Raw genomic sequence first — 72,089 nt, forward strand, 5'->3', positions numbered from 1 at the left:
TCAGGCTGAAGGAGCCCCTCCCACGGAGGGAACATCATTCTCTTGACAAGAGGCAGATGCAAGAGAACTGGTGGCATCTCAGGATTCTTTCTGAAACTTCTGCCTGAACGCAGCATACATCAGGTCTTCTCTCCCCATCCCACTAGGCAGGTATGTGACAAGGCCATGCCCAAAGGCCAAGGGGCAGCGATGTGTCTGCCACATCCGAGGAAGCCCTACTCATCCTGTGGAATGGGGCTGGGGCATATAACCCTCTTGTAGGGAAGGGGACAGTAAAAAAGTGAACAAATACAATCAACTGTATCCACAGAATTCTCCTAAGTGATGTGATCTGCAGGAAATGGCGTGGACAAAGAGTGTCTACAGATAGAGGCTCCTGAGGGCAGGTGAAGTCAAGGAGTCAGGATGGCAGGCAAAGCTGCAAGATAGAGAAAATGTGCAATTTTCACAGGGTTATGAGACTCAGATTTTCTTTAGCCAAGGACAGAATCGTAGACTGAGAGAGAAGGAAGTCCCTGCGGACATCTGTCATTTTTGTGCTACCAGAGTTTCCCCCTTCTGAATGATGTCTTCTAAATGGCACCCACTTCTGAATGACACCTCAGATTGCTCTGGCAAAATATTTCCTCTCCATTTCTGAAAAAGAAAGAAACAACTTCCCCAAGAGAAGTGCACAGCATTGGTCTCCAGAGTTTTCTCAATCGCCCACTTCCTCTTACCACCACAAGGCAGCTGGCCACCTGCTTTTGACCCATCTGACTCCTTTTTTGTGCTTCCCAGATGCTGGGAGGAGTGATGGCTGCAGCTCACACCCCGCATGTGGCCACAGTGTCACACAAAAGGTCCTTCCCTCCAGGTCTCGTGGAGTTTCCCTTCCTGGTCCCCACCATTCCTCTTCAACACTGAAGTTGACCAGTGATTTCTACAGCAAGGGGCTAAAGTGGGCTGCCTGGTACAGGGCCACAGAGATCAGAAGAAAGTTTTGATTCCTCAGTATTCGTTTATGCTGGAGTGATGCTTGGCATTGAGAATCAGAAAACATTTGCTGTTGCAGTGACACAATGAATGATGGAAGGGTTGAGTAGCTTGTCACAGGTTAATTGGTGGCAGAACTGCACCTGGAATAAAAGTGCCCCCGACTCTACTGCATGAGTGGACCTGAGCCGGCTCCAAGAATAAAGGAGGTGGTGCAGAAGGCTAGGGCATTCCAAAATAGCGTGGATGGTTCTAGACAGAGTAGAGACCATGCTAATCAGAACGGGAAAAGTGTGTTAGTGGAGGGTAAGAAATGACATCAACTAGAGACGTTCAGGCAAAATTTGAGTGATGCTTACAAAGGAATTGTAATAGCATAGACAGTGATTATGCAAAAATGTTAAATGAAAAAAGGCACACATTTGCTCTGATATATTTTACTCTAATAGAATGGAAAAAATTATGTACACAAGAGCTTGGAGTGACTTCAGATAAAAGTATGAGTGACTGTCTTTTTCATTGTTCTACCTTTATGTGGTTTCCTATTCTTCTGCAAGGAGTATGAATCGCTCTTATAAAGGAGGATAAAATCTTTGAAAATTAAAGTTGTTCAAGAGTAAACAACAGAAAGCCAGGGAAGGAATGACTTTATAAACAAAGTGCTTTGTGCAGTCAACCTTCAGATGATTTTTCAGGTCTGTCCTTTCTCTCAAAGAGATGAATACTCTGGGCCTGCCTAAGACAGGGTGAAGCTCTGCAGCTTCAGCCAATCTTTGCTACAGTTAGGATGAGCGAAGAAGTTCACCTGGATAGAGTAACACCTGGATTTCTTCAGTTTTCTGTGTACAGTGCTTTGTCTTTTTCTTTGTCCCTCAGTAGTAGCTTGTAGCATCTGTACAATAGCCAGCAAGGGATGCAACTGTTCCTAAATGTAAAAACAGGAAGACACAAAGGTTTCCGAATGCTGTGCTGTGGTCTCTTTTTGACAAGGAAGAATGTAAGGGAACAAAACTGGTGCTGGTGGAAAGAAGTACTACACAGCAGCTGCTGGAAAGCTGAATGGAGGCCACCTTCCCTTGCTCCTTGTCGCTTGTGGGAAAATCTCCAAAAACTGCCATAGAACGAGAGGCAGAGCCATTTAGGATGGCAGCCAAACACCTGCAGATCTTTGTGATTGTACTGCATTCTGTGGCTGTGGATGAAAGTTTGGCCACTTTGTTTTCTTTTTATTGTAAGTAATGAATGATGTTTTTAGAGAGTGCTTTGAATTTCTACCGACTTGCAAATGAGTATCTTACCTGAGATGGACACTACATATTTCTCAGAGCTATAGGCTCTATTCTTTAAGGACTTTTGTGTTCTTTGGAAGTTGATACCAAGGAAAGAAACATAAATATTCCAAAGTGAAGGTACATTAATATATAGAAAGTGACCACATTTATCGCATTCCCTATGAAAGCAAGAGGCTCAAATACACATCTTTAACCCCTACACAGGGGGCATCTAATACACACAGTGGCTGTCACTCCTCTCCAATCCCAGGCTGAAGGCCAGCACTGCTACCCATTACAACTCTCTTTGTTACTAAGCCAGGACTGACCTCATAATGAAATGGCCCTGGGTGGTGAATGCCAAGAAATCAGAGTTACCCGGAGGTGATGCCTCTTCGACGTGCCCTCCCACCCAGAGTTTGCTGAAGCTACCGGCAAAGGGGAAGACTTCAAATAGCAGGAGTTGCTAGTTTGTTTGTCAGAATACATTTGCTCCTTCTTTAGTCAGAGGCACAGATACAGCTCCAGGATCCCTTTCAGTTCTTGTGGGCATGTAACTCAATTCTGCCCACTGTGATGTGAGCAGAAAGGATGTGAACAGCCTTCTAGGTTCGAAAGGAGAGGAGCCCTCTTCTTCCTTCTCACTGGCTGAGGGATAAAGAAGCTAAAGCAGCCACTTTGCACCGAAAGACAGAAGCTAGAATGGAAAATTGTCTACCTGAGGGAGAAGTGAACTTCCCTCTTGTGCCAGCCACTGGATGTGGGGTCTCCTGTTACAGTGGCATGGCCTGTACCTCTTCCAGTGCATGTGGCTGGCAGGAGAATCCCCTTTCTTTGCTTTTCTCTGGGGCTCCTTGCTCTGTTCCAACTCTCTCGACAGCCCTCCATGATTTCAAGGCTTGAGAAAATAAAGCAGCTTTCTTATGAAAATATCAAGGACTGCTGCTTTGGAATGAAAAGCTGAAAAGAAGTGAATATATGCAAGTCATAAATCAGGAAAAGGGAAAAATACTAACTCCATTCCTGCCTTTGGCCCTGTGTGTGGTCCAGGAGGTTGAATGGACAGAGGAGTGAGGAATCCAGATTCACCGGGTACAAGCAAATTTATACTTTGCATGAGGTTTTCTCTTTAATTTTTTTTCTGATTAAATGAGATCTAACCTGAAGTTGCTTTTTAATGCACACCTTTGTTATGTGACTATGTTTTCATTCCTGCCCCAGTAATCTTCTTTACTTGTGGCAACTTTCTTTGATATTGGAGAATGTCAATGTCTCCAAATCTCCATTCTCATCAACAACAACAACAACAACAAAAAAAAAAACAGAGATGGGGCTGAATTGCTCATTGCTCATTTAAAAATAAACATTTTTTAAAAATCCACATCTGTATTCCACTCTAGTTTGCCTAACATCCTTTTTCTAATGGGAAGATAGCAGCACATGCAGAGACTGAGGTGCAGACACTCCACCCTTACCGGGAGGAGGGAAACTGGCCTTTTTCGAAATTTGAAAAATCTTCCTTTGTTATGAGCAATTTCTTAGTGACAGAGGCAGCCATCTATATACATTTGTCATGTTTTCTAGAACCTACTATTTGGACAACAAGAAATTGCCCACTTGATTCTAAAGCCCAGGTGGGAGAGAAACATGGGGTGTGAACAGGAGACAATCACATTGCCTCTCATTATGGTATCTGCATCCCTCCCCAGCTGGGCAACTCCATATGGCCAGAAGCTCCTGTTGTTTTCTGCCTCAGATGACCCAGTGGTGATGCCCTGAGAAAACACCACTGTCCATTGGGTCCAACACAATTCCTGTTGAATGAGGAAAGGAGAAACTGTTGGTTTGGACCCTCTGACTCCCAAATGCCATTTTTGCTAAGTATGTAAGAAGCTAGAAATTCTTACCCAGGGTTTGACATCCGAGTCAAGAGCTCCAAAGTCAATAATGTGACCTAAACTTGAACCTTCGCAAACAGCTTCCAACGCCTGGCTGAGAAGAAAGGGCTAGTGGGGTATTTGGTTGCATTTCTCTTGGCCACAAAGAATCCTGGTTGTTTCAAGATCCTTTATTTGAAGTGCACATTTCCTGTTGTTTTAATTTGCTTGTGAGTGCACACCTCCTGAGAACCTGGACTCTGTTTGATTCACTTTCAGTGCATTCCTCTTTCTATGGTTGATTCTGCAGCTTGTATTGTTTTCCTCCCCTTCTGTCTCTTTCCTTCTCCCCTCCTGGTGTTCTGAGATCATCTCCCAGGTGAATTATGTGCACTCACATCTTTGTCACAGGCCTGCTTTCGGGGCAATCCAAGCTAAGAACACGCACAGACACACACACACACACACACACACACACACGTTTTGAACAAACTCAGGGCACAAAAGCAGGTATGTAAAAAATACAATTTTCTTTATTTTTAGAGACGATGTATTACTTTCAGCCCTGATTCTCGCTGGTGTCTAAAGGAAATTAAGATTAACTCAACATTCTTATCCATGACCCTCCCAGGAGTGTGTGTGTTACTCTAGGAATCTTCAGCATTGTGTTTAACAGCTGGTCTCTAAAGGCTCATTCTTGGGTGTCCTCGCCTTGTCATGGAGCCTATCAGCTCAGCACACCATGTCTGGGCACATCCTACTGTTCCCATGGCATGTTGGGTAGAAGTTTACAGAAGTAAGGCATATATATATATACACACACACACACACACATATATACACACACACAAAAAAAATATGTATTTATATTATATATATTTACATTTATATATAAAGTATATGTATATCTATATTTAAAATTTATATAGTTTCATCCCAACAAGCAGCAGTTCAAATATCATTCTAGATGCCATGATTTTTTTCCTTAATTGTGTGTATTGTTTTATTGAGACAGGGTCTTGCTATGTTGCCCAGGCTGGTCTTGAACTCCTGGACTCAAGTAATTCTCCTGCCTCAGCCTCCCAAGTAACTGGGATTACAGGTGTGTACCATCATGCTTGGCTAGTCCCCTAATTCTTAAATGTTGGTGGCCAGAAAAGGCACTTGGCATTTCTAGACTCCATTGTCTGAGGTCTGAAATGGGGCCCAGGAATGTGTATGTTTCAAGGGCCCAGGAATCTGTATGTTTAACAGTGCCCAGGTTAGGAAGCACATGGGGAGAACATAATGAAGTCTAATAAAACAAATTTCTGATCAGACATGTCTTACATCCCAGCTCTCATCTTTTTTGGTGGAATGATCTTGGGGGAAGAACTTAATCACTCTACCTCTCAATTTCTTCATCAGCAAACTGGAGATCAGAATGCCTACTTCTCAAGTTTATTCTGAGGATGGAATGAGGTTGTAACAGTGAAACACGGAAATGACATATTTGTTCAGCACATATTCATCATCCAGGAGCTCTGGGACAGGCTCTGAGCAGTGCTGTGCCTTTAAGAAATAAGCAAGGCAAGTGAAGCCTCTGTAGGTGTGTAGCTTGACATAGAGAAAATGCTCACGGCTTTTGGAAGAGAACTAAAAACAGGCTGGTCTTGGGGACCCTGGCCTTTCAGCTCAGTCCTACTTCCCAGGAAAGGCACCTGGGATTTGGAATTATTGATGAACGACCAAGCGACATGAATTAGTTTGAGATCTTTTATGTAAATGGCATCATCCAGGTGGAGTTTTAGTTTAGGCTCTCTCAGCAGCACACCCTGTCCTGCCCAGGGTTCACATGGGAGGAGGCACTCCCAGGAGACACTGGCAAGGGATCTGGGAGCAGGACAGGGAAAGGAAGGAAGTGAAATGAGGGTATGATTTCAAGTGAAATCCCAGCCTCTGCCTGATTCCATAGGGAGCTCTTAACAGTAAGTTATAAGGCAGAGTTTTTGGTCAAGGGGGTGAAGGGTCACTGTCTGTGTTTTCAAGGATGTTCCAGTACCCATGGGCAATCTCTGAAGATAGCAAATGAACCCTCATCAGCGGAGCTTGCAGCCGTCGGGAAACAGAGACTCAGAGCAGGTAAAAGAGGTCCAAAGGCCTCTGGCCAGGCACCAGGACCAACTGCCCACTACAGATGTGGGCCCAGGTGTTCTGGTTCCACCCCTAGGGCTTCTGCCCCAACTCTTGCTTTGGATTCTGTCTGAGTGGATAACCCAGCTTAAAGCCTTGGTGTCCCATGATTAAAATGGGGGCTATGATGGAGACCCATACCCTGTAGTCTCATGCAAACAACAAAAAGTCTTGCAGTTGAAAAATCATGATGAATCATTGTACTACCATCCTCATTTTCCACCTATGTAAACAGATGCAGCAAGTATCACCTGCCCAAGATTGCGCAGCTGTTAAATCACAGTAGCAGTCGCCTTCATCCAAGGTTTGCCATGTGCCGGGCAGCCTTCCAAGGGCTTTACATCAGTTATCACATTTAATCCTCAAACAACATATGAATTAACATTATCGTTAGCCCTGCTGAAGGCATATTAAAAATAATAATAATAAATAACTTGCTTAAGATCACAAAACTAGTGAACACAGAGCTGGGATTTGAACCTAAGTCTGTTTCACTAAATTGGTCAACTCCACAGCACTCTCTCTAGTATTTGATTATTTAGGTGACTCTGGGATCCTTAAAAGTAGTGGCCCTTTCCTATCCACCCTGGTATCTCCATTGTCTGGCAGACTAATTAGACATTCATACACATTTGCAAGAAGTAAATAATTTTGAAACCGCCTTGAAACACTTCAGTCTGTAATTGTAACTTGGACTAGAATGAGCCTAACAACAAATTTGTGAAAATCAGCCTTATTAACTCATTCAAGAAAAATATATTGAGCGCCCAGTACAGACTTGACATTGTGTTGAGTACTGCAGGAACAAGGGTGGAATCAGATCTATTTTCCCAGCCCACAATAGGCCCAAGGAGTTGAGCAGGGCTGTCCATTTAGAAGGTTCCCATGCTCCCACCATGGTGTCTGACAACAGGCCTCTGGCACGGGCCTGGCCACTGTGTGCTATGCAGGCCTGGCCACTGTATGCTATGCAGTCCTGATACTGCACCAGAGGAGACCCAGGTCCGGCTTTCCACTTTTGGCATATTGGCAATTGAACTGTATTCCTTTTCTCTTCTCCTTTCCCTCTCCCATTCTTTCCCTGTGACTATCAGAGGCAAATATCTCAAGAGAGTTATAATTAGAAGAAATTGAGAGGAGGGTAGGGGAAGAGGATACTGTTTCAGAAATAATTCTGAGTCACCGGAACAGGTTTCTCAAAGCGGAACAAGCCATGAAAATATTCTCTTACACCAATAATTAGAGTCACTTCCTGCAACTCCTATGTGTCTTTACAATTAGTAACTGTTAAGTATTTCTAGAAGAGCGGTTTTCTTTGAATTGTTTACCTTTTTCTGCATCTGTGTTTTCTGACTGATTGAAAAATCACGTGTCGCTTTTTAATGAAAGAAAAAGTAATGTAAACATGTTTTCTTCTGTCCTCCTCTCAGGTTTGGTGAGTAATTGTGGTGATGAATCGTTTTTCATTCTATGGCGAGGATGAAAGGGACACTTTCTTTGCTTCTCCACCTCTGCCCCACAATGGAGAGTGGCAGCACCTCTGAAGGAGGGGAGTGGGGTTTCCGAATCCCCAGGAGAAAACACAGGTCTCTGCTGCGGCGGTCTGGTCCAGAGAACCTACATCCAGAGGCTTCCATTTCCTCATCCGTACCATCTCCCAAACAGACATTTCTGAGAGTGAAAAGAGGCACCATTAGAATTAGCCTGGGTTAGCTAGAAAGGTGATGGTCTTGGGCAAAACTAGATGTGATGCGATTCCAGGGGACTCTAGGGTCTCTCACAGCAGAGACATCCTAAATTATGAAGATGCAAGCCCCATTCTGTATCCCACAAGGGCCTGAGTAAGCTCCATGAGCCATCATAAGCTGCCAACGTTTAGCTGCACAAGAGAAATGAACTCTGTAGGGGACATATCCAATTCCGATTTAAATTTAATCTGTGTGGTCAATTATTTGTATAATAATGGAGGAAAATAAAGACTATTTCACAAAAGTCAACTCTGTAATTTTAGAGCCTTTAAGACATTTGAAAATGCCTTGTGCAATTATGTGGCGCTTAATACTCAGATAATGGAACAATGAAAGATGTATGTTTGCATTTTGTAAAATTAAACTGTATGCAGTTATTTATCTTTTACCTTAATTGTTTGAGCTTGTTTCTAATGTAAACTGTTGTAATTTTAAATAAATATAATAGAAAAAACTTTCATAGGTATCAAGAATCCAGAGTAAATTTACTTTGCAAATAGGCTTTGTAGGTATGTTTTATGCTGAGGATCTTAAACTGACACTTTCATTCAAAAATATTTTGAATTACTCACTGTTTGCCTCTCTGAGGTCAGACGGATTGCGAGGAGACTAAATTTCACAATGGAGTTTGGGTGACTTCATCTTATTCCAAAGTCTGAAATATGATAAATGTATGAAATAAATATGTGAGAAGGTTGAAAGTGCATTATTGACTGACTTTTTAAGTACATTGATCTTTATGCTTTTATTTTTCTGTTTTTATTCTTGGTTCCATTTTGCACGCTCAATTTGTCCTCCCTTCTAGTCATATTTTTCATCTACTTAACTTTGTTAGCTTGATATATTATGGAGGTTTCAGATTTGGGGATTGATAAGGCAAGTTATGGTATATGAATACCTTTGATAATATATAAAATCATCAGTATAAGACAAATATACTATTGTTTAAATTCCAATGCTGTGAGTCGTCCTGCTGTGGTATTCACAGCATGACTATAAATGCGTGTATGGTAAATAAATGAAAGAGGGAGGCCAGGCGCAGTGGCTCATGCCTGTAATCCCAACACTTCGCTAGCCAAGGTAGGTGGATCGCTTGAAATCAGGAGTTCAAGACCAGCCTGGCCAACACGGTGAAACCCCGTCTCTACTAAAAATACAAAAATTAGACAGGCGTCGTGGCAGGCACCTGTAATCCAAGCTGCTCGAGAGGCTGAGGCCTGAGAATCACTTGAACCGGGGGGGCAGAGGTTGCAGTGAGCCAAGATCATACCACTGCACTCCAGCCTGGGTAACAGAGCAAGACCCCATCCCCAGAAAAAAAAAAAAAAAAACGACAGAGGACAAAACACGACAGAGGACAAAACAAAAATGATTCCCCATGAATTTCAGGGCCCTGCAGGATCCTGCTCAACCACATTCACCCTGTCCCCTGGGTCAGTTGGTTTGCTATTACTTCAGGGTCACTGAGAGTATGGCAGAGTCCTTAGGAGTGTGAACCCGGAATCCAGATTCAAGTCCAGCTCTGCCTTTTACTAGCTGTGGGACCTCAGCCATGTCATCTGAATTCCCCGTGCCTCAGTTTCCTTATCTGTAAAACAAGTCATGAAGAAGAAGGGTCATTTGTCTTTTAATGAAAATTTATGTATTGATACATTTAAAAATACTTTAACCATCATCTGCCATATAGTAAATGATATATATATATATATCACCCTAGATAACATTTTATTTTTAAATCATTTCAGATTTACAGAAAAGTTGCAAAAATGTATGAAGAACTTCTCTAAGTTGCTCACCAAGATTCACTAGTTGTTTATATTTTGACATATTTTCTTTAGATATCATAGTAGTTTTATTTTGCTATGTAACAAATTACCACAAATTTAGCATCTTAAAATAATACACTTTTATTACCTTGCAATTTCTATGGGTCAAGAGCACAGGTACAGGTTAGCAGAGATCTCTATTCAGGGTCTCACCAGGCTGACTTCAAGTTGTTAGCTGGAGCTATTCTCTCACCTGAGGCTCAGGGTCCTCTTCCAAGCTCACTTGTTATTGGTTGAACTTAGTTCCTTGTGGTTGTAGGACTCATGAAGTTACCCATTTTCTCACCAGATATGAGCCAGGGATCAGGCTTAACTCCTAGAGGCTTCCTGGCATATCCTGCCAAGTGGCTCTTCCCGTACTTCCACATGTTGGCTTGCTCTCCGGCAGCATGGAGTATTTCTGGTGCTTCACCTTCATCTAATGGGCTCACCTGCTTAGGCAAGGTGCACCCAGGATCACTTCCCTTTGGATTAACTCAGAGTCAACTGATGAGTAATCAAATCATGGGAGTGGTCTCCCAACATATGCATGTATCTGCTCAAACACACGGAGAAGCAATTATCAAGGCATGTGTACCAGGGTGTAGAAAGCTTTGGAACTATCTTAGAATTCTATTAGATTCATATTTTTTCCCGAGCCATTTTAGAGTAAGATAGAAACATAATGCCTCATCATCCCCAAATACTTTAGTATGTATTTTCTGTGATCTAGGACATTGTTTTACAGAACTATAGTATAATTAAAATCAGAAATTAACATTAGTGTATTACTACTTAGAGATCTTACTGATGTGTTGTGAATTATCCCAAAATCATCCTTTATATTAAAAAATATATGTATTTCAGGAAACAATCCAATCTCATATGTTGTGTTTGATTATCATGGTTCTTTAGTCTCTTTTAAATCTGGAATAGTTCCTTAATCTGTATTTTTTTATGACCTTGACACTTTTTAAGAAGGTAGGCCACTTGTTTTATAGAATAGCCCTCATTTGGGGTTTGTCTGATATTTCCTCATAATGAGAGGTAATTGATGCGCTTTCACCAGGAAAATTGCAGAAGTGAAGTTCTACCCTCCTCAGTGCATCATATCAAGAGGCATATAATGTGGGTTTGTTCAGTTACTTATGATCATATGGTTAAGATGGTGTCTGCCAGATTGGCTGCCATAAAGTTAGTTTCCATATGGTTAGTTCTACTAATTATTATCAAAAATAAGCATAGTCGCAGGAAAAAGAGTTCATTTTTAAAAAAGCAAAAATAATGATTGTTGCACATTCATCTACAGGCCACAAAGCACTTGGCATGTAAACCTTAGACGGTTAGAGAACACATGTGAGTTTGGGCATCTGTCTACCAGGCTCCCAAACCCTTTCTTTCAAGTGTTCTGTCCCTTGATTATGTAGTTCTTCCTCTTATCAACATTGTCTCTCTCTCTCTCTGCTGAATGATTCTTAACACCACGTCATTACACCTTAGTTTGTTTCATCAAAAAGTGTATCAACAATGTCTTCAAAAGAATTGTCTACGCTCACAGTCCTAATCTACTTGGCATAGCTCTGAGCAGGCTCCTGTCCTCACCATACCAATAAGAAGAAAACAGATCTTATTAAGGTCACCAAGACTCCCCATGATATTAAACCCAAAGGACTTTTTTTTCTGTCTTCATCATTTTTGATTATCAATGGCATCCAACACAGTCAGACACAATCTCCTTGAAACATCCCCACTCTTGCCTTCTCTAGCAGCACATTTTGTGGGTTTCTTCCTGTCTCACTGGCTATTCCTCTGGAGTTGTAAACATTACCTGGGAGGGCCACTGGACAGACTCAACTCTGCTCCCCAGGGCCTCTCATCCTCCAGCAGGCTAGTCCAGGCAACTGCCCATGGCCCTGGCGGGTTCCAAATGAGTAACAGCATGCAATGCCTCTTAAGCCTAAGCTTGTCTTGTCCCCCAAACTCCAACATTTCTGCAGCATTCTATAGGACATAGTGAGTCACAGGGGCAGCCCTTATTCACAGGGAAGGAAATAGATTTGGGAAGACTTGCAAAGTCACATTTCAGAGGATGTAAATATAGGGAGCTGTGGAGAATTGCCACCATTCTTGAAATTAATCTGTCTACTCTTAATCCACTAAAAATAATTCCAGGATAGAATCATGGACTGTTTCTTCTGCTTTGTATCTGGGGTCAGGTACAGTTCCATGGTTCTCACAGCTCCTGACACACACTCAGATTTTCTCAAGTATTTCGGTAAAAGACATCAGCTTCTCCCACACCTCTGCAATTTCTCCATGATGTTGAACTTCATTGATTTCTCTTTTTGCCAGCCTTTGCATCATACCAAGTTACAAGGCTGATGAACAATGCGAGGAGGAAGTGGAAGTAAAAGGGGCACCTTGCAGGCACTCAGCCAAGCAATATGATCATGAGTTCAACTTCATTCAAATTTGAATTTTCTTTCTAACTTCACCCAGCTCAGATGAATTACTTTTTTTTTCTGCCATGTTCACTTGTTCTTGTCTAAAAACTGAGATTATTTTTTCCTTTGATAGAAAAACCCTCTGTCCCTCTATTATATTGATTTCTTTCTTTTCCATTCCTACGTGATTTCTTTCCTAAGATAGGTCCAAATTTACAAGCCAAGTAGAATTAGAAGTGAAGATTGTTTTTCTTCTTTTACCAAAAGGGAATATAACCAAACTGTACCCATATTGGAGACGGGCTGCTCATCACACCCTTCCTGCAGATGACAGTATCCATGATGGCCGTGAGACCCACCTAAGCATCTTCCTTCTTGGAGTATCATTGGAATCTCCCAGGTTATTTAGAAATACGCACGTCCAGTGGCCCCCTAGGGTGACCCTCTACCCTGGAGACATTGGACATTAAGAGGGGAGCTCTCCTCTAGGTTCTGGGATTCGAGACGGTAAGATATCCTGTTCTACAGGAGATAGCCTCTCCTTGCAGGCAGATGCGTGTAACAGTCACAAAGCAATGATAAAGGTTCAGTCCCATATGTCACCAGAGCGTTCTAAGGGCATCCATGAAGGTGGGGAGGAAAAGTGAGGTATGGGACATAAGACCAACTGCTCTATGAGTGGGTCAATGTCCAGGTAGCTTTTGACAGTGTTTATGAGCTGTGTGAGGGTGAAGAAATCCCTTTCAACAGAGAGGAGATATAGTAGTGCAGTCATATCTGATCTTTCAAAAAATGTAGGATAGCATATAAAATATGCTACCTATTTTGTAAGAAATGGGAAAGTAAAAGACTACTTTTGAATGTGCTTGTGTGTGCTGAAAAAACTTGGATGATTACATATGAAACTAAGAACAAGGATTACCCAATCAGAGTCTTGGTATATGGGACGAGAAGGGAGATAATTTTACAGATATAAATAATAGATAATTTTATTCTTTATCTTTTGACATTTTCTATTTTTTGAACCATGTTTAAATTGCTCATTTAAAAATTTTAAGTTTGAGGACCTACACATAATATTAGCTCTACTCTTATCCCTCTATAGAGAAAATATTTAAAGACAGACTGTTACTGAGAACTCAGCAAGATGCTTACATTAATTGTATTTTATCAATCACAGTAGCATTTATCTGTTTGAGATAGAGTGGTGCAAATCACTGCAAGACAGACCATGTATGCGGGCCATGGATGATGCTCAAAGCATGTATGGGTTTGTGGACCCTGTAATGACTCCTTCTCATGCCACTTCCCAGGGACATCAAGGCCTTCGGCAAAGGGGTCTCTCTCTGTCTCTCTCTGTCTCTCTCTGTCTCTATCTCTGTCTCTATCTCTCTCTGTCTCTCTCTCTCTGTCTTTCTCTCTCTCTCTCTCTCTCTCTCTGTCTCTCTCTCTCTCTGTGTCTCTCTGTCTCTCTCTCTGGGTACCTGTGCATGCGTTGCAGGTGACCTGACATTCTTGGATCACTCTCCTAGAAAGTCAAGTGCTGGACCCCTTTCTGTCTTAAAATGCCTGATGTTCGAAGCTCATAGTAGTTGTAAAGGAGCTAATGTGATGTTTATAAAGGGCTCAAAACATTGGTTCCTTCTCCCCCATCCCTCAGGACATGGGAAATTTCCCTTTCTCTTTGGGAGAAAAGTTGCTTTTCATTTTTCACTTGTGCCTGTGCGTTCTGTGTTATGTTGTTACTATTTCCATCAAAAAGCATTCTATAGTTCAATGTCTGGGGAAAATACAGTCCCATAAGCAGGCCCCAAGCTGGCTTCTTCGTCCTTCTGTCTCCTCACCCCTTCCTAGGGCCCATACCTTGCAGTGTCCTGTGTGAAAGTTTCGAAGGCAGTCCTCACTCACAGCCCCACTTGGAATGTCACAAGCATTTAGCAGATTAAAGGCTCTGAAAAGCCCTGCAGTAAAGTAATGTTTAACTTCAATTAAACCACCGTCTCTCAAATTCACTTGACTGCTGAACTCTTTTTCAAAGAACACCTGTATGTATTCCAAAAAGTTCTGGATTAAATATTGTTAACCTCTCAAAGAGCATAGGGTGGGGCCTATTTATCCTGTGTGTGCCTTCAAATCCCAGGAGTCTCAGGCCTTTTCTGCAATAAAACATGTATTCATAACTCTTTAATTGCTCTCTTCCCTTCTTCCTCTCTGACTTATTTGTATAATACAAAGTTAGTGCGCTATATTTGAATAACATGGATAGAAATAAACTTTTAATGCCAGAACCTCCTCTTAAAAAAAAAAAAAAAGTAAAGCTAGAAATCTCACTGTAGTTGCCTGTAATTTAAAGTGAAAGACTCCAAACAGGTGTTGCCCCTTGAAGAAATGTTCAAGCTTTGTTAGGAGTCTATAACATGTCAATATACACTGTTAAAAGAGATTACAGGTCATGCGCCACTTGACAACAGTTTAATCAAGATAGACTGCATATCACATAGTGGTCCCACAAGATTATAGTATTGTATTTTTAGGGTACCTTTCCTATATTAGCTATGTTTAGATACACAAACACTTACCGTTGTGTTACAACTGCCTACAGAATTTGGTACAGCAACGTGCTGCCCCAGTGTGTGGTCCAGGAGCAATAGGCTAATGCCACACAGCCTGGAGGTGTAGCAGGCTCTACCATCTAGGTTTGTGCAAGTATTCTCCAAGATGTTCACACAACAGCAAAAATAGCCTAACAATGCATTTCTTAGAATATACTCACTCGGTTAAGCAACGTGTTTGTACTTTCTTGTGACTTGAATCACTTCCGTCTTAGATCTGTAAGAAGCTGAAATACTATATCCTCTTTCTTCCTTCTACCAAGCGAGTAGGAGACAGTGCAGCTGGGCTCACTGGTCAGAGAGGCTGACCCGTGTGAAAGGCAAGAAGTCCTGCCCCAGTCACTCATGCCTGTCACCCATTATTTTAGTGAATTGTGGTGAAAACCCCAGCTCCATGCAGGCTGTCTGTGTCTAGGTGGTACAACTGAGTCAGTTGGGGAACACGCAAGGCAGCATTGCAGACCATCATCGCAAAATAACTGTGCATTCCTTCACCTGAGCTTTTATGACGGGTGCATTGCATTGGCAAAAATGACTAAAATTATTCAGTTGCCCCTGTTCCGGTTGTAGAAAAATGCCCTTCACATAAGGAATGTTTTTGTGGTTTGCCACATTTGGAAATCTCAGCTACTCTGGAAATGTAGTTAGCCTCAAATCCCACACCCATTCAATGCTGTTAACCAGATCTCCAGGGTGTAGCAACAGTGCAAGTCCATATATTTTGAGATCTATTAATACCTTTTGGTCACCAAGTGGCATTTGTTTCCTGTATATTGCCATGAAACAGAACAGCAAGGGCCAAGTTTGCCCTGGTTTATGAAAAGGACCTCATCGTACTGAGATAGTTTGTCAAAGTTAAAGTTAAAATCCCAGCAGGGCTTTCTCATCCTCCTGTCCTCCCATGAATTTTTGATGCATCAGAAAATCACATTTTAAAGGCATGAAAGTGGGGTGAAGCAACAATTTTAACCAGAACTGTGAGCCTGAAAGAGCGTGTGTGTGTTTTGTTTCTCCAAGTCTGTTTAATGGGAATACTTAATGTTAAGTCTCCCAGGGGTGCCTGAACTTACACAGGGTAATATTCACATAAATACAATATGTGCTTCCCTTTTTTGACATATATATAACTTACCGTTTCATTTTCTGGTAGTAATATACAAAACTAATATTTCTAGAGAAGTCTGAGCAAGCATGTTTGGGCTGCATACACGGGTACGTCCCTAGAGTGTTTTGTTGCTTAGAAACCAAAAGGGATCACAAGATTAGAATCTGTGCAGGGCAGCCTAACCTGACCCTGTTCATGGATTCATTCATTCATTCAGTGGGATTTGAGTGCCAACTGCATACCACGACTATCTGGATGCTTCAGTGACTAGAAACCACCCACTGGACTTATTTGGAGGGGTGGATAGGGAAAGGGGAGGATGACAGACCATGAAGATATTATTCGAGTAAATTGCTCTCGGCCCTCATCTCACCCCAAGGGCCCCTTGGGTGAGGAGGGGTTGGGGGGTCCTCTCCTTAAGAGAGGGGTCTCTCTCAAGCACCTTCCCCCTGTCACTTAGCAATCCCCCAACTAGACCATGTTACTTAAGGGCCTGGCTCAGGTCACCTGCCCCCTTCCCACAACCCCCACCCTCCCCAAAATGCCAACCTCATCACCGTGCTCATTCATTCCAAGCCATCTGCTGAAACCTAAAATCTTGTAAAATATCTCTACCTCTTTCTTTATTAATCCACCCATTTTTCAGATCACCAAGGTATTTTCTGGATGCAGAATCAATTGGAGTATCTGCTGTCTGGCAGCAGCTTGTCTCTAAAATTGTTCAGGTCATCATGTCAGATCTAGAGACCGGGCTGAGAATGTGCTTCCAGGCTGGATGACTCAGGTCTCATTCGACTCTGTCCAGCCAGAGACACAGCTCTGCTCTCTCCCCACCCCAACCCACCCCTCAGGTGCTCTCTCTCCCTTTTCCACTTCCTGGGTGTGAGGTCTACCTGGACCCTCCTTTCCCAGGTAGGCAGTGTCCTTGGTTTCTGGGGTATGTGGCCCAAATCCCCTCCCTTGTTATGCCCCAGTGGGTTACAGAAACTTTGTTGCCCATCCCCCACCCAGATACGAGGGGTGAATGAGTGAGTGGCCAAGTCTAGCTCCCATGTGAAAGACTTTCTATGGAAAAACTCCAGTTAGTAATGAGAGGGAGACACCACATTCATTCATTCATTCCAAAAACATTCGCCAAGAACTTTCTGGGTTCCAGGTCCAGGCAGCCAGGGATCCTCCTGGCACTGAGAGGCACCAACAGACAGCACAGGACTGGCCCATGGAGTCACCAAGGGAGTGCAGGCTGAGCATAGGGAGTTCTGTCTTTGCCTGGGGAAAGGAGACAGATTACTTAAGGATTAGCTGCCCCCACCTGCAGTACCTTCTACTCTTCCACAATGCAGGCTATACAGGTTTGAAAATAACACCGTGTTTTCAGGGCCTGGGCCTGGAGCCCCAGCCTGACCAGAAGCTAACCAGCTTGATCTCACATTAGCAGCTTCAGCTTATTGGCTCCCTGGGCAGTGATAACCGTGTCAGGGTCTCTTCCAGCCCAGAGAGGTTGATTCTATGAAATAAACAAAAGACATCTGAGATGTTTTTCTCATCTGAGACATGGGCCCCTGGGCAACCTCCCCACTCCTGCCCAGAAACCAAGGCCTTCCAACCCTTTCTCATATACTCCAGAGCTCCTGGAGGGAGCCTGGTTCTGCCCTTCAGGGGCATTCTCCACTCTCTGTTCCAGTGAAGCCTCGAGAATGAAGCACTTCCTTTTCTAAGAATAGCCACACATTATTCCATTCATGACCCCGTGCTTGCAGAAACACCATGGTCCTAGAAGCAGCTAGAATAGCGTTGTGGCTTGCCAGCAGTCCCATCTGAGGGTCATTTATTGCACTTCTCTGTTTCACTTTCCTTGTATATATGGACGAATGCAACAGTTTGTGAAAACTAAAGGTGAAATTTCATATGTGAAAGCAAAATATCCTGCACAAAATAACCTTTCCAACCCTCTTTTCTCCCTCCCTTTTTCCTCTCTGTGCCCCCAACCCCTCCAGCCTTTTTCTCTGCCCTCTTCTTTTTCCTCTTCTCCCTCTCATCTGGCATGCCTAATTAATGGTACCTAATCACTTCTCTACAGACTGACAGATGAGAAGTTCGCTGTAGAGAGATGGGTTTCAGAAAACCTGGCAACATCTGTCCCATTCCTAACTCCATCTGATAACCTGTTGTGTTAGTAACATGGTAGAATTCAATTTTGTGTTTTGTGTTAAAAATCCAAGTGCAGAAATCCAGCTGTCCAGGTACTAGAAGAGCGTACCTATCCTGTTTCCTTTGCGAGTGCCACTGGCGTGGCTTTGCTCTCCTCTCCTTTAGATGGCACCAGTTTACTGCAGTGTGGCCACCCAGACACTCCCTTCTGCTACCTCAATTAGTATTCATTGTGCAAAAATAAGAAAATTCCTTCATTATGCTGGTGCCTGGTGGCAATCTGATAATTAAGGCGGTGCATCTGCATTTCCATTATAAACCCCATTTCTCACTTACGGTTGTCGCTCAGCAATAAAAACTTGCTAGCAAGGTCTTAACCTTAGGACATTTAAAAATAAACATTGCATTTAGCTTTTAGAGGGTCTGTCTTTTTCCTAATTATATATGTCAAGTCTAAGAATTTTTTTTTCTCCCTGTGACCAAAAAAGAATTAGGACTTTATCTAGGTTTTTGGTAATTTCACCAAGGTGTCAGTTTGTATTAAAATAAAAAGCAAAAAGTGAAAGATATCTCATGGACACCAAAGAGGAATATAATCTTTTTAATTTTGAAATTTATCTTCCCAGAGATGTGAATGATGGATGATCTATTCTATCGCCTTCTACTTTTTGTGTCTCTGGTCAAACCTGCTACAATAAGGCAAAGGTAACATCTGCAACAGTTAAGCAGAACTTCATCCACAGTGCATCCTTTAGGAATCACCTAGATCCTCACTGCATTTTCTTCTCCACTGTTTCAGAAGAAACTCGGTCATAAAGCGAATGCAGAGGTGAGGGCTCCTTGTCGAAGGCCTCAGCCACCCATGTTCACAGTATCTGGAATCGCCTTCTTCATGGGCCCACATCAAGACTCCTGTGTTTTTCGCAATAATCGATATTTCAAGTATTCTGTCCTGTTACCAGGCATTGTATCAAATCATGCATCCTGTTTTTTCATCACAAAATTATCTGGCCAGGAAAATATATGGTCAGATTGGGTTTCCCAGTCTGCTGAAAAATACTTGGACATTTTCACACCCGGCTTCTACATGAACCAACCAAAATAAAATCTCAAATCAATGTTGGCTTTCTTCCATCTGCACAGATATTCCTTCCTTTGAAAATAATTTGAGATTGGTAGTTACTTAAATGTTTTCTGTTTCAATCCCTGAGAGAATGTCATTAAAATTTGAATTTGTGAATTAACATAAAATAGCTAAGTCGTAGATTTTTATCAATAATACTGTTTCCCTGATCTATATTCACTTTGTGTGATCAGGCTAAAATGTCTCAGGTATACATCTGAACCGATCCACATAGAAGAGTGACATTTGAATGTTTGTTACCAACCTCTCTCCATCTGCTGTTAGCTCCTATTGAGGTTAAATGACACCAGTTTGCTCGACTGAAAGGCAGATTTGGGATTAAAACACAAGCAGGTCACAGTTATAAGAGAAAAGAAATGTTTTTAAGATTTACACCTCTAAGGAGCCATGCTTGGGTTTCCAGAGACCTCCTGCATCCTGGAATGGGAAGTAAGACCGCAATAGAAATGCATCTGCAGTGACTTTGGGTACTTGCTAGGTGCCAGGACAGAAAGACCGTGCAAGAGGGGAGCATGAGTTGCTGGAGATGAGGATCCTGACCAGAAGAACAAAGGAAGACTTTCTCTGGAGGAGGACACAGCTATACAATGAGCGGCCCATAAACCAGTGTTACTTGCTATGTTTTCACTTCTAGTCAAATAGTAAGTGTGAACTTACTGTTTAAAATTTTTTTCAGTCTCAACATTTGGCTTGGATTTGAATTGTGGATGACTCAAAGAGAAAGACACTGGCAATATCAGGGTGTAGAGGGTGACTACTTGGGATGGCAAGAAGCCCCTCAAGCCTTGCAGGAGAGACAGAGAGGAGGAGGGAGAGCGTCTGTGATCAAGTGGCTTTTATTCAAGAGAGAACTGGAAATTTTGCACACTCTATTGTAACCACAATACAAAACCATTTGCAACAATAACTTCTGTCTCAGACCAACTCAAAACTTAATAATATGTCCAGTCAAGTCTCAATTTTCCCAGATAATCAGATATAATGATTGATCAATGACTCCAGCTTCCAGAAAGTAGAAAAGGTTTGAACTCAAACCTCTGGTAGCACCAATCCTTGCTGCAAGCCAGAGTTAATCGATTGCTTCTCCCTCTTGGGCAGCTTCTGGAAAGTATGCAAATGAGTAGCTCACAGATGAAAGAAAGAAGAGAAAGACGGAAAGAAAGAGTCACACACACAGGTTTTGTGGGTCTGTGCTACTCCCCAAAAGTATATGTGATGCCTTTGAAAGGGTATTCAGAGATGAGTCATGAGAACGGGAGTAGAATTACTTCTATGAAACTGACACAGATGTGGAAAACAATTCCTTTCTCTTCCTTGTGTTGGCTTCAGACTGCAATCCCCATTTCCCAACATTAAAAAAAATAGCTAGATCTTGAAATGCCAATTTAATTGTAAGTCAAGATGGATCACCAGGAAGCCTCAGCTAGGCAGGACTTGCCCAAAGGGAGGTGGGGATAGTTGGAGCAGAGTAGCAGAAAGAAGTTATGCAGAGAAAGCAGGGTTGGTAAGGTGTATCACAAAGGAGAGTTGACTCTAGATTGCAGCACTGCAGTAAATGATGAGGAAGAGGATGGGAGCTGTCATTCACAGCTTGGTCAGTTAGGAAAGTCACAAAAGAGAAAAGATGCACCACTATGGCGATGTTTGGAGTAATTCCCATTATTCAGTGAAGCGAGTTGGAGCAGAAACTTAGGAGGTCACTGAGGTTTCAGAGTGTAAGTGACTGGAGAAGGACAATTTTCACCCAAAAACATCAGCATGGAAAAGTGGAACCACTGTTGAAGAGGTTGAGAAAGTTATTGTATAACAAAACCATGTCTGTAACTAAATGTGTCTGTACCCTTTTAAGTTGCTTGGGGATGGAACCTACTGACTAGGAATTACGCCCCAATTCACTGTGGAGCAGGAGTCCCAAAGAGCAGCAACAAAAGATCAGTTGAAGCTGGGCTCACGCCTGTAATCCCAGCACTTTGGCAGGCCAAGGCGGGAGGATTGCTTGAGCCCAGGAGTTTGAAAACAGACTGAGCAACATGGCAAGACCCTGTCTCTACAAAATTTATTTTAATTAGCCAGCAGTGGTGACATGTCTCAGGTACATATTTGAACCGATCCACATAGAAGAGTGACATTTGAATGTTGGTTACATTACAGCTACTTGGGAGGCTGAGGTAGGAGGATGGCTTAAGCCCAGAAAGTTGAGACTGCAGCGAGCCGTGTTTGTGCCACTGCATTCCAGCCTAGGTGACAGAGGGAGACCCTGTCTCAAAAAATTTAAAAAAAGATCATGCGGGTCTCTAAGCCAGAGATGCACCTGACCTCCTCCTCTGCCAGACACACTCCTATTCACCCTTCAAGATCCAAGTCCAATATTACCTTACACCTGTTTGGATGGCTGTTATCAAACAATGTAAGAGATACTAAGTGTTGGCAACAGTGTGGGGAAAGGGAACCCTTGTACACTGTTGGTCAGAATGTAAATTGGTGCAGCCATTCTTAAAAACAGTATGGAGGTCCCTAAAGACATTAAAAATAGATCTACCCTATGGCCTACATATCTATCTTCTGGTTACATGCCTGAAGGAAATGAAATCACCACCTTTAAAGACATTTGCACTTCTATGTTTACTGCAGCACTATTCACAATAGTAAAGATATGGAAACAACCTACGTGTCCCTTGACAGACAAATAAATGAGGAAACTGTGGTGTGGCCAGGATGGTCTTGATCTCTGGACCTCATGATCCCCCCACCTTGGCCTCCCAAAGTGCTGGCATTACAGGCATGAGCCACTGCACCTGGCCAGGAATATTATTTGATCTTAAAAAAGAAAGAGATCCTGCCATTTGCCACAACATGGATGAAACTGGAGGACTTTATGCTAAATGAAATAAGCCAGACACACACAAAAAATTGCATTCTGTCAATTATACATGGAAGCTAAAAAAAAAAAACTCAAATATACAGAGATAGAAAATAAAACAGTGGTTATCTGGGCCAGGGATGAGGTGGGAATAAAGAGATGTAGGTCCAAGGAACAAAGCAGCAGCTATACAGAATGAACAAGTCTAGAGCTAAGTAACAACAAGGGGACCACACTGATGATATTGTACTGTCCTCAGGATTTTTCCCAAATTGGTAGATTTTAGCTGCTCTTGCCACACACAAAAAGAGGGTAACTATCTAAGATGATGGATATGTTCATTTGCTTCACTACAGTAACTATTTTACTACCTCTATATATCCCATAACATCATGTTGTGTACCTTAAATATACACAATAAAAATATTTTTAAAAATGAGACAGAGAAAGAAACACTCAACCCCACACACCTCTCCCCCTGTGAAGGTTTATTTCTTTCCTCACACCCAGTCCTTCCTCTACAGTATTTTATTCATACTTCCTCTATATGACATTTACTGCTATAGGACACTTCACAGATTAAAAAGCTGATCACCCATTTGACTGAGTTCTTGATGAGTTCTTGAGTGCTTCAGGATTAGATCTTAGCCATGTTGGTATCCTCAGCATTTGGTACAAGGTTTTCAGGTGAGACTAGATAACGTAACTGGTTGTTAGCTAATGGACAGGTGGATACATGCATGGATGTTGGGAGGGTCTTGCTCTTGAGTTAGTCCTTTATGCTGGAGTGGTTATGAAGAAATAACCAGGGGCAGAAAGCCAGACATTTTTCATTATGGCAACGGCAGACACTTTTGTCCTGTAATTTAGTTTGAAGACAATGTCCATACGCCAACCTGTGTTCCCGAATAAATGCCTAAGACTTCTTGGGGTGGGATAGGGGACCAACCTAATTGAGGATGTCATTCCATTTATTGGCCCTGGAACACGTGTCCACCCTGCTACTCTTGGAGAAAGTTGACTGCTCATTTGTGGGAGGCATTTGCTGACTGGAGCTGTGGTCAGTCAGCAGTGAATCGTTCAGGTGCTCTGCAGCCGTTTCCTAAGAGACCACACGCTGAGTACCTGCTGAATCATGAGCTTCCGTTGAGTAACAATGGCCACTCTGACAAGCTGGAGGGGGTGGTTTGCTGGACTGGATTCTTGGCACACACCTGAGCTGCCCAATCTGAGATTAAGGGAAGAAAAAGGGAAACGTGCAGCTTGACTCACCGATAATGTTTTGCCACGGGAGTTGCTCCCAAGGCAATGGTGTGTTTTCAGGTCAGAGGAAGCCAGGCAAACTTTTTACTTCATTCATTTTTGATAGGTGTTTTCCTAATCTCCTTTATGTTGCTATGCCATCATATGAAACTAACTCCCTTTTAGTTCTCACTATGTAGGCACTAACGGGCTACTTAGTCATTGAAAGAAAATGCAGCTCCACATCTTCTAAAGGAGGGGACATTTTATAACTTTCTACCTAAAAGTGGATGCTAGAGGCCAATGTGTGACCAAGAACAAACCATGAGCTGGTTCCAATGAGACTCAAGGAAAACGTTCAGAATGCAAATGAAATAAAGTGGGAGTTTGGAATGGATAAAACTTCTTCACTGAAGTTTAAATATAAACCCAGATTTCTAATCACCCTTTATTCCCCCCCTAAATACCCATAGTAATCTTCTATGATGCTTGATATCATTAAAGCTCCAAGATCCTGCACAGTATTAGAGTAAGAAACAACAAGGATTCTCTGGGCCTTTTATTATAGTCCTACCAATTAAATGATGCTTAAACCCTCATATGAAACTCCACATTTCTGTATTCTAATATATGCAAAAGATCATTTCGGTAAGAGGTGTTTTAAAGGCTGGAGTGACCCGTTGGCCAACCCAAGGGATAAGAAATGTGAAAGAGAGGAATACAACTTTGATTGTTAGTAGCAATGCACCGGGTAAGAGTGACAAGGCTGGGACTAACTTCAGTTAGGAAGATATGACTAGTTAAGAACCATAGAAAACATTAGCTTTTAAAAATATTTACCTTTTTCCACCTCTCCCTGATGAGCTATTTGCTTTTCTTGTCGGGTCTTTGTTCTTCTCATTGACTGAAACTGAATACCCTGCATGAAGCTCATGAGAAATCCAGTTATCAGGAAACCCAGATATCAGGAGCTCATGAGAAGCCTAGGTGTCAGTGTTATCCAAAGCATAACCCTCTTGTTCTTCATTGCACTCTGTCCATACCCCATTCTCTGCCTCTCTGCCTGTGAACTCTGTTTAAAATGAAATGTAACAGTGAATTGACTCCTAGAAGAGACAGGACCCTGATGGCCACCAGATCTGCTTCAAAGATCTATTACAACCGCAGCTGACAGGCCAAACTGTTGATCAAATTGTGTGGTTGTTAATTCAACACCATACTAAATATATGTTATTCTTTCTACTAAATTGGCTGATTTCATGGAATTTACCTTTTTTCCAATAAATTAAATAGACATTGTTGTATATCGTAAAACATATTAAGAGATCACATATGTGGTACCCTAAACTATTTATGGTCATAAAATATTAAATAACATGTTTTTCAAGAGTATTTAGTGCCATAGGGAAATGCTCACCATATAGTATGAGGGAACAAAGGAGAAAACAAAATCAAAATCTACATACAACATGAACTTAAAATCTATAAAAATACATGTGTATTTATATATCAAAATGTTAACTGAGCTATAGTCTCAGTACTTGTATAAAGAGAAGAGAACAGAAAATAATGTTCTCTGATTTTAAAGAGATATAAAGAGAATTATGATAATCAATTTTCTGCAGATCCGCTCATAAAGAACATGTTAGTTCATTGCATGACAATATCTAGTTATGAACGTTGACTTACTAAACTATAGAGAAATTCTGCCTATATTTTACATAAAAACTCATTCATTTCAAACATCCAGGTGTAAGATGAGATCACCTGCACAAAAATACAAAAGTAAAATGAAAAGAATGTTACCCATTTCAGGAAATTTAAAAGTATGGTTTGTCCCCTAGTTTCATTTAGAATGTGAAATTTCAGAAAGGATTTGTGAATAAAAAAGTGCTTGACTTATTAAGGAAGAAAAACACTAACATGAAACATTAAACCTGTTAGACTGTTAGATATAAACCTGTTAGATGCATTTGGCATGTCAATTCTATAAAATCGCACATACAGTCTAGGTATAAAATAAATCATATCATTATATTTTATAGTTAACATTTTTTTCTTGAGAATGCTCCAGTTTTTCAATGAATGAGAAGTAGGAATTATTTCCTTTTTAATAAATGCTCCAGGAGCCATAACCTACATGATCCCATTTTTATGGAAGATGGTTTTATCTTCTCCTGCCACTGAGTTCTACGTATGACAATGCAGCCTTCTGCTTGGTGAATAAAACCTCATTCGAATGGCTGTACACTCTCGCTCACATTTTGAAATATGTTTGCATTAGAATGTATTTATGGCTGAAAACGTTCATGAGGAGTTCTCCCCACTTTTTACCCTCCCAGGGATATGTGATAGGGTTTCTGCATTGATTCTATCAAACTCATTACCTGAGCTTCCTATGCCTTTACTTCCCTAAAAGCAAAGTGCTCATCCTGATCTTCCCACCTCCCCAAGAGAACTGGGGGTAACATGGCAAGCAGCCTGCAATTTCTGGAAACGTCCTATATGGGAGGCCCTGGTATTTGCAGATTTAACATTTACAAGTGGCCATGCATTAATTGTTCGTTTTGCAGAGGGACAAATTTGAATAGAACAAAGTAAGAGGCTGGTGTACAGAAGCAAACCCCCAAACTACTGAATCAAGCCAGCCATTCACCAAGTGTCCTCACCTGCCTGGCTCATTTACAAACTCCCCAGAAGTGGAGTGCTGACCTCATGTGGCTAGACACAGGAAACAGTGGTCTCTTAAAGAAGTGATCGTTAAAAATGTTTTATTTTCATTGACTTCCATCTCTCTATCAGAATTATTAAGGAAGTGATGGGAATCACCTTACATTTTGAGTTACATAGTACTCCATTAAAACCAATATTGGGCAACATTATTTGCTAGAGTGGTATTTTCAAATTTAGTGATGTTTGACCACCTTGGGACACATTTCTATCAGATGTGAAGAGACTATGATAAATAACTTCATTATTGGGATGGAAAATAAATGCACCCTTCCTCCCCAAAAACTGCAATTTGTGCAGTTCTAGCTTGAAGTAAATAATTTAGTTTTACCATTACTTCTTTTGTGTTGGCTTCCAAGACATCTGCCACTTTAGGCTGCTATTTTTTGCAAAGCTCATGCAGTAGGATGATATGGTGAGTCTGACCGCTGCTTGTCTTGCCTGCATGTTGTGAATCCGTGGATGCCCAACGCTTAAGGACAAGGCTTAAAGGACAAACCTCTAGCACAGCACCCACGAGGCAGTCAGGACAGGTGACTGGTTGTATTGCTAGAAGCCGGCATAGTCATTTTCCCACGTTTCTTACCAGCTCTGAACTTTCCTGGCTCCAGGGCTCCCAGGTTCACCTCTGGAGGTCTGGACTGGTCTTGGGAATGTTTGATCAGTGCACCTGTCCCTAATCTCGCTTCCATTTCTTGGCAAATGAAGGCAGAATAATACCATTCCATCAAAAGGTAACTCTAGCGAATGGGCTTGTCTCCTGCTCTGCCCCATCCCTTTGCCACCCCACCCCCCATTTCTGGCCAGAGCCCAACTGCAAGGAGGATGGAGCTTGTAGCAAAAGAAGAAGAAAACTTCTGCCAGTTGGTAGAAAACTCAACCACCTGTCTAAACGGAACATTTTCCACCAAGCCGAGGTAGCGGACAATGCCTCCAGCTCTGACAGTAGGAACCCTGTCGTGGTACTGGGGAAATAACTCCCTAGTGTTGTGGGTGGGAAGAGGCTGCACATCAATGCTGGGACGCTGCCCCTGGAGAGGAGTTATTGGCCTTGAAGTGTTGCCTCCCAGGCTCATACCCTGCTGGAAGAACAAACAAGGAGGGATGGTTGTTTGTGTGGACAAATATGGCCAAGTTGGAGGTCTGCCTGTGGGAGGAGCCCTATCTCTTTTCATCCCTGGGTGAAGGTTGAGGGGAAAGCGCCAGGGATGGAAGACATGAAACTGAGGCTGAGAATGGGAGAGCAAGAAACAAGATTCTGATCCTTATCAGCAAGGGTAAACATCTTTTTCCGGTTCCTACCCTGATTGCAGACCACCTGTGTTGTTTTCCCATTGATTCAATTCCATCTGTTCATTCTTTCAACCAACATTCACTGGGTGCATCAGGAACCGTGCTAGATACTGGGAGGAAAAATAACCCAACATGGTCTCTACTCTCAGAGAGCTCACACTCTGCTTCCAGAGTTTAATAAACGTCATACACTCCACCTGCTTTTCTTTTCATGTGATGTAATTCTCAAACCTTGGGTGAGCAGGTGCCGGTGCGCATTGCTCCCATGTGACACCAGTGAATCAAATGCTGATGGTTTCTAAATCATAGGAAGCTTGGATTGGAAGAGAATGTAGAATTCAGCCAGCACCCTTGCTTTCAAACATGGACACTGAAGCCCAGATGCAGCCAATGCACACAGAAAGTTAGAGGCGGGGTAAGATCACATCTCCCAGCTCCTGAGTCCCAACCCAGTGCTCCTGGTCCCGCACCTGGTGCATTCTGCCCTTGGGAGCCTTTTTCCTTCCTGCCCAACTTGCTATTCTATGGTTGAGGGATTTTATCCAAATGTGAACACAGAGGAAGTATTCATTTAGATATTTTTTATTGCGACTACTGCCCATAAAATATTATTGGAACACAGCCTTTTCCCCTTAAATAGCTCACCAGGTAGTGAATCACCTACACCGGTAGTAGCTGAGTCTCCTTTAGGATGATGCCAGATGCAATGTATGCCTTCAGGAGGAAGGTTTGTCTTGAAACAGGCTTTTCCTCTTGAGACCAGAAAATCCCAAAATATGCTTCAAATTGCTTTCTGAATCATCTCTTTCTTTAAGCAGGTCCTATGGTTACATGGCAAGTTCTAATGGTGATTCTTCTAAATTGTGAATCAGGGTCAAAAATGAAACCTATAACTCTTCCTCTATTTCAATCCAGGGCTACTCATTTTTAAAAGATACGTTACAAAATCTGAGATTTCATTTAATCCGCCACACAAAGAAAAAAGATTTCATAAACAACAACATTAGAGTTGAAATTTTAAGTGATTTGATATAATTTAACTCATTTGATTCTGCAACAGTGGAATGACATTGGCCACAGAAGTGTTACAATCCCAATTTTAGGCATGCAGGATCTAAATTTTTGTGGCACCATTCACAATAACAAAGACTTGGAATCAATCCAAATGTCCATCAGTGACAGACTGGATTAAGAAAATGTGGCACATGTACACCATGGAATACTATGCAGCCATAAAAAAGGATGAGTTTGTGTCCTTTGTAGGGACGTGGATGCAGCTGGAAACCATCATTCTGAGCAAACTATCGCAAGAACAGAAAACCAAACACCGCATGTTCTAACTCATAGGTGGGAATTGAACAATGAGATCTCTTGGACTCTGGAAGGGGAACATCACACACCAGGGCCTATTATGGGGAGGGGGGAGGGGGGAGGGATGGCATTAGGAGTTATACCTGATGTAAATGACGAGCTGATGGGTGCTGACGAGTTGATGTGTGCAGCACACCAACATGGCACATGTATACATATGTAACAAACCTGCATGTTGTGCACATGTACCCTAGAACTTAAAGTATAATTAAAAAAAAAGGAAGACTTGCCAAATAAATAAACAAATAAATAAATAAAGGAATATATTTAAAATTTTAGGTGACTCAGTCAACTCAGTCAATATCACCTTGCAAACTAGTGAAAATGCCAAAATTAGAACTTGATGCTCACTTCTCAGACCTTACTGATAAGTTACATTAAATTTACTACTATTGTCTGGTCATTCTTCTTTAAACATTACTGCTGGGCAAAGTTGATATATCATTACAACAGCATGATATCAATATAAAAATACGTTAATGGAACAGAATAGAAATCCAGAAAGCTCAGTATGTGTAAAAGTTTGGTACTTGATAAAAGTAGCTTTCAAGACAATAGGAAAAGGAAAAAATAAATGCTAATGAGCCAATTCCTTAAATCTTTAAGGAAAAATCAAAATTAGAGCCTCATATAGTATCACACACGCACTCACATACTTCCAGATGAATTTTGATTTTTTAAAAGTTTAAAGATAAAGATTTTCATGTGGTAGAATTAGAACAAAATCAGAGAAATGGAGGAATAATTTTATTGTAGAGAGTCTTGTGTAAGCGTAAGAGCAAAGAAAGATCCCACCAAGTAAGTAAGCATTATATATGATTACACAAAATATCACATTTCAAAATACATGCATGCACACACATCACAATATACATGACAGAGAAAAGACTAATATCTTTACTATATAAGGATGTTTTATAAATAATAAAAAACATAAATACATCAATAGATCAATAGAAAACCTGGCAAAAGATATAAACAGGCAACTCACTGAAGAAGAGCTAGAAATAATAGATGATAAAATGGATAGTAAATATATGAAATAATTTTGAAACCTTATTTGTGATCAAATGAAAATTTCAATAATTCCAACACATTTATCATGTGATACATATATACACAATATTCCACATTTATCTTCTAAAACTGGTCAACATTTTTATTTTTCGTGACTATGCCCAGCACATAATAAAAATGTAAAAAAATGAACATTCATGCCAACTCATGGAAATATAAGTTGGACTAACCATCCTAATCCACAATTTGGCAATAAATATAAAAGCCTTAAAATGTATTCATATGAAGCAGGATATATGTTAGGATATCAGATTTTCCTAGGGGTAATACCAAGGGTTTGAGGAGATGATATTCTCTACAGCATCATATGTAACTGAAAAAAAAAGGATAGGGCAATCTAAGTATCCAGCAGCAAAAATGTCCAAACCAATCATGAAATATGTGCACAGGATTGGAATAATATGAGGATGACACAAATGAAGTAGTAGACAAACACATTAAACTGTGGAAATAATTGGCAGTGTATGTCTAAGGGAAAAATTATGACAAAGTAGATGTTGTCGTTCATTTAGCCAACACATTGAGTGCTGAACTTAATTATATAAATAATAATAGCTTATGTGTATATATAAAGAAAATACAGAACAGACATAAGGAGAATAACAAATATTACCTTTAAGTGTTGAATATTATAATGAAGTTGACGGAAATCATCCATCATTTCACTATTGTTCACTGTAATAAACATGTAAGAAATCAGAAAGTAATAAGGAAGTTATAAGGTGTCAAGCTTTACCATATCATACTTTTAAAAACATGCCATGCTCTTTCAACATGTCATGCTATATAGTCATGCTTTTCCCCATAGGTTATGATATGTCATGCTTTTTATTTTGCAAAATCCCTTCTCCTAAGAGTTTAATAATAATGATACAATGGGGTGGCAAAATGGTTCCAGCTGCTTTTTTTTCCCCTTTTCTTTTTTCAACTAGTTGCCCTAAGCCAGTTTAAGAGCTTTGATGCATGACCAGGGTTTCAGCCACAGCTTCCTGGCTGGCTCAGAAACAGCAGAAGGAAAAATTTAAAGTGCAGGCAGTGGCTTCAGAGTCTCTTGGCTTCTGAGTCTACCAGTCACACTGGGCCCTCCAAATCAAGACTCTCCCAAGTTTCTCTGTCACGTGGTGCATTTGAGAGAAATGTAGAAGTGGGACTCACCAAAACTAGGCTGGACCCTGGAATTGTGCCTTATGAGTTGCTTATAAGCTTTGTTCCCTCCTTTTTAGCGTTCTCACACCTTGTTAAAACACCAAGTGTAGGTTCTCAATACTGCAAGAGAAGAGCCATCTCCCAAGCAATTCAACACCAAAATATTTAGATTTCCTCCCACAAATAAATGTCTTTTTACATTATGTGCCAGTATAGGAATTATGGGACATGATCATTCAGCACCAAATTTACCTTAGATATTACGGTGATACGTAAGATATGGCTCCTGTTGACAAAGGATTACTTATTGTGTCAACAGGTCTTCCCAATGCTTCCATGAAAAAAACTTCCCAAAACCTCCTTTCCCCTCAAATTACAGCTCCCTGGGTTTCTCCTCCAACACCATCCTTCTGCACTCACTATTTCTACTTTCTAAGTAGCCATTGTTCCATAATTTGTCAGTTGGACTTCTGTACCATTCTCCATCAACAATCCACTGAAAGTGATCTGGTAAAGGTTGACAGCAATCCAAGTTGTGAGGTCTGTCAACTTCTCCATCATCCCGCTCTCTGAAACACTCTCTGCCAATCACCTGCTACCTGCAGAAAATGCTCTGTTTCCTGACCAGTGACTTAGATTTGCACAGTGATCAAGTTTTCAGTGCTTGTCTTTTCTTGTTCCTTGGTCTTTCTCATGTAGACTTACCAGTTCCCTTAATCTTCAACTATCTTCTCATATTTGTGACTCCTAAATTTGTGTCTCCAGCTCATCTCTCTCCTGGACTAATACAAATGTAAAATAGCTTCTAATCCTCATCAATTCTCTATTCTCATTCCTTACCTATTGCTGAAGTCATCACCATAACCCCGTAACTCATATTCCTGTCTCTGGCCTCATGCCTATCCATCCCTCTCCTTTAAAATTATCTTTCTATGTCAGATATGGTTGACATCTTTAAAAGCCCAGATGGAAACTTGGAGCATATAAGAAATAGAGAGCAGCTCTCCCTTCACACTCTTTGACTAAAATCTTCAGGATAACAGTCATGATCTATATGGAAATCCATAATATCTCTGAATATGAAGCATCCCTCCCCTGGAGTCATGCAATATCCAACCTTCATGGTCATATGCAGGGGTTCTGGTTATGTTCATAGGATCCCACATCAGAATAACCAGGCTGAGAGAACACATAAATGCCAGATCATCCACATTTCTGACAAATGGCCTTTGGCTCCTGCACCAACATCTTCAATGACTGGGAACTCTTTCTGAAAGTTTATCTCTTCTTTCCAGAGTTCAGAAAATGAACTTGCTGCCTTCTTGAAGCTTTTATTTATTGGCAAGTTTTAAATATTTTGAGAATATTTGGAGCAAGAAAGCAGAATAACACGGTGATTAAAGGTACAACCTTGGATGATCAACACATCTGTGTTGGAATAATTTCACTACTTACTAAATGACCTCAGACAAATTCCTCAATTGCTCTACTGCTTTGTTTCTTAATCTGTAAAATGGGGATAATATCATTACTCATCTTCTCCCTTTTAGGGTTCTGAGGATTAAATGAAGTAATGCTGGTAGTGATACACAGCACCCAGTCCATAGTAGGGGCTTGGTAAGGCTGAACACCTGCCCTGGCTAGGTGAGTTTTTCACATTTTCTTCCACCTTTCTGTATGTTATGTAATTGGTGGCTCTTTCCAAGTCCTGCCCATATTCCTCTATATGTGGTACTTTTGAAATGAGGTATCTGGGCTTGAATGCTGCCCTTCAGATGTGATCTTCAGGTCTCAGAATGCTAAACTTACTCCAACTTGCATCTGAGGCTTAATAGTATTCATGCAATCCGGAATCTTGTTAGGTGTTTGGAAAACCACACAATCCCTTCAACCTACAACAAGTTTGCAAAGGGAGAAGCTTCCAGGTGCTTTCCCTGAACCTGAAGCTTTGCTGAATCACAGCTCCTCAGACCTGCGTTCGTGCGTTTGTGCTGGGATCCAGCACAGATCCTAACATTGGATTCTGTTAAATATCTTGTCACTTTTCTTGTAAAGAAACTTTGGAGACTCCTCATGACCTACAGAATAAAATCCAAACTTAGAAACCTTGCTGTCTGATTTCTCTGCTCTGCATCAGGGATTCCCAGAGGTATGTGGATACCCCTTGCACTTCCAAACCCACTGTTAACGACATGCACAGTTTTGCCACTTGTGGTCTGGCTAACTGTATATATTTGCCTCTCTCCTGGACTGTGAGCTCCACAAAGAGTTTTGTTCTCTCCCTTGTGGGCCACGATGCCTGGCACAGCATAGATAACCAACAAATATTTACCAATTTTAAGTTAGGATATGATTCTGACACCAGCTCCCTTCACCTGGGTGGAAACGGTCAGAGATGGCCCATGGCCTGCTTGGAGTTCACGTTCATGTTGCTTTCCATGGTTCCTCAGGGGCCTACGCAGTTCTTTTAGAAAGCTCGTCTTTGGCTCCATAACACTCTAGATGTCAGATTTTGCTTCCTTTTTTTTTTTTTTTTCTTTAACAGCTTCATTGAGATTTACTTCATATACCATAACATTTACCTGTTTAAAATATACAGCTCAGTGGTTTTAGTGTATTCACAGACTTGTGCAACCATCACCATACCAATTTTAGAAAGCTTTAATCACCCTGCAAAGAAATCCCATTGAGGGGGGAAGCACTACCCATTCTTGCCCTCTACCCCCATCCCAAGCCCCTGGCAACCACTAAGTGCCTCCTCCAAGCAGTTCACATAAATAGAACCGTACAGTACATGGGCTTCTGTGACTGGTTTCTTTCACTGAACATACTATTGAGAATGAGCCACGGTGTGGTATGCATCAGTTCTTTGCTCCTTTTGACGGCTGGGCAATATCCCCTTGTATGGATGGACACGCCACATGTTTTGATCCATTCGTCAGTGGATGAACACGTGGGTTGTTTCTACTTTTTCTGGCTATCACTTTCAGTGCTGTCTGGATATAGACCAATGAGGGTCACAGGAGAACAAGTAGAGGGTGATTTTTAAACGTGAGTAAATGATGCACACAGAGGTGCGTTTTAGGCCAATGATGGTGCATAGTTCACAGTGTGCCCACTGCCAGGCCCATATCCTCTTCTGTGTTCTCAAATCCCTTTTCTATGGAGATCATTCCTTCCCTTCTCAGTTAACTTCCTTAGATTCCTTAGATAGTTAACTTCCTTCCTTAGATAGGCATCAACAGTGTGCTGTGGGCGAACTCCGCCTTCTGAAAGCTCTGTAACTGGGGCTCTAAACATCTCGGGTGCAGAGAAGGATGAGCCTGTTGAGTGTGCAGGATCCTTTACTCAGCCTTGAGCTTCTGTTCGCTGGCGTTTTACAGTCACTTCAGGCTGGAAGCAATGCTGTGTGCAGTACTCCAAGTTCACCTGTATGTGAACACGGGACACTGAGGAAAAGCGTCTCAACAGCCTGACTTCCTCAGATACATACAACCTCCCCTCCCACTCCACACAAACTTGTTTTTACTCTCCTTGCAGTGAAGGCAACATGTCAATCTCTTTTCAAACCCCACATGGAAAGCCTGGCTACAGTTTTGGTAATAATGAGGTACTTTCTCCTCATTTATGTTAGCACTCTCACCTACTTAGCCACAAAGCCCTCCATTATAACCTTGCCTGAAGAAGTCGCTAAGGATGCTGGCTTTATTTGTAAATCAGTTGCAAATGGTACTCAGATATGAAGTTCTTATGGGGTCTTCTTTAAAGCTTTGTATTATTCTATGTGGATATAAATAGATAATTATTTATTTAAAAAATATTTTGTGGGCTATAAAGGTAAATGCATAAATAAGTCCTACAAGAATATTCTTTACTTTTGTAGTTAAAACCATTCATTTCTGCCAAATTTTCTTCACCTTTCTTTTATTTCATTCAGAATATTATTGTTATTATTTGCTCTACTGTGGGCAAAATTTCTAGAATAGCTCAAATTAAAAATATGTATATAAGCTCCCACTCCCTTACTCTATTTATGCCATCAACTTTTCTCCATAAAATAATCTCATTTTATGCCTTCATCTTCCACATTGAACTTTTGGGTACAAGAAAGTGGGGGTGAAATATCAGTTCAGATGCCTGCAATTGTCTTGGAATATTTTTCTGCACACGCAAAAGCCTCCATTATGAACAAAGTCTGATGTTCCTGCACCACAGTGATGAATGTTGACTCAGCCCAAGAAAAAACTAATTAAAAATGTTGTGGAAAATGCAAACATGGTTGATTTAAACAGCCAAAAGGAATTATCCTCCTGCAGCGTAAACTACCTATGGAGTGTTAAAGTTCCTGGAATCAATTAGAGTTTCTAGAAACCAAACCAATCATGATCTTACTCTTGTCCCCAAATGATAAAACAAAGGTTTGCTAAAAGAATACTATATATTATAGTGTTAACATTGGCTTTTAAAATTTTCTGTTCGTTTTCATTTTCTAATTTTTAGTTAACTAAAGCCTAAAACTGCAGCTAAACAGGATGTTTTAATTCACCATGATTACCATAAAATTCATGAGGTAGGATTTTTTTTCTTAACCTTTCTTATTCACCTACTCCTTGCTCCAGAATTTCATTTTGGAGTTTATCAGAACAAAATTCTTTCGCTGTGCTCTCCAGTCCTGTTTGCTGAGTTCCACAAGGTTTGCTGACAAGTTCTACTTGAGTAAATCGTATTTAGACAACTGTATATTTCATTTAGGCCTTTTGCAATGACTGGGCCAAGGTCAGTTTTATATTCTACTGAAATCATAAAGTGACACTTGAGATAAACAGAATGTTTACTCTCTCCATGTGAGCTGAGGCTGATATGTAAATTTATCCTTATTCTTTCATCAAATTTGCATTTACCCTCTTAGCCAAACACTACAGACTTCCAGATCAAACAGTTTTAATGATGGTCAACTCTTTATGACCGATCGCCATATCAGAGAAAAAGAAACAGCCATTTAGATTAAAATGAAAAGCACAGTGCAACATAACTCTTCTCTCTAGGTTAGTGGTAATTGGATGAACTTTCATACAAGAGGTGTTTTGATGCTTCGCTGCTTACCAGTAATTACCACAGTCTTCCGGCTTTGTGTGTGCCTGTGATGTGCCCTTTATCTGTGACAAACACACCCTACTCACCTATCATCATTTTTTTTTTTTTTTTCTGGTCAAATAAACCAAGTACCTCTAAATAGATTCTTTATATTAAAGAAGGAGAAAAGAAAGGAAGGCATAACAGAAAGACTTGATCCTCTCCTCAAACGAATAACTTCTTGGCTAACTCTAGCAAGAAGACACAATCAATAATGACAACACACAAGATAGAAGATGAAAATCAAAACTCTAGGTTTTGCAGACAGTTGTCTTCTTATGAGGTTATTCTGTTTTCCAGTGTGTGCACTCTACAGAGGTGACTTGTCGCCTAGGGCAAGGAGGTGTGTCACTCGCTTACTCCAAGGTGAACTGGAATCTCTTAGGTAAAAAGCTCCCAGTGCCCAAATAGCCTTGGGCCTGGTGAAAAAAGCCACTCCCAGCAGCTTAAATCTCTCTGATGCAGTTAAACAAGAGGGAGCCTCTGAGAACGTGAGGGATAAAATTAGTACCTGTGTTTGCTTTCCATTCTTTTTGAACAAAAGGAGCTATTTCTGTGTTATGAGTTTGCAGAACACAGAGGGGATTAAGCAATGGGACCACACAACTCACTCCTTTCACGTTGGGGGCTGGGTTACACCCTCAGCATAGCTCCCAGGGAGCGGTAGCGCCCACTAGGTTTTATTCCCTCCTGAAACTTGGGCTTTCGGGGCCTTGCTCAGGGGGAATAGAGCTCCACAGCCCTGCTTGCGTTGTGTTTTGTTTCGGCACCAAATGCAATGCTAGCAAGTTCAAAGCAAACGGTCTCCGAGACAGGCTGCACAAAGAAGAAAAAAGTGGCATTCTTTCAGGAGCTCCCGGATTCTGCTTCCTGTAAGGAATAAAAAATGAAGACTGTTGGCGCTGAGCCTTGCTAGGTTACTGAAGATCTCCCACTTGGAATGTCAGACACATCAGTAAACGACTTGATCCAGCAACAGAACTAACATAATTCACGCCATTGATACAACAGGACGAGTGTCTCTACCCAACTTCAGTGCTTGTCTTATGAAGAAGAAGACCAAGAAACAGAAAGAAAGGAAAAGGGAAAGCAAAGAGGCAAGGGAGTGTGGGGGAAGGCAGAGGACACAGTTTCCTTTTCAGTGTGGCTGTCAAATGGCGATCTAATTGTGGCCAGGCTGCAGGAGAGCAGATAGCTTTTCTGAAGCCCGCAAGTATTTCTGCCATTCACCAGGCCGAAGGATGCCACACACAGTCTGTTTGTTCAACATAAGCAAACAGATTGTAAACTGGCTGATAATTTTTGTACTGACAATGTCATTTACAGCTGTCAGCCTTTCGTCTGCCTTGTTTGCTTTATTCAAATATGAACCAAGTGGACCTCCCTTCCAGCGCTTTCTTCTGCATTAAAATCACATCCATTCCCTTCCAAGCTGTCTTATCTAAAATTCATTGGAGGCCAATCAGTTGGCTGAATGCTTTGTTGTTTCCATGGAGGCAAGAAGTCTAGTGTGGACTTTTGGGGATTAGGAAGTTTCAGATTTACAGCCTTGAAGTGCGTGTTTCTTTCAGTTAGCTTCTTTTGATTGCACAGAGGCAGGACATTTAAATATAATTTTATGTCTGAGCCGGGAAGCAGTGCTTTCAAAACGTAATCATTCTGGTTTGTGGCTCCCTCTTGCCAGCACTTGGCCTTACTTCTTCTGGTTTAGTCCTTGGAATGTGCTGCCCTCGCGGCATGGATTGGCATTCTTCCTCTGCCCCTAGGTCACGACAGCTCCTTGGCCAGCAGGCACTGCTCAACTGCACCTCGCCTCTAAAATCCTGGCTTTGATCCTGCAGCCTGTCAGAGTGTCACCCACAAATCTTGAAGCCTCCTCTATTGTGAGTGGAGGTTGCAATACTTTCTGTTAAATAATTCACATCGGACTGGCTGTCTGGTGGCGGGCAGGCAGCTGCAGATATTGCCACTTTGCTCAGAGAGTACAGGCACAGTCTCCTTAAAAAAATAAGCCAGCAGCAAAGTTGCCTACTTCCCTGCACCTGGTGCTGGTGAGAGTTCCCAGTTCTAGGATATGCTTAACTCTGAGCTTCAGCCTCATATTTTAAGGGCAACATCAAAAAAAAAAAAAAAAAAAAAAAAAAAAAAGGTGTTTGCTCTTGGGGATGGGGAGCCTTGCTGCATTCTTGGGAAAAAATGTGTTCTTTTGGCAAATGTGATTTCTGGTCTCTCACTCCAAAATGCGATATCTTAAAATCATCCATGATGCATTGGGCAATTCATTACTTACACTGAAGTCTGTAAAACATAACATCACTGGGACTCTGATTTCACTTATGACTGTGGCAATTGGTTTAAATTTGTTTCCCAATGCTTAAAATGGCATAAAGTGAATCAACGTAAGTGAATATTGAGAATATATTATACGTAACAGCAAATTAATCACAAAAACTTTTTTATATTTAGGATATTTTTAAGTCGCATCCCAACTGAAATTTGCTATTTTTTTCCTTAGATTTATTGAAACCAATCTCAAATATTTGTTTAGTATCAGCTCTTAGCTTAGAATACATAAATTCTACTACAGGTACCAAATGAATATTACTCATGAAGTCATTTGGGAAAAGTCTGAGGTAGTGTCCAATCTCATGTTAGGTGGAATTTGGTAGAAAGTATGTATTTTTAAAAAGTTTCAGAGAAAAGAAGTCTCAATAGAGGTTGCTACATCAGGGAATATTCATTCTGTCTATTTAGTCAACATAAGAAGAATACAATACAATGAGGAGGCTGGCAATTTTATGTGATAACAAGCTGTGCCATTATAAAATAGACTATATTATTTGCACTTATGTGAACTAATGTGTTGTAAGGACTGTGATCTGGTACATAGACCTGTCTATTCTTTTTTTTTTTTTTTTTTTTTTTTTTTTTTTGAGACAGTCTCCCTCTGTTACCCAGGCTGGAGTGCAGTGACACGATCTTAGCTCACTGCAACCTCTGCCTCCTGGGTTCAGGAGATTCTCCTGCCTCAGCCTCCTGAGTACCTGGGATTACAGGTGCCCATCACCACACCTGGCTAATTTTTGTATTTTAGTAGAGACGGGGTTTCATCATGTTGGCAAGGCTGGTCTCGAACTCCTGAGCTCAGGTGATCTGCCAGCCTTGGCCTTCCAAAGTGCTGGGATTACAGACTATCTGTTCTTTAATATAGAATTTTATTAACAGTCTGGAGTCCCCATAGTTACAATGTGTCCTGCTCTCTTGGAAGGCCATGCCATTTGCAACGACTGAGACCTTGTTTCCCTATGACTTCAAAGAAGACCTTTTTGTTGTAAAACAAAGCATTAGTCTTTGCTTTTTATCTTTAAAACTTTAATCCTACTCTGTTGTATGTAGGGATATTTAGCTGTCAATATCCTGTTTTTTATGTTCTATTGAAATTATAATAATTTTAATATGTGAATTAAAATAAAATTGATCTACTTACTAAATTTTAGGCAATTTAGATGCTATATAGTTGATCAGTCACTAAAGTATTTATCTGAACCTATCCCCTACCATATAAAAAAGTACAGCACCCTTTGTGTGCAATTCCAAAAAGCAAGAAACTCTGAATACTGAAATTTTAACATGACATGAACTGAACTGAGAATATGTAAAATCTCTGTTTATTCTGCATGCATTTGCTGCAGAAATATTTGTGTTTGATTATAGGATTGCTCCCCTAGACCCCACTGGGTATATTATTAAACACATGGAATACTGTTCATCTTATCTTTAAAAATCTTTAAGTTGCTGGATTCTGAAACACATTTGGACCCAAGGGTTTTGGACAGCATAGTGCATACCTGTCTAAGGTGTGTTTCATGGTGACTCTGTGAGAAGTAGATTAACACTCATGCAAACTATTAAGACTTGTGGCTGAAAGGACTCTGCTGTGAACAGACAGGAAGAAAATTGTAATTAGAAAAGGCAACTATAACTTTGACCATACGTGAGAATATAGAGGAGAGGAATTGGAGAAACAAGTTGTTGGTACAATGGTCTGTAAAACCAGGACAGTGGACAGCATCAATTTGATGTTTGGCAAACAATAGGTGGAGAGAAGACAAAGAGAAAGAAGGATAAAGCACATGACAGAAAATCGAAATAAATGTGTCATCTGAATGAGGTGTATATGCTACTTCTTTGCACAGATATTGCAACTCTTCTACAAGTTTGAAGTTACATCAAAACAATTTTTTTAAAAGTCCATAAAACTCCAAAGGAAGCCCCAAAGAAAGCGAAGCACTCACAGAAAAATAAAGAATCTTCTTTGACGTTTTCTCCCTTTCCTTTCAAATGGCTAAAGCTGAAGTGAGGAATCAGAAATGCATAAAGAGGGGGAAATAAGAGCGTATATAACAATAAAGAAAAATGGGTGGAGAAAAAAAAAAAGAGAAAAGGGGAGTATATCTGAAAACCATGTTTTCAATAGTAGCTTACCGAACATCCCCAACTGTGGGGCTCTGGACACATTTCTTAATCTGTGTGTGCCTCAGTTTCTTCATCTGTAAAATGGGAGTGACATGGAATCCATCTCACTGGATTGCCATGAAAAGTAAATGAATAGAGATTCCAAAGGAAGTCTCAGAAGCACTCAGCAGATATTTGCCACATTTGCTATTGAGATGCTTATTAGTATTATTCCTACTGTGTGCCAGGGTCGTGGGCCAAGAGTTTCTCATTCATTACCCTCTTTTTACTTACAACAATGCTCTGAGGTAGATACTAATATTGTTCCCACTTTACAGATGGAGAAACTAAGGCTTAGAGAGCTTAACCAACACAGGACAAATATGTGAGGACTTGCCTAGAATAAGAACACATCTAGGATTACAGGGATGGAGGAACAAGGTCTGAGGGAAGGCTCAGCCACAATAACCGCAGGAGGAGACTGGAGCAAGGAGCAGCTGCTGGGGCATCACATGTACATGGTAGCGCAGGGGCCTCCGAGGGGCCACATGAGGGGCAGGTGAGCAGGTAAGCTGGGCAGTCCTCCCTCTACCTCCTGTGTTAAGCAATCCCAGAGGATACTTGCCTACAGCTTGACAGTGGTACGGTAGTGCCCTCTTATGCTTGAGGAATACATTCCAAGACCTCACTGGTTGCCTGCTACTGTAGATAGCACCAAATCCTACATACCATAACCAAGTCGACCACTAAGTGACTGATGGATGGTGGTGTCTACAGCTGGACAAAGGGATGATTTATGTCTCGCACAAGACAAAGTGGGACAGTAAGGAATTTCATCATGCTGCTCAGAATGGCACACAAGTTCGCATTTATGAGGTGTTTATTTCTAGAATCTTCCATTTAATATTTTTAGACTGTGGTTGACCACAGGTAATGGAAATGGTAGAATCATGAACAAGGAGGGACTACTATATCCTGGTAAATGTCTAACAAATGGCTCTCTGGCAAAAAGTGTGTGTGCGTGTGTGTGTGTGTGTGTGTGTTTATTACACATATCTAGGAGAAAATATGGGAGAAAAGCTCCTTGAAATTGGTCTTGGCAATGGTTTTTTTTTTTGTTGTTGTTTTTTTTTTTTTTTTTGGTATGACACCAAAAGCACAAGCTACGAAAGCAAAAATAAGCAAGCAGGACGACACAGACTAAAAAGCTTCTACACAGCAAAGGAAACAATCAACAAAACAAAAAGGCTGCCTATGAAATGGAAGGAAATATTTGCAAACCATAAATCTGATAAGGGATTAATATCCAAAATATATAGGGAACTTACACACTCAATAGCAAAAAAACAAATAACTCAATTAAAAATGAGTAGGTATTTTTCCGAAGAAGACATATAAATGGCCAAGTACATGAAAAGGTGTGCAACATCATTAATCATCAGGGAAGTGACAATCGAAACCATAATGAGTTATCACTTCACACCTCTTAGGATGGCTATTATCAAAAAGACAAGAAATAACAAGTGTTGGCGAGAATGTAAAGAAAAGAGAACCTTTGTGGTTGCTTGGAATGTAGACTTGTGCTGCAGTATGAAAAACTGTATGGAGATTCCTCAAAAATTTAAAACTAGAATTATCATATGATCCAGCAATTCCTCTTCTGGTAATATATCCAAGGGAAACAAAACCAGAATCTTGAAGAATTATCTTCACCCTTATGTTCATTCCAGCATCATTCGCAATAAGCAAGACGTGGAAACAATCTAAGTGTCCACTGACAAGAGATCAATGAATAAACAAAATGTAGAATATAATGGAATACTATTTAGCCCTTAAAAAGACAGAAATCTTGTCATCTGTGACAAAATGGATGAACCTGGAGGACGTTATGCCAAGTGAAATAAGCCAGACACAGAAAGGTAAATCCTGCATAATCTCACTAATACACGGCATCTAAAAAGTCTGATTCATAGAAGCAGACAGTAGAATAGTGGTGATCAAAGGCTGGGAGGTGAGAGAAATAGGGAGACACTGGTCAAAGGACACAAGATTTCAGTCATAAGATGAAGAAGTTCTATAGATCTAATGCATAATAGGGGAATGTATTGATAACCTGGATATATGAGAACAGATTTTAAGGATTAACACACACACATACACACACACACAAATAGCAACTGGAGTAGTAGTGGACCTGCTAGTTAATTTGACTGTGGTAATCATTATGCAATGTGTGTGTGTGTGTATATATATATATATATATATATCATATCATCTCATAGTATACCTTGAATATGTAATTTGTCAATTAAATATTTTTTTAAATATTAATTATAAATTCCATATAGCTAATTGATTTTAACAGAATTCTTTTGTTGATTTTGCTGAACTTTTGCACTTATAGCCAACTACAAATCAACTCTTTTTTTTTTTTTTTTTTTGGGATGGAGTCTCGCTTTGTTGCCCAGGCTGGAGTGCAGTGCTGCAATCTCAGCTCACTGCAACTTCCATCTCCACCTCCCTGCAACCTCAAGTGATCCTCCCACCTCAGCCTCCCCAGTAGCTGAGACTACAGGTGGGCACCACCACACCCGGCTGATTTTTGTATTTTTAGTAGAGATGGGGTTTTACTGTGTTGGCCAGGCTGGTCTCAAATTCCTGACCTTAAGTGATCTGCCCGCCTTGGCCTCCCAAAGTACTGGGATTACAGGCATAAGCCATCATGCCCAGGCTACAAATCAATTCTTGATCATTCTCAGATTCCGCAAAGAAGCTGCTCACCTCAATGATGAGCAAATGCAACTCCAACATGAATGTTAGTTGATGTGTTTGTTGATGTTAAGTAGTAAAATGAAAGTGAAACAATGAGGACATATGTTGGGACTTCATTTGTTCATCAGTGGAATGAACGGCTTCTTTGTTGAATTGGAGAACAGTTTTCAAATACTCAAAAATTATTTCCTGAAGTGTACTTTATGTGTTTTCATAATACAATGGCTATAAACACAGCCCATTTTTAAGTTTAACCTGCTATATCAACATTTTCTCCACCACTTTCTTAAGTCTAGACAATCAACGAAACAATAAATCCAGCTCTGATTTGCAGCTTTTGCTAGTTTCCATGGTGTGAATATTCTCATCACAGATGAATTCAAACTACCAACATCAACATGGATTTGGGAAGAGGTGCCAGCAGGATACCACTATCTACAGGTCTCACGAAGGAGGAAGCATTTGAATTTGACTTGTAAAACATGGGGAACTTTGTATAGACAGAAATGGAGGGAGAGAACGTTCTTGGCAAAAGACACACTTAAATGAAGGCAAAATAGGGAAACTGTTGACATAGAGAGGCATCAAAAGGCCTACAGAGGACACCAAGAAAGACATGCAGCACCTTGGGGAAAAAATCTAGAATGAGATTTCAAAGGACCCTGAATGCCTTTCTTATCCTATGAACTTTCCTTTTATCCCATTAAAGATTTTGTTTCCTTTTGCTTTTGTTTGGTGGGGAATAATTTGCATGTTTGTATTGTTTTGTTGTGGAATGGAGGACAGAAAGGAAGCAAGAAGGATGGTGTGAAATGAACAGATTTGATCTGTAAGGATAGCACTCTAATAACCAGAGTTGTGGAAGGGATGGAAGCTGACAGACTAGAGGTGGGGAAAGTTGGGAGGAATTTACAAAAGTCAGCACCAGAGGGAATGAGACTGCACCAGGCCACAGCAACAAGAATGTCAGGTCCAGTGGGCTTGGATGAGGCCTAACTTACTGCCCTCCATGTCCCCAATAATCTAAACAGGGCCTGGCACACAGAAGGTGCTCAGCGACATTTGCTGAAGGAATGAATGACAGAAATGTAAAGCAGGGAGGAAGGGGGAGAGATCTCAAGTATGTTCATATCAGGAAAACAGCTCTGAATAGTACTGAGTTCTATATAATAAATGTAATGCATTCTATATCAGAGTTTCCAAAAATATTTTTAAAAACTATGTTGCTGCTTAAACTAGCTCTGATGGGAAGTTGAAAGAATTGCTTATAAGCCACAACTTTACAGGAATTTTATATGTACTATTGAAGTAATGTGGATAATATAAGGAGATTTTTCTGAATATAGATCGCATTATTTTTCTGAGTACTTGCCTTATTCTAACACTATGTTCATTCTTTGTTCCTTCTTCCTTTTCAAGGGGTTAATAATCTGCAAACAATCTATTAAATGCATTTATGGAAACTTCTTATTAAGAAATGCTTCTTAGTAATCCACCCACGGAACAACTTGGGGCTTTTTTTTTTTTTTAATTCAATTACTTCTTTTTCATCTAGGTAGGAAGCAGTTGGGAAGGGTTATAGTGAACTACAGGAATTAAAGCTGAATCCAAATTTTGAAGTGTGTTAGTGGCTGCAAACTTCCTTCTCCGAACATGGGTATGATTCAGTGTTAAAGTGCCGGGCTCCTGGATGATAAGAAGTCTGTGTGTGTGGGTGACCATTGTACGTACATGCCCAGTTAATCATTACAGGCTTCTCTGCTTATCACCACAGTGGCACTGACCACAGGCCAAGCAAGAGGAATGATGGATTTCTCTTGAGTTCTTGGCAGGAACTGAGCTCTACTGGTTTCATTCTGAAGCTGCTAAGAGATAGCCTCCCACTCTTGCCCTTATCACTTTTTATTTTTCTACATCCTTGAAATGAATGAGACAATGAGTTGGTTGTGCGGACTGTTTCCAGGCCTGTGGCTGCTAAGCTAGCGTCCAAGTCTGGCTGAGAGGTGGGAGGACTACGACCGAGAGATGTGGGGTTTCACTACATGATGCAATGCTCTAACTTGCTGAATCATAGTTCCTAATTTCCTGGAATCCAAGAAACATGGCCTTGTTTACCCCGATTTGTATTTAGATTCAAGGGCTGGACATTTAAAGATCATCTGTCAGTCAATCCGCCTCCTTAAACTAAGATCCCCAAAGCATTTTTGTAAAAACTTTTATCAAAGTTTAACAGGCAGAAAAGAAAAGTGAACATATAAATGTACCACCCGGTGATTTTTCACAACCCAAGCACATCCTGCAACCAGCACCCAAATCAAGAGACGGAACACTTACCAGCCCCTTGGAAACCACGGGCTATTTCCCTTCCAGTCAATGACTTTACCCTCCCCAAGATCCCAACCATCTAGCCAGCAGCATGATTCATTTTGGGACTCTAAATAATTGCAGTCACATCATATTGACTGTTCTGTGACTGGCTTCTTTTCCTCCACTTTTATCTTTGTGAGATTCAACCATATTTTTGTGTTTATAGCTCACTCTTTTCTCATTGCGGTATACTATTACTTTGTGTGACTATACTATTATTTATTCATTCTAAAGGTATTGTTTTTACACTCAAATTTCCGGGAGAGGAGTTTTCGCCACACCCCAATACATTCAGACTTTGAATGATAATTTTAAATTCTCTTTTATTATTATTATTATCTTTGCTGTCTCCTAAATCCAATTATTCTAATGAACGTCCAATGATTTCATGACTTCATCTCCTTTCTCATCAGATTCGTTTACAAACATCACCCAAGAACATGGATCTGACCACATCCCTTTCCACTGTAACTTCTCTTGCTGCAGTCTCCTCACCCAGGCACTCGTCGCCCTCCCTGGCTTGGCCCTTTCCTATATCTTGCCTAATCTGCTTTGAAAGCACAGGATCTACTTTTTCTTTCTGGGACTGCATCATTATTTCTCCAGCCCTGGGCATATGTTCAAGGCTTTCTTCAGTCTAGAAGTTTCTTATCCCCCATATACAAGTGTCAGAAATTGCTAACCCATCTTTGAAGACCCAGTTCATATTATCCAGTCCCAGCTCTGGTCCCCAGTTTGCCTGTTTCAAAGTCAGCTCTGTAAGGCTCTGCCCCTTCCACTTGCCCGTGAGCTAGCAGGTGTCTGAGGACCTGGGGTTTGTTCCCAGCCTCTCTCACCTCTGCCCCCAGGCATCTGCTCCACGAGAATAGCCTGGATGTTCTCTAACCCATCATTTCTTCTTTTATTTTCACATTCCCTGATTACATTCTGTCTCTTTTTTCAAGAAAAATGTCTGTGGGATGGCATGCCTTTCGAGGGCTGTGTGCAGATGGGTGAGGAGGAGAAAGCTGTTCTGATGCCCAGTTTGAGAAGATTCTCATCCAGGCTTGTTCTCCTCTGAAAGCTCTCACTGATTGTACCTTCTTAGTGTTGTTCTCCAGGTAGAATGAGGAGAAGAGCGCTGTGCGCATGAGTAGCTGAAATGCCTTTAATTCCCATCACAATCCTGCAAGCTTAATGTGCTCAGATGTGGCCAAAGGGAAGAGGAGGAAGCACAGCTGCCGGAGAGGAGAGACAGCGCGAGGCAAGGCAGGCTGGCTTTGCATCGTCCTTCTATTCATGTACAGTCGTCATGGTATGACAATTGCATCATCACATACACCAAAATGTCACAATGTCCTTATTTTCTAAAATTCTTAATGCATAGTATGACAGGAAAAACTTCTTCTGATTGTGAATTTATATGAAAAGCCTTCTAGTGGTAGAACATTTAAATTACATCCAGTTATACATGCAATGATTCACCTTTTCTGAAATTAATATAATCATGAAAAATCAGGACTGCCCTAAAAAGTCTGTTCTTTGTCTCTGTTACTGATTGTAGAGCCGACCTCTCGATCTGTTGATGAGTCTTTCTGCATGCCTTCTTTCTATATGACCCTGAAAATGTTTTTAATGAGAACTCCTAACGAGAAATCAGAGTTTCAGAAGACATCAGAGTTCAGAAGAAATTAGAGTGAATGTGCTTGAAATGTAGACATTTGCTGAGAACAAGTTCATGCAGAGGAGGGAAATAAAAGACTGAATCCAGGCTGGAAAGTTAAAAACTGGCCAGTTATATCAATAATATGTCAGTTCTCAGCCCGTCCCTTCTCTTGACATGTGACCTCAAGATTATCACCCTAAAAAAATAAGTTCTATGAAAGTAAAAATACTCAAGAGTTGACTGGGATTTTCATTGCATTTTAAACAGCTCATTTGTATTCTCCTTGTACCCTAAAAGACCAGCTCGAAAGCAGTGAAGAGCATAAAGCAAGAGGCAGCTGGAAAAAAACAGGTCTTGAAATGATAAATGTAATGTTTCATGTCAGCAACTGGAATTTTTTTGTAGTGTTACTGTCTTGGCCTGCTGACAGCATGATTTAATGGCCTGGTTGCTCCATGGGTTGACATGGCAACCACAGAAAATGCCATAAATATCTGAGTGTGAACGTGAATGGTATGTTTACATTGCGTGTGGTGCATTGTGTGACATGTGGTGGCTGTTGTCTCATCCAGTTGGAAACGTCTGGAATTGACAGCCATGTTTTAGAGCCATTTGGGTTAAAACAACTCTCACAACAGACACTTTACTGCAAGTCTGAAGCTGTGCATTTTTGTGTATATTTGAGAAATTAAATTCAGTGTTCAAGGGGCCAGAGGGCCTTAACACAGTTTGCCATGTGCCACAAACCACTTTCTATCTCAGAATCAAGACAATGTTGGATTTCTTCTGTATTCAACACAGTAGAGAACAATTATGATGTTTATTCAAAAGTGAATTTAGTGAGCACTTCCCTAGATTTACTGAAACCCAAATTTTAGAATTGGAAAGATTTTTGAAATAACTTCTAGTCTAATAATTTTATTCCTTAGGCAAAATAACAAAAAAGAAAATGGCTTGTTTCATGCTCCAAGACCTTGTAGGAAAGCAATGACACCCGTACTTCCCTGTGCTTAGTAGATTTTTGCACATTCAGAGAAATGTGAAATCATGTTTTAAAAAGAAGAAAAAGGGAACTGAAAACTGATTGTGTTGTATTGACCATCGATTCCCCTGAAGACCACCAGAAAAATCTTTCTATCACACAAAACTGTAAGTCACACCATAGTAAGATAGAACACCACCTTGATGGGTCTTAATAGTGGCTGGAAATGAAAATTAGGGTAGGGTGTCAATAGCGCCCTAGGACTTAGGCTGAGTGATTTTTAAGATGTTCTTTTCCATGTAGGCAGCTGGTTTGAACTGCACGGAGTTTATGTTATTACAGCTTTCAATTAGCTGGGCACAGCAAGGCCAGGCTAAGAAGTCAGTCTTTCTGAGGAAATGGTTTGCCTTAATACATGAATTGTTTAGCTCATTTATGGTCTAATTTTCAGAAACAGGTATCCCTGGAACATGCAACTCAGCTACTTTTGCTTGGTCTTAGTATTATTTAACATACAGACAGGAGCTGGGCGTGGTGGCTCACGCCTGTAATCCCAGCACTTTGGGAGGCCGAGGCGGGCGGATCACAAGGTCAGGAGATCGAGACCATCCTGGCTAACACGGTGAAACCCCGTCTCTACTAAAAATACAAAAACTTAGCCGGGCGCGGTGGCGGGCGCCTGTAGTCCAGCTACTCAGGAGGCTGAGGCAGGAGAATGGCGTGAACCTGGGAGGCGGAGCTTTCAGTTAGCCGAAATTGCGCCACTGCACTCTAGCCTGGGGCACAGAGTGAGACTCCGTCTCAAAAAAAAAAAAAAGAAAAGAAAAAGAAAAACAAACAAACAAACAAAAAACAAAAAAAAAACATACAGACAGGAAAGAATGACTAGTTTCAGTACTGTTTAACACAGGGACAAGACATTATGTTGACCTCTTTTCTCAGTAGCCTCGGGTAATTCATTTACTCTCTCTGGCTCTTGTTAGCTCACTCATTCATTCACTAATTATATTCACTCTTGAGTACGGATGATTCTTGACTTACCATGGCTTGACTTAAAATTTTTTACTTAATGGTGAGAAAGCAATGCACATTCAGTAGAAACCATAGTTCAGTGAATTCTGAACTGATCAGAATATCAGTGAATTCTGATCTTTTCCCAGGCTAGTAATATACCATACAATACTCTCTCCTGAAGCTGGACAGTGGCAGTGAGCCACAGCTCCCAGTCAGCCACGATCACAAGGGTAAGAACTGGGACTCTACAGTATACTGTGCTGCCAGATGATTTTGCCCAACTGTGGGCTGATGTGTTATGAACAAATTTAAGGCAGGCTAGGCTAAGCTATGATGCTCACGAGATTAGGTATATTAAATGCATTTTCAACTTATGATGGGTTTATGGGAAAGTAACCCCATTATAAGTCTGAGAGTGTCTGTACTTGCTAAATGTGCCCACTTAGGATATAAAGGTAAGACTTGATAACTGCCCTCAAGAAACCTACTGTATATACTCTTGGTCATTTAATGTGTTACCATTATGTTAGATTCTTAAGTTTCAAGGAGCCAAGATGTGCTCAGATAACCACAGGAGATAATTTTTATTAAAAGTGCTTTCCAGGATGTTAAAAAGCACAAAAAGCTATCTCAGCAGCCAAAAGCCAGGCCTTATGGAGACCAGAAACATTTTTGATCACAATTCAGGTGATTATTGGAACTCTGGTGATCCTAAAATCACTCTGGGGGGTCCATCTCCTTTCCAGAGAGAGAGAGGAGTTGACTGGCTGATCAATCACGATCCAGTATGGTATACCACAACCTACCCAGGTTTTCATACCAGGCCAACTCATCGAGCAGGTCACAGACAATGCTGTCCCCTGGATCAGTGCCAGGATTCAGTTGTGACATTGGATGTATCGCTCAGTCCTGCCACACTCAGCTATGGTTCATGAAACAGTTCCCATGACAATGTGTATGAGAAAGACCGGGGGCATCTTGCTCTGAAAGCTTCTTGGGAAAGATGGACCCCCAAAGACCCATAAGCTGCCCAGGGTGAATATATGCTAGGCGATAGAATTATAAAATATTTTAACATTTCAATTACATGAAGTTTTTCTTTTTAGAAATTGTCTCATTAAGCCTTACTTCCTTTACTGAAGCTCAAATCTTCACTAGAATCAAATGCCAACTCTCCGTACCAAAATTATTTTATTTATTTTTTTTAAAAAGTTTTTATGGTATGAGATTTTACGGTATTCAAAACAATTAGGGAAAATAGCTAAATGAACAAACAGAAACAACCAGGAAACTGAAATGGAAAATTTTTAAAATCTTAGTCTTTCTTTTACTTTTCTGGGTTTTTTTTTCTCTCTCTCTCTTTAATCTTGGTTTTGCAGAAGAAGCAAAATATTGTCAGTGAAGAAGAGACAAATTTGTCACATCTTAATGTGATGGTAAAGAATTGCCTTTAATCATTGACCTTTCTTTCTTTGTCTTGGGATCAAACTGTAACTATGGAGCCTGTTTTAACACGATGTCTGAGAGAAAAGGGTTTAACCTCGCTGAAGGTAACAAACGTTGTCCTTCCCACGCCCAGTAGGTATTGATGTGTTTGGTTTAGGGACCCATTCATCACAGCACTGTGAGCAGTCATCAGTCACACCAAGATGGGGACTTTGCCTGCCAGACTTATAATTTGCCTTGTTCAAAACTTTGAATTTGCATTGAAAAAATGAAAACTTCTCTGTTGTTTTCGGTATGTAACAAATGGAGACGGTAGCAGTCCGTTCTTGCACTGCTATAAAGAAATACCTGAGACTGGGTACTTTGTAAAGAAAAGAGGTTTAATTGGCTCATGGTTCCACAGGCTATACCGGAAGAATGATGCTGGCATTTTGGGAGGCCTCAGGAAACTTACAATCATGGTGGAAGGCAAAGGGGAAGCCAGCACTTCACCTGGGTGGAGCAGGAGGAAGACAGAGAGAGGGGAGGTGCTACACGTTTTTGAACAACCAGATCAGCTGGGCGCAGTGGCGCATGCCTGTAATCCCAGAATTTTGGAAGGCCGAGGTGGGTGGATCACCTGAGGTTAGGGGTTCGAGACCAGTCTGGTCAACATGGTGAAATCCCTGTATACTTAAAATACAAAAAATTAGCTAGGCATGGTGGCAGGCACCTACAATCCCAGCTACTTGGGAGACTGAGGCAGGAGAATTGCTTGAACCTGGGAGGCAGAGGTTGCAGTGGGCTGAGATTGCACCCCTGCACTCCAACCTGGGCAACAAGAGCAAAAGTCCGTCTCAAACAAACAAACAAACAAACCAAAAATTCCCCAGATCTCCTGAGAACTCATTATCGTGACTACAGCTCCAAGGGGGATGGTGTTAAACCATGAGAAACTGCACCCATGATCAAATCACCTCCTACCAGGCCCCCCCTGGGGATTACAATTAGACATGAGATTTGGGTGGGGACAAAGCTCTAAACCATCTGAGAGATCATGTTTAACTTTTTGGAGCTGCAGTGCATGGAAGACTCTTCTGCAGTTTAAACCGTTTTTGTACAGTGAGATATCTTTACTGCGAGAGACCAAGTTTTCAGGTCACTCTGGCTGACTTCTATGGCTTCTCAAGTGACCTTGTTATTGAAAGAATAAAAGTAGATTCACAAATGAAGGGGTCACAAATGTAGTACACACATGGAAAAAAGAAATGCCACTAGAAAAAATGACACCCCAGTAGCAATGCGTAAACCTAGCACCCAGATCTTCATTTCTCCACCATTCTCCAATAAAAGGAACCAGCGTTCTTTGGAGACATGGTTGCGTCACAAAATATATACAATGAACATGGCACAGCTTGCAGTTCCAGGAAGCAAGGAAGTGACTGGGGGGAAAAAAAAGCACACAATGGTGGAGAAATGTCAAAGGGACAAAGGAAACAACGGAAAGAGCTCCTGATGGCCAAAGCTGGAACAATTAGACCAACAAAATAAATAAAACAATATGGGACTATAACCCAGAGTATAAAATAAATATTCATGATTTCATATTGATATAAAAATAATAAAATAAATGAATAAATGGGATAGGAGACAAAGGTCTCTGCAGAAATTCCCAAATCATTTATGCAGAAATTCTGCCCTCCAGGAGGTAAAGCATAACTCCCTGCTCCTGAAGACTAGATTGCATGTAGTGACTTTCTTCCAAAGAGCACAGTATGAAAAGAGGGGAAAAGGAAACTTACGGTGGAGAAGCCAGACAAACACCACCTCAGCCAGGTGATCAAGGTCAATGTCAACAATCATGAGTCACACTGATACAAGTTGAACATTCTCTAATCCAAACTCTCCAACATCTGAAACATTTTGAGTGCCAACATGGTGCCACAAGCAGAAAATTCTACACTTGATCTCATGACAGATTGAAGTCAAAACACATTCAAAATTTTGTTTCATGCCCAAAATTATTTAAAAATTTTATAAAATTACTTTTAAGCTATGGGTATATGGTGTATATGAAACAAAAATAAATTTCCTGTTAAGACTTCAGTCTCATCCCCAAGATATCTCATTATGTATATGCAAATATTTCAAAATCTGAACAAATTCAAAATTTGAAATACTTCTGGTCTTCAGCATTTCAGATAAGGGAGACTCAACCTGTAGAATGTGCCTTTGATATGATGTGCTAAGAATGGCTCTTTTTCTCTGTGGTCTTCCTTTCAAAAACCATCAGTCCAGGATAATTATGAGTAAAACATTAGACAAATGCCAAGTGAGGGACATTCTGCAAAAGGCTCCTCCATCAGCACTCCTCAGACTGTCAACGTCATCAGAAAAAGGAAAAAGTCAGAAACTGTCACAGCCATGAGAAACCTAGGGAGACTTGAGAACTAAACATCCGTGGTAGCTGGGTGGGATCCTGGGACAGGAAAATGACATAAGGTGAAAACTAAGAAAATCTGAATGAAGTATGAACTTCAGTTAGTAATAATGTATTAATCCTGGTTCATTAATTGTGATAAGTGTACCAGATTACGATTTTAATGATAGGGGAAAATGGATGTGGGGGATATATGGGAACTCTCTGTACTACCTTTGAAGGTTTTCTGAAATTTAAAACTGTGCTAAAAGGAAACATGTTAAAAATATGTGCTAAGAAAGACCCCCCAAAATGCCACTTTTTAAAACAAATTTATACCATTCCTTTCACAATTCTTCACCCCTTGAGAACTGAAGTCAGCATAGCTCCCAGTCAGTGTCTTAAAACAACACTGGGGTCAGTCATTTTTTTGTTCCTGTATTAAACAATGTTGGAACTAAGCAAAAATCACGTACCTGCTTGCTTCAGGAAGACTTGCTTGTCAAAAATAAGGCAGTAAATCCACTAAAATAGCTAGCTTATCAAATCCAGTATATTTCTTATCAAGGGTTGCTTCAAGACCCTTGGCCTTGTGGGGCTTACCAATTGAGAACTGTTAGGGTAGAAACCCTGCCCAGTCCCAAGCCACTCCCCACCTTGCAGAAGCTACCTTAGAAATCCCCCAGTGCAGACTCTGACTTTGTCAATCTGAGACACTGTCAAGACTCTACCAAGGTGGTATTCTCTTATACTACAGTAAATCAAATAAATTTGGTTTTGTTCCATTAACAAATGGTTAATGGAAAAAACAAGGTTTTTCTGAGGTCTTTTGGGAAGTTGACAGTCAATAGTAATAGGGGTTGAAACAAGAGAACTTCATCTTCTTTTTTAATAGTATCTTGGTATCTTCCAATTAGCACAATCTCGTGTCAGATTAAGAGTCAGTTGAAGCAAAGTTCAACTCCTATCAGGGCCGTGTGGTTTCTAATCCATCTACTGCTGCCCACAATGGTGCTGTGAGTGCCTTGGGCTGCAGGCACTGTGCAGGAGAGAAAGGGGCTTCCATACTCTGGGTTCCTGCTCCTCTCTGCTGTGAGGTGGCTCCAGACTTGCATCTGCTGACAAAGTCCCAGATCTATGTCTGTTCTCTCATTAAGCCAGCTGAGTGGTTCTCCCTCTCTAGACCAACAGAATGTCCTGAGTACTGGCTTTAACCGCCAATTTGGTCTGCGGCTCAGATATTAACCTTGGCTACAGGGTGTTTAACCCGACCACAGTTGGTGTGGCCCACCAGGCCCAGCAGCCGGCACCCACAGCTGCCTCTCGTGTTTGCTGTGTGCAGGCAGGCCCTCCTGCAGCCCTTGCACTCCATCCAACAGCCAAGGTAGTTCTAGAGGCTGATGGAGGCCTTATTTCAGCCTAATCAGGCCATCATACCATTGTCAATCAACTGCAGCATCCCTTGTAAACTCAGGGCCACCCTCTGAGTGCTCTCCAACCAGCGTTTCTAGTTTCTGGTTTTCTCAACACCTCACCTTGCTCAAGATTTCCATCCTGACGAAGGAGGTCAGGTCACAGTTCCCTGAACCCCTGCTTCCACTTGCCTTACTCTTTTTCCTCCACAGGGGCCTTTCTCTGGAGACACGAGACAGTTTCCCTTTCATGCCTGCCCAGGATTTCCTCTGTCTCATGGTGTGCTCCTTCTGGGGTGAAAGTCTTGGTATCTGTGGAAGACATGGAGACGCAACCTCATATCTCCAAGAAAAGATTGGTTACCCAGTGGCGAGGAGGAACTTCCCCTAGGTCTGGCACTGCTTTTGAGCCATGGTACTCTTCTTGGGTGGCCCTCGAACAATGAGCAAAATACTGGTACAAGGCAAGGCCATCTCCTCCCAACATGGGACCGCTCTATGGGCGGTCTTTGTGGCAGAGCTCCTGGTTGGTCTCGGGGGGCTTTCTCAGAGCAATGCTGTGCTCTAAGAGTCCTCCCTTTTAATCCTCCCTTCTCCCCCTCTTGTCCTGCTAGTCTCAGCCCCACAGCATGGTCTGAAGGCTCTCCCTGTCAACTCCTGCTTTTTTCAACTTTGCCATTTGCAGTTGCTCACAACAAATCTCTCAGTTCCTGGTCAGAAGAGCCATGATGGAATGTGGCTGAATGTGAACATAGCTTACGAAACAGTAGGTAAAAAATCCACCAGGCTCATATTTTCACATTATATTTACACTCAAGTATATGTAGTTAGCCCTCTTGAGAAAAAAAAGAATCTATGCCGGCTACCTTCCTTGTACAGGAAAATCTGTTTGTATGGTATTTACCTTTTTCTTCTTTAGTAACTTGAGATATGTTAGAATCTTTAAATCTAATGATTTAGAATTTGATTGACAAATTTAATGACCTTTTGCTGAGTGACTCTGGATCACTTTCCTCTGAATGCAGCACCCACCTTTCTCCACCTACTCTGGCCTTTTAAACTGCATCATTGGCTTCCTTTCTGGCTTCCAGTTGGGCTCAGCCAATGGAAATCACAAGCAGAAGATGTGACAGTGAGAGAGACTGAAGCTGGGGAGGTGCTCTTTCCTGCTGTCTCCCTGCTGAGCCACCATGGTGTCTACTGAAGTCCGCAGCACCTATCAGTGGGTGCTGCTTGCTCTGGGTTCTGGTGGCTCCTTCCTTGCCTGGCCCATCAGGCTCAGGTTCCCTAACAGCTCCCCACTGCGACTGTCCCTGGGAGACTGCACCATCACTCCCAGCACTTCCCAGACCCTATGCCAACTTGAGTGTGCCTGCCGGGGCCCCGAGAGACTGAAACAGAGGCCAAACACAATTTTTTTCAGTTATCCAAATTCACGTAGTACAAGGTCATTTATTTTGTCACTCAAATTCTAGATGATTATGTTTAAAGATTCTAACATGCTTCAAACACTGAAAAATTAAAATATAAATACTGTACAAGAAGAGTCTATCTCTAGAAATGTGTTGAGATAACTACTGAAATAAAAATCTGCTTGAACTTTATTATGGAATTCTTTCCACCAATTTGCCATGAGAAGAAATGTAGAATCTGTCAAAAGCAATAATCAGTCATAGTTGAGTTTGTTACAGTTCAACATACTCCATGAAAGAAAAGGTCCCATCTGGATCAATAGTCTTTTGGGATTAATGAATGAGATTTTTCTGGTTAATATAATTGTTTTTTGTCCTTGAACAAGTATCTCCACTCCCCAGTGGGATTCCAATTTCTCCCATACATTGAAGGGTGAAATGAACAAAATGATTCCAGACAGTGTTTCTGAAATTTTTTTTTAATGGTTCCTTTAAGAAAGCTGTGATCTTCCTCCTCAGACACAATATGAATCTGTTCCTATTCATAAAATAGGGCTGTAATTTCAGAGTTTCGGAAAAGCTTGTGTCCCATAGTCCTTGAGCCTTAAATTATAAACCCTACATACAAGCACACACACACACAGACACACATACACAGACAAGCACATACATAGGTGCACATACAAATACACACAGTTCAACATAGGAAGGGAGAACTGCTAAATTTGAAGGTTAGTCAGGGAAAGCAAGGGACCGAATATATACAAATATATCTGTGTATGTGCGCACACATACACAAATGTCATTTTTAAGTGAATTTGAGTTTCAGAAAGTCTGTTTTTATGCCACAGGTTTACGATTGGTTAAATTCAGTCCCAGGATTTCAAATGATTCTTACATTGTTCTAATGCTTACCCAATTCATAGAGATAATATCAGGAAATTTAGGGGTTTCTACCAGAATGTATAAAGTGTTTCTAAGTCAAATATTTTGAACTAAATTCATGAGTTTCGCTTCATTGTCCAGTGTCCACACTGTCTTGTCCATGTGCTATTCTTTTTGCTTGTTGTACCACCATTGGCAAATTGTACAAGTCAGAAATGTGAGTGGCTCTGATGATTTCTCTTTCTTGTCAACAATTACTAACAATTATGTCTCGAATGCATCTCAGGTGGGTTCTTCCTTCCTCTCTTTTCTTGGTCATGATCCAGTCCTTCTCCGCACTGTGGAGTGATTCCACTCCTCACTTCCTACTCCACTTCATCCTCACACCACCACTACTCATCCTTCCAAAATGTGCAGCTGATCTCATCTTAGTCTACTCAGTCTTGGTACATTCACTGGCTCTTTTTTGATCTCTTCCAGGAAGAAAGCAATAACCCTTTACCACGGGCCTGAGGAAGCCCTTCGTGGCTGGGCCTCTGATCACCTCTTCCATACTCACCAGCGGCACCAAACCATTGCCATTTCTCAACACTGCCTGACTTTCTCAAGCCCCCATGTCTTTGCATTTCTTCTCCCTTCTGTCTTGACTTTCCTCCACTTGGACAGAGCCTTCCTATCCCTGATGTCTCAGCCTAAATACCATGTCTTCAGAAGCCCTCACTGACCATAGCAGGCTAAACTAATCACTCTCTCTTTTCTGCTACTGCTGCACATTTTGCTGCTATAATAGGTCATATTACAGGATGGGGTAGATGTTTATCTACACCTCTCTGTTTCCCCAGGAAAGGTGTGCTTTCTGAGGTGGGACCAGATATTTAACCTATTTTACTGATTCAACTCTTTTCCTGGTGCCTGGCGTATGATGGGCAACCCAAATATCCTGATTGAATAAATAAATAAATGCATTTCCACATCTCTTTCTTTAAAAAGCACCAACTCCTCAACGACTCTTACATGCACTGTTAAAAAAAAAAAAAAGACCAAGTAATCTTATTGCATTATCCTTTGAGCATTTTTAACATCTCTATGAATTAAGTTATGAATCTCCTGATGACAGGGCCAAACAGGGATAAATTAAGAAGCGATGACAGTTCTGTTCTGTTCAATCTCTAAGGTCCTCCTCAAGCTCACATTCTTTTCAGCTGCAGCGATCGCTACATATAACCAGACATGCACACATTCATCACACACACACACGAAGACATATATACTCAGGTACACACATACATGCATCTATCTGTGTACTTACGATACATGAAGTTATACGTGCACGCACACTTACACCCACGCTACCCACAGGCAGGCATGCAGGCATACGTATGTGAAAGAGGCTCAGGAGGTGCTGCATATGTACACACCAATGGAATGCTTAGCTTCCTCTACATGCTAAGCTAACTATTTCACACAAAATATTAAATTAAATATCACAGTAGCCTTGGAGATAGGCTTTATTTCAGATACAGATGAGTTATACAGGTAAATTGAGTCTTAAAACCATTGGAAAGCTTGCCCAGAGTCAAACAGCCATCGCATGCTGGCACTGGGTTTCTTTGTTATATTTCAACCTTGAACCCATTGTCTCTCCAGTCTACCATTTCCTATTTCTGCATGCCTTCCCCTTTACAGCGTTCTCTCTCCCGCACTCTGGGTAGCTGACACTAGCCAAAGACCATAGGTTCACTTTTTGGTGAGAAATAACTAGAAAAAATGATGACGAGCCAGTCAAACAGAACACTGGCTTTCAGAGCAGGGGTAAAAGACACTTTAAGTGAAAATGTAAGTCTGGACCACTACCAGGGTTATGGCAAGCTGATATCAGTGTATCACTATAAAAAATGCTAGGCTTAGGCTGACGGTTGAGCTTTAGGAATGGAGAGTGCTAACATTTAATAGATCTGACGTTTACTTGCAAGTAAATTCCAGAATAATTGGAAAAATCAATGTATATATATATTTATATTTCACATACACACACATATATATTTTCTTAAATGTCTTCTTCAATAAATAAAAATACTTTGATCTACATATGTGTATACACATGCACATGAACACACACACAGATACAGATATTTCCACTTACAAGTACTCCCATATTCATCCCCAAATTGCATTTTACAGAAAAAATTGGCCTAGTTTTCTAATAAACTAAAGAAAAAACTTTTCTGCTTTTAAGCAACTAGATTGTTTTACTAACTCACTCTAATGATGATAAAGGATGTTCACATTTTGTTGACATTACAAATTTGTCCATAAATCTAATGAGGGACAGAGTAACCTTGCTGCAGCAACAAGAGAGACAAATTCTAGAATATATTTTTCTACTTCTAAGGTAAATAAATAATGCTAAGTAAAAAGCAAAGCAAAAACAAAAACAAAACTAGGACTCTGGAAGTAAATGCAAAGTCACCTTCGTGATTTAGGAACGTCAAGCTGTTTGAAGAATTTAGGAAACATATTTAAGCTGACTGAGAGTCTAGAATGCTCAGTCAGGAGTTAATCACTGACAGAGCTTGAGATACTCACAATGGCTCTGTAAGTTTCCTCTAGAGCCCTCCCTCCACAACAAGGCAACCCAACTTCACTTGCACACCTTCCAATGTCCATCACCAGGGATGAAAGACTGGACTGGGGAACGTGTGAGTTACTGAGGTGGAAAATGGGGAGATAGCATAAGGCAGATAATAATAAGAAAAGATCTAACGCATTCCCTTTATTCCCAGAATTTCAGAGTTTGTCCTTAGCCTGACCTGTCATAAAGGACACAGAGAATGCATTCATTTCTGACTGCGGCTTTAGTGAGACTCACAAAATAGAAAAAGCCCTGGACTGGGAGTCAGGACGCCATTGTTGCAGCTCTGCCTTGGGAAGGATTAGGCCTGTAGCAGCTCTGGTCACACAATCCACACATGTTGCAGTTTCCCTCTCTGTTGTGAACTAAATGACTAAAACATCCCTAAATGGCTTTAAAAGTTTTATTCTCTGATCTTCCTCTCACCCCTTTCCTTGGTGGTACCATAAGGAAAGAACTAAAACCCATGTTTCCCAAGCCCTTAATTTTGGATTTCTTCCCATTTCGCGACTAGGAGCAGCATCACCAAAAAAAATCAAGTGTCTATTGGGGTGACAATAAACTCAGCAGCAAGGATGATGGCAAGCCTTTTACAATTACAGTGTCTGGAAATAGCGTGGAGAGCTATTGTCAAGACAATTGAAAAGTCACCCCTTTTCAAGCAGTGAGACTTTCAAAATCTTTAATGATTATGGGTGGCTATCATTCTAAAGGCTTAAGCAGAATTCTGTTATTTTAAACACAATACCTCAAATGTGAATTATTTAAAAATAAAGCTTCAGGGCCATTCTAATAAACTTTTAATAATTATGCTTTTGGTGTGTATTATGGATGGCACATTTGTGCTCCCCCAAATTCATATGTTGAACCCCTAACCCCCAAAGTAATGGTATTAGGAGGCAGGGCCTTTGGGAGGTCATTAGATTTAGATGAAGTCATGAGGAGGGGTCCCATGATGAGATTAATGGTCTTATTAGAAGAGGAATAGATACTGGAGTTCCATCTCTCTTCACCTTGTGGGGACACAGCAAAAAGGTGGCTGCCTGCAAGCTAAGGTAAGGACCCTCACCAGGAAGTAAAGGGTCAGCACCTTGTTCTTGGACTTCCCAGCCCCTAGAACTGTAAGAAATAAATGTCTATTGTTTAGGCCTCCCAGTCTATGGTGCTTTTTATACAGTAGCTTAACAAGAGCAGTGTGTTAGTGAATATTTTTCAGTGCTTATAGGAAGCAGCCTCTGCCCATGCTGAAAATTACCATTTCAAATGCAACCTAAATTAGAACAACTATGTCTTTTGTTGTTGTTGTTGTTTTTGAGATGGAGTTTCACTCTTGCTGCCCAGGCTGGAGTGCAATGATGTGATCTTGGCTCACTGCAACACCCGCCTCCTGAGTTCAAGCAATTCTCCTGCCTCAGCTTCCTGAGCAGTTGGGATTACAGGCGCCTGCCACCATCCCAGCTAATTTGTTGTATTTTTAGTAGAGACAGGGTTTTGTCATGTTGGCCAGACTGTTCTCAAACTCCAGACCTCAGGTGATCCACTGGTCTCAGCCTCCCAAAGTGCTGGGATTACAGGTGTGAGCCACTGTGCCTGGCCTAGAACAACGATGTCAAACGGAGAAAACAGGCTCCAGTGAGCATCACTGGCATCCCTGTGGAGATGAGTGAATATGCTGAGCATGTAGATGTGACATCTGCTTGGTTATTACAGCTCTTAAATATCTTCAGACAGATGAGATAGGCCAGTCATTGGTGTGTGGACAAAGGCCCAGTTTCTGCTTCATCAGTGCTTGGCCTGTCCTCACTGAGGCCTGTGAGAAAAATCTCATGACTATAAATTGAGTTTGTTTTGTTTGGGTAGTTTTAGAACCAGGTTTACCTTCTTCTAAATTTATATATATATATATGTGTGTGTGTGTGTGTGTGTGTATATACACACACACACATATGTAGGTATGTATATTTGTCAAGTTATTCTCAAAGTTATGAATAAAGATAGATCTTTGCTTTAAGATCTCTCATTCGCTCCAGCTCATCTATTGCTATGGAATAATCACCCAAGTTTACTGCAAAACCACACAAACCATTTATTATTATTATTGATCATGATTCTGCAAGTTGACTAAGTTTAGCCAGGCAGTTCTCACTCAGGGTCTCTCATGTAGTAACAGTTGGACAGTGACTGGGGCTGATGTTAGCTCACAAGAAGACTCAAACAGCCGGCCTCCTTGGGCCTCCCTGTCTCTATGTGGTCTCCCCATATGGTCTCTTACCTGGGGGCTCAAATCTTTTCAAGTGTGTATCCTAAGAGAGAGCACTAGTTGGAAACTGTATTGCCTTTTACAATCTAGCCTTGGAAGTCATGCAGCGCCACTTCTGCCCCATCCTACTCATTGGAAGTGAGTCACTAAACCCAGCCCTGATCCACGGGAGGGAAGTTGATGCCACCTCTTGATGAGAGGAGCAGGTGTTCAGTACATTGCTTCCTTCTGGTCCTCCCTCCCTTTCTTCTTTCCATGGGTTATAGGCGGTAGAACAGGAAAAAGTCTAAGAGGTAATTGCTTTTTCATTCTGTCTCCAAAATCCCTTACCATTTCTGTATTTCTACAGAGGAAAAACTGAGGCCAAGTAATTTGAATCATTCAACTCATCTCTAATAGTGGAGCAAGCAGTAGAACTCCAGGGCTCTTCAACTTTCTATGGAAAGCAAGAGAATTCAGGGGCCCAACTTATTCCTCCCAGTGTTGTCCAGAGGGACTGGGTCAGGAGTTGATGGATTCTTTCCTCTGGCTTGCCAGGCTGAGGCTAGGTGCCCAGCTCTTTGTGATATTATGGAGAGAATTTATGGATGGGTTGAGTGTTGGAAAAAGACAGTGTTTTCTAGAGCATCATTCTCCAAACCTGGCAATAAGGTTCTCCCTCTGAGATGGAGTTTAACTTGAAGGATATTTATTCAGGAGAGGCTCTGGGACTAATACCTGTGGAAGGGAGCCACAGTGGATACTATTGGGCATTCTGAAATGGATTGTTCCTTCAGAGTAGTCCTGAGTGGGGCCAAGCTACAGAGCCTATGTGCACATCCATTCATCAGCCACTGGATGACCTGCCCAAAGGGGCCTGAGCATGGGCTCCAGGTGGCTCTCCACAGCTGACCCATTTCTGAAGGGGCTGATAGTGAAAACTGTCTGCCAGTGAAACTCCTAGCAGCTGAGATTTATTCCTTAAAGTCTTTCTTTAAAGGGAGGTCTGGACAGCCTCCCATAGTGATTTGTTGTGAATCACAAATGACAAGGCCCTGGTCCCTAGAGATTCTGGTTCAGTGGTCTGGGGTCAGGCCTGGGAATTCATGTTTCTCAAAGGCTCCAGGTGACTCTGCACAGGGGATTTCCGTCATACCAGCTGGATGCTCTGAGGCTCTCGGGAGCAGAATGAGGTGCTGAGGTGCTGCGTCTAAATGCATGGCCTGGTCAAGCATCCCAGTGCAGTGATCATCAGAGGGTCAGATGCAGCGAAAGTGAAAACAAGCATGTGGGTTATCCAGACACCCCAAGTTTATCACCCTGTCTGGGCCAGGGTGCATGACGCTCCTGCAAAACAGAGTGAGCAGGCAGGGCCGTTTCTTCCCCCTGCAGCTGGGACGCCCCAGCCAGCCTGCTCCATTGAACTTTCAGCTCCCTGAATTGGCTCATTCCCTCCCAGAGAAAACAGCCCTACTATAAACATACGAACTTGAGTTGGGGCGGGGGTCACAGGCTCTTGCCTAAGTCCATCCTGCAAAATTGACTTTTCTGTCAATGAGAACACAGCTCTGCTTTTACCTCTCCTGTGTGCTTTGGCAGTTTCTGCTTGGCGGTAAAATTTATCCGAGGAAAACTGGCATTTATCTTGGGTTCACTTGTACTCAGCAAAACTGATAAACAGACGGGGTCTGGCCAGGCCACGGGTAATTTGGTTAGCACTTTACAAAATACAAATGTCATCCTTGATTTTTGCAGGGATTATTTATTGTGAATTAGGAAGTTATTGGTCTGTTATATTCTAACAGGATCATTCACTCCAGTTAAGGGATCTATGTCCCTATTGTAAAGTGGTGGGGGGGTGTCCTGGGTGGGAAGAGACTTTCTGGCATTGTTGGCAATAAAGGAATAAAACGGCCCTGCTGAGTTTGCGTATGCACACACAAGGCACTTATCTGTAAAGACTGTGAAAAAAGAGAGAAAGAAGTGAAGAAAGAAATCAACAAGATTTGATGGGGAAGCTTGCAAAGGAGATCAGAATTCAGATCAAATGTCCCACCCCAGTGTCTCTGGAGTTTTTTTTCTTTTGTGTCCCAGCTAAAGGGACTGGGAGGATCAGAGACCTCATCCCAGCTCTGTTTACTTTGGGAACCATCGGCGGTGTATGAATAATAATGCCTCCCTCTGACCATGACTAATTGAATTGCAGCCTGCGGGCAGTGGGGAGGGGCTTTGCCCAGCCAGTCCATCATGGCGTTTCTCAAGTAGCCACCGACAGTGATGGATGCAGTGGCGCTTCCCAGAGTGCATCCTTGAACACCTAAGAGCAGGGGTATGAACCTGCATTTCGACTTTCTATTAACCGGGCCCTCGCAGAGAGGAGGGGAATGGCGGCAGTTAAAGATGAGTTGGTTGATTAAAAGGAAGAGGAGAGGCAGACCTTTTCCTAACCTCCTCCACCTGCACCTGATTTTAAGCAAGTTTTGTTCATGGGGACAAACGAGAAAATATTCATCATGTGACCATGCAGGCCTCTGTGAGGCCACCTCTGCTGAGGCCGTGCCTGTTAAAAGTACTGGGCTTGTTTGGGGTGCAGTAGGAACCCTGGCTTGGAAAACAGAAAGGGCAAAACAGCCAAAGATTTGTCCCGTTAGAGGATGTTTAGAAGCCAACAAATGAGGTAGAAGAGGAGACAGAAAGACGAGAGAGGAGGGAAGACAGAGATGTAGGGGCGGTTGGAAACGGAGTCTATGGCCGTGTCTATAATCCAACAATGGATCACACGGGGACCCTAACATTTGGTCGTCCTGTTGTCTGCGCCGTGTTTACACAGCAGAACCACGCAGCTGGGGCCCTGGGCTCAGTCGGACTTTGTTCTCACAGCATGAAGGTGACCCCTGGTGAACTGCGATCCGGGAAGCTTGCGCTGCCCAGCAGTCTCTATGGTGGTCTGGACACAGGGGAAGTCGTCCAATTACAGGGTCACCGCTTTCTATCTCAGTCGGATTTAGTCCGGGCCAAGCCCCAGATTGGCACCTTTTTATGAGAGCTGTGCACGCCACCCTGGCTCCTTTTGGTGGCAGAGGCTGCCTGAAACTCCAGGCGGATTTTGGAGGCAGATGCTGGCTTGAAGGGAGCTTTGGTTGGCCTGCTTCTCTTGGAAAGCCCTGATGGAGAGGCACCCATAGCGCATTCGGGGCGGGGGCTATACTTCTCTTGTATCTAAAATCCCGAAATTTTAAATCCCTCCAAACAGTTTCTTATAACTTTTTGTTAGCTTACTATGCTTTAAAAATTATCCATAACTGTTAGTACCAACAGTCATTTTACTGCACAGAAGTTTCTCAGCTCCCGTCTCTTATGTAAGAATGAGAAACTCTCTTCCCATTCTGAACTTTACAGAAATAACTCAGGGTGTCTTATTCTTATAAATAAAATTTTTTAAAACAATCTTCTGGTATGTTTCTATTTTATCTGTCAATCCATTGATCTATGTGTTTATTTATCCATCTGATTATCTATCTATCTATCTACCTGCCTGCTTGCCTACTTATCTTGGTGAATAAAATAAAACCAGGAAAGAAAAGCAGGTGTGCTAAGGGAGCTGTCTATTCCTCTGGCAAGAGTAGGGTGCAGGATGTGGTATCATGCAGCTGGTATTATGAGCTGTTGGAGGTAATTTCAAATCTATGCATAAAAATGATCTCCCCAGTATATCCTGATTCCTAACCCCACTTGACCAAATGAACAATAAGATATTCAAGCAAAATAAGTAGTTTCCTGGTGCTTGTACCCAATGTAAAATATTTTCAGCCCCTCAAATCCAGGCTGTTATAGCATTTTAGTCCCTGGTTTTCAATCCCCAGCCCAACCTACTAAACAAACATTGTGACCACCCTGGCGTGGGCCACACTCCTGGGGTTAAGATATTCCACCTAAAATCCCTTCAGTCTTTTTTAGCTGATATTCATGACCACTATTCTTGTGCTTTGAATACCAAACAAAGGGAGACGGAGCTGGCTTAGCTGCTGCACAAGTGAGGGGAAGGAATGGGAAGAAGATGCATTTAAGCCTACAAGTTGTCTTTAGAAAACAAATATTTCAAACATTTACTCAGAAACCAGGTTCTAGTCTTTGTTATGAAGCAGCAGAATTTATTAAGAGAAAGCAGAAATCAGTGTAATTTGTGGAAAGACTGCTGACGACCGCCTATCTGGGCCCTGAAGCTGACCAAATCCTAATAGTCACCCTCCTTGGGTTCAGATGCATAGAGGAAAGTTGAGTCTAGCAATCGAGGGGGCTTTGAGTAGGACCACCACATGGTATCTTCACCACCCCAATAACCCTATTATAACTTCATGCTTTGAATCTAGATGGCATCTATACATCCCCACTCCTGCATTGCATTGAAATAAGGCTTGAAGGAGTATTTAAGAAGAAATTGATCAGGATACAGGGTGAAGAGTGCTAGGGAGGAAGGCAGGGCTTCCGAGAAGAGGGCAGAGAGTAACTCAGAAAGAACAAGAATCGAAGGTATATTCCTGTTCCTGCACAGTTGTCACTGGGGCCAGCCTGCAAAGCTACGAGCAAGACTGAGCTCCTCCTACCAACTCTTAATGGTCTAGCAGATGAAACCAAGTTACAAACAGAAGAATTTTTTTTCTGTAAAAGCCCATTCTTATTAGTTACTTGAGATAACAGTGAAAGAATGACACTTTAATCTCTTATGCTTCCTGTGGGCTATGCACTAAGCACTTCCAGTCTTCCACGTTCACGTTAATCCTCCCAACGATCTTGGAAGTGGATGTTATCATTTCCACCATAGGCAATTGAGGCACAGAGAGGTCAAGTATATGCCAGGTGGTCTGTCCTCTAACAATCCAGGGGGCTGTCCTCAGGACTCTGGATGCAACCCTAACAGGGACACATTGCCCTCTGACCACTGGGATGGGTGCGTGAAGTTTCTGAAAATATTCCTCAAACTTGAAATACACTCAAGCTAGAGAGTATTTAGCGGCTAGCAGAATTTGAATACAGCAAAGTGGATAAAACCTTTTTTTTTTTTTGAAACTAGTAATATTCAAATGGCCATACCCTTTTCACTTGGTAATTCTACTTCTGTGTGTTCCTTCTATTGAAAAACACGCAATTTTGCAAAGATCTCTTCAACCAGTCGTTACAGTTTTATATGAGAGAGCAGTGTTTCAAACACCACAAATGCCCTTCCAAAGAGGATTGTTGAGATAAACTATTTTATATGCTAGATATCTGCTAAAAGTACCAAAATTCATGTACTTAGTCTAAAATAGAAAATTCTCCATGATATTTTAAGTGAATAAAGAACCGTAGAGAAACATCCCCATTTTATAAAATAATCATCACATAGGGCTATCCGTGGAAAACATTCTGAAAGCAAATTCTCCAATCAGTTATGGTCACCTCTGGGGTTGGGATCAGGGAAATATCCACTGTCTATGCTATGTTGGCCTTTATTCTGTAAATCTTTATTTCTTAATGAATACATACTGTTAACAGAAAAAAAAAAAAAAGAAATTCAACAGTTGTTGCTTAGCTCAGAAAATACCTAGTGATCACTGCTGTCACCTAGCCATCGTATTTTCAAACCACCATGTGCTGTGAGGCTATATAAGTTAGGTTCTTAATAGAATTTTTCTTATTGTTCAAGAGGGTAATCATACCTGTTACCATGTATTTTGACAGCTGTTTCTGAGCCCTCTTCCCCACTGCTCTAAAGTCTGTAATTATTTTGGTAAAGTCTATTTTCATTATGAATTTTCATTATAAATTCCATATTTTTGGCCTATTCTCTAAAGTTTGTTTGTAACCCCACATCATCATTCATGCCCCTTTGCACCCATTCACAGACATGCATAGTGTGGCAAAAATTTGAGTCATCCAAAGCACCCATTCTCAGATAAGGTGGAACAAGCTCCCATTCTGCCTTCTTCTTTTAGCTCTCGGACTATATATGAGTGTCCTTTTGTAGTCCATTCAGTGACATGATTTTTGTTACACTTTTGTGCTTTTTAATGGTAATTTTGCTATTGAATATGGCCCTCAAACATGGTGCTGAAGTGCTGGCTATTGTCCCTAAGCCTGGGAAAGCTGGGATGCACCTTACAGAGAAAACAAGATGTGTTAGACAAGCTTTCTCCAAACTGCTGTTTGCTATGACGTCATGGTAAATGAATCAATCCTATATAGGAAATAAAGTGTCTTCTCATTTAAGTAAGTGGAAACACTCATAATGCAGGGCTATGTATGGATCCATTGAGGAAATGTTGTGACCAGAGGCTTGCAGGAACTTAACTCTATATTTCCTTTAGGAGCAGTGGGTTGCTAATACAGTGTTCACAGCAACTTCATAGAACATAACTACAGTGAATGAGGGAAACGAACTGTACTTTAGTCTGGGCAGCATGATCACAAGCAGGGAGTTCGGACCTTAAGTCCTACCCCAGTGCTTTTGTGGCCCTGATCATCACACTCCAGGGGTGCAAAGCCAGAATCTAAACAGCCAGAGGCAGGCCAGCAGAAGCTGCTGAAAGTGCTCCTGCTATCTGCACCTCCGCCAATGCCAGAAGCTTTGCCAAACAGCACACTGGGAGTCAGAGGTGGGATTCTGTTGATGACGTCAGTGGGACTCAAGATACGAGAAAATGTAGAGATGGTCGACCTCCCTGCAGGGTCTATTAGCCTAGCAAAGCCCATTTCCACGCTCTTAGGGGTGGTTCCCAAATTAAGCTGGTGTCAGGCATTTACACGGGGATTTCTGGGTGCCTGGGCAGGTTCTTGGGATGACAGAATCCTCCTGGAACACTGTCACGCCTGCCTTGAGGGCTGCACCCTGCAGCACAGAGGAATGAGCACCTAAAAAGGCAGTGAGCTGTGACCTCAAGGAGAGCCCACAGCAGAGGCAGCAGGAATTGTCTTGTGGCTGCTCACTAATTACAGGGGGAAAAAATGGTAATGAGAGTCTGCAGGAGAGAGTCTGCTCTGAGACTTGTTTTTACTAGAACTTTGCAGCTAACCTTCACCACATCAAACTTTTCAGGAGGCCATGAAGATTAAGCAGAAGTAAACTGGTTTTCCTCACTTGGCAGCCTCCACTTAGAGAACTGAGGCATCTCTGGCCACATCGCAGCCTTGATGATGTGTCTTCCCATCCCCCATACAACAAATCTGAAGTTAGTGAAATAAAATTTAAAAGGCAAAAAGTTTCTTTCCAAAAGTCCTAAGACCTATGTAACTGGTTAACCAGAAAAAGTCTGGGATTGCTGTTAAGAAGTAAAGATGAGTTTGCTGAGATATATACAGTACATTTCCCCCACTACCCACATCCTATTTACTTTTCTCTGCCACAATAGAAGCATATGTATTCATTTAGATACAAATTGTACAAATTTATATACAATTGCTACTATTCATATATTCAAAATCAAATAATCCAATCTTAACTAATTGCCTAAAAAGAAAAAGAAAACTTGTTGCTAAATGAAAAATCAAATTATAATTCTCACTTCTGAGGAAAGACTTGAGTTGCTATCTAAATTCAGAAACTTTCATGGATTTCCAACGACTCTCAATGGCTTCTCTTTGTCTTTCCTCTCTAGTCTCTGCTACCACTAATGAAAATCAAGCCTTTTTACATAAAGATCCTACCTGTCCGCTCCCACTCCGGCTCTGTTTTAGGCTCAATCAGATCAGCTTGGGTTGTGGTGGCAGCCTATGGGGGAAGCTGTGATGCGCTCTCTCATCCCCTTTCAAGGTAGGACACGTCGCTCTGGCTGCTGGTGGGCCCTTCAGGGAAGTCTCAGCTGCCTGGAGCCCCTGGCCTCAGGTCATAGCTTCCCATATCCAACCACTGGTGGCTGTGAATGATCTGAAGCCTGGACATCTTGGTCAACTCAGAATGACCCTCAAGGACCTTCCCATCTCCGGGACTGGAGCTAGCTTGTGCCAATCTTTGATCCATTCATATTTTTACTTATTTTTCTTCCCCTATTATTTGCAAAATAAGCAAAAGAAATATTGAGTTTTGAGGATGATAAAGAACTTAAATGGTCGTGATTTTTCCCTACTTCTTAGAACGCGTCACATGCACTGAATTCTTGGCAGTGTCCTTCCTGCTCTGTCTTTGGAAAGCCAGCAAGTCTCCCTGAGGAAGACTAGTTCCAATAAGGGCTGAGTCTCCCTTTGTTGAATATTTGGATCACTAGGCCACTGCCTGATAAGACAGAAAGTATATTTGAATGAATGAATGAATTCTTTGGGTCTCTTTCTTCTAATTTTTTTAGAAATCCATCCACTTTACTGACATGGGAATAGACAGCAAATGCATACCCTGCTCTGTAAGTAAAGGGCCTTGGCTGGAATTTGCCCAGACAGCAACTCTGGTGCCTGTTCCTTTTTTTCTGACATTTTTGTTTTCTCCAATACTTGATTGAACAATTAGCTTTCTTTTTTTTTTCCCCTCTGATAGTTTTCATTTTCTGTTTTGAACTAAAATATTTTTACATTATCATTTACGGATTGGGCTAAACTTTATGACAGCTTAACATTTTATCTTAGAATTTTTTCACATTTTGAAATAATTTCTGCATTTATATTTCACTTAAATTCTACATTTAAATGTTGGTGTCAATTATTTTCTACTGGATTAATTTTCCATAACAACATATAAAATATTTATAGCACATTTAGGTAAAACTTTATGGATTATTTATGATAAACAGTTAATGGTTATTACATAATGATTTGTGTTTTAATAAAAGTAATTGTCACTTTAAACTGGAGACCCAGCAATTTCATTCTGGTACCTTAAAAAACAGTAGACAATATGAGCATCAATCAGAGCATTAAATATTGCCACTATAGCATTACTGATAAGGTTTCTTTTTCAAATTTTACACCTAAAAGTCCTTACGAGTTTATTACTTACAGAATCTATTTAGAAGTAAGGGTTATTTTAGATGTTCTTAGATTAACAAGATTGTTGTGCTATTTCTTTAAGTTAAAAGGTAAAGTTATTTTACATCCATTGTCAGAACTTTTGTAATATACTGATTTCACAAGACCATGATATCTTTTGGCTACCTGCTAGAAAAATGTCATAACAAATATACAACTCACCTGTCCTGGGAGTCAAGAATGTCAGAATAAAAATAAGTCAAAAATCAACATGCAAAGTTGTTAGTGATGTAAAGCGTTGGATGGGACACCTCTGCTTGGGTCATAGTTTCAGCAACTACACAATGCCTGGCACCTGACAACCCCTCAGTATCACTCATAGTGTCACTGATCAAATTATGAAAGAGTATTCTTCTCTTTTTTTCCCCTCTTTTATTTTTAGTTGGCATGTAATAATCATACATACTTAAAGGATACACAGGTATATTTAAATACATGTATGCAATGTGTAATGACCAAATCAAAGTAATTAGTACATATGTCACTCAAATATTTTTTATTTCTTTGTGTTAGGAATACCCAAAATCTTCTCTTTTAAAAAACATATAATAAATTACTGTTAATCACATTCAGCCTACAGTGCTACATAACACTGGAATCCACTCCTCCTATTTAGTTGTAATTTTGCATCCTTTAACCAACATTTCCCTATTCTCCCCTCCCCCTGAACCTTCTCAGACTATAATAATCTCACTTCTATGGAGTGTTCTTTACTCACTTGCAAAATATGACATGTTTACAAGACTGTGTGGCACAGAGTAAACACTCAATAAAGGTTGGTTTCTTTTTCGACTTTTCACTGGAGAAGAAATTCTCCCTCCTAAATTTTCAAAATAAACAAAGCTTTTAAAAGAGGGTTTTATATACATAGAACAATACTTGTTTGACATATCCTAACAGACAGGTTAAAAGCCAACCATTAATGGGTAAGATTTGATTTTCAATCATTTTTTTCATTCATTGAAAACACAAACATTTGTAACCTAAATGTCCATCAATAGATGAATGAGTAAACAAAATGTGGTATATATTTACAGTGAAATAGTATTTAGCCTTAAAAAGAAAAAAATTCTGATAAATACGTTAAGATGATAATTCCTATGTTATATATTTTTTACTACAATTAAAAATTAAAATTAAAAATTGACCAGAAAGTGAATCTACCCAAACTGTTATTAAGAAAACAGGAGGGTCAATAAGACAGAGCACAGTTGAAGAAGAGATTAAAGGTTAAATAGAACACTTTTCATATCTCTAAAACTAAAAAAAAAAAAAAAAAAAAGCTC

The 72,089-nt window shown here is 41.1% G+C and overlaps 1 long non-coding RNA gene across 1 annotated transcript; it reads right to left on the minus strand.

Annotated features, from left to right (window-relative positions):
* Positions 1 to 33,668: 33,668 nt before the first annotated feature.
* LOC112633571 lies at positions 33,669 to 54,434 on the minus strand. Its single transcript, XR_003121547.1, has 4 exons — positions 53,712 to 54,434; positions 40,005 to 40,088; positions 34,667 to 34,803; positions 33,669 to 34,452 (listed from the first exon to the last, which is right to left on the minus strand). It is a non-coding gene; the product is annotated as an uncharacterized LOC112633571 (long non-coding RNA).
* Positions 54,435 to 72,089: the final 17,655 nt, after the last annotated feature.

Source organism: Theropithecus gelada, chromosome 10 (assembly GCF_003255815.1).
Source record: "Theropithecus gelada isolate Dixy chromosome 10, Tgel_1.0, whole genome shotgun sequence".
Taxonomy (NCBI): domain Eukaryota; kingdom Metazoa; phylum Chordata; class Mammalia; order Primates; family Cercopithecidae; genus Theropithecus; species Theropithecus gelada.